Here is a 72,089-nt window from a genome sequence, read left to right on the forward strand (position 1 = left end):
TGAAATCAAGTAACATATGATTTGATATGCATGAAACTCGGTGAAATAATATTGGGCTTCGAGCCTAGCAGGCTATAATGCCGGTGAAATAATATCGGGCTTCGAGCTTAGCAGGCTATAATGACGGTGAAATAATATCGGGCTTCGAGCCTAGTAGGCTATAATGCCGGTGAAATAATATCGAGCTTTGAGCCTAGTAGGCTATAATGCTGGTGAAATAATATCGGGCTTCGAGCCTAGCAGGCTATAATGCCGATAAAATAATATCGAGCTTCGAGCCTAGCAGGCGAAATGCCGATGAATGAATTCAGACTTAAAGTCTAGCAGGCTTTGTGCCGGTGATGAATTTGGGTTTAAAAATTAGCAGGCTAATTGCCGGTGATTTGATAACAGTCTAAGACTATGATGCTTCGTGATAGAACGACAATTGAATACATTCATTACATTAAGTTGCCCAGGTACGTATCATGTACTTATATGTGAGTTTGATTTGAAATGAACCATAAGTGTATACTGTGATGCATATGTGAATAAGAGTTATAACTATATATATGATCATGATACGTCCGGTCAAGATGTGAAATTATGTGATGGTATGTGATTTACCTATGTTATATGAGTTCAGATTCAAGTAAAATAAAAAAATGCTAAATTTACAATATGTGCTAGTGTATATTCGGCCAAACAGCAATATACTTAGAAAATGTTATTTGATAAATTGAATGATCGATTTATAATTGAGTATATTTGTATGCATTGCTTAAAACTTAGTAAGCTTATAAAAGCTTACTCCGTTTGTTATGTTTCTTTGTTTTATAAATCGTTGACTCCAGCCACTTGCTCGGGGATCGTCAGCAACTCGTCACACTATCTATCGTTTTGGTACTATTATGCTTTGGAATTCATATGGCATGTATAGAATAGACTTAAGTGAATGATATTTTGAGATGTTGTTGTATATAAGCCATGTGAATATGGTAACTTTTGAATGTCTGTATAAGTCTGAATTTCGATCTTTGATTGTGTTTGGCTATGCATATAATTGCTAATGAACTTATGTAAATGTGAATGTACAAATGTAGTGTTTTGGATTGGTAACTCTTCATAACCCACTCCGGCGACGGATACGGGTTATAGGGGTGTTACATGCCATGTCTGTTACATGGCTATACTGCTTCATAAAAGCTTGTGCTAAGTCTCTCCATGAATTGATTTTAGCACGACTCAACTGATTGTACCATTTAGCTGCTGACCCGATCAGACTGTTCTGGAAGCAATGTATTAATAGCTGGTCATTGTTAACATACCCTGCCATCCTTCGATAGAACATTGTGATGTGAGTTTTAGGACAACTAGTCCCATTGTACTTTTCAAACTCTGGAGTTTTAAATTTCGGCGGGAGTACTAAATCGGGAACTAAACTTAGATCCTTAGCGTCAATCCCACAGTAGAAGTCAACATTCTCCATTGCTTTCAATTTTTCTTCCAAATGCCTATACCGATCATCGAGTTGTTTTGGCAATCTCATCTTTGCTTTTTCCATTTCATCCAGATCAGGAGCTTCAAGATTGGTTAGGTTGCCCCCCGGATTGGAGCCTGAGCCTATCGGGTAATCCACTAGTGTAGAGGTACCGGCCTGATATTGCTGAGTTTTGATAATAGGTACACCTTGCGGATATGTTTGAGCATTTTCCGGGGTGAAACCCGGAGGGTAGAGAGGCTCCTCGTTGTCCTTCCCAATATTGATCATGGAACTTTTCCTTTCTTCAAGCCCCTTTGTCAGCAATTGAGACAACTGATTCACATCACAATGTATTTGTAACTGATTCGCCAATTGCTCTTGCATCTGTATTTGTAACTGGTCTTGCATCTCTCTTTGAAGTTGTTCAAGTTTTTCCAACCTTTGGTCCATATCCTTTGTCTTAGCACGGGTACCGTAACGATGCTTGGTCCATACCTGAAGAAGGCTGACAGTTTGAGGAGAAAAACAAGTCTTTGGTCCATATCCTTTATCAACTTGAATCTTCAGGTAAAGACTTGTTTTTCTCCACAAACTGTCAGCCTTCTTCCGTCAATTCAGACAACCGTATTATAATCCACTTTATCAGGAAATTCGTTTTCTTATGACAAACTGTTCTATTTGGAAATTAAATATTAATCAACACCTCCTTTCTATGATGATGTAATGCAATGCAATTAGAAAAAAAAACAAAACAAAACACGTTAGTACAAGTGAGATAAATATCAAATAAAGTACCTATTCAGGTGACCACTAAATTTGGGCAAGGTTCTACTTAAAGTGGATTCTCAAGGTTCACTATATGTAGCTCGGTTCTAGAGAAATGGTACCTGAACCAACAAATTCCTCAATTCTCACCCATTATAGGCTCATATGAATCGAGTTCGATTCAAAGGAATACATTTCCCTATGACCATGCGGAGATGAAAATCTCACGAAATCACAGGTACGAATGTATCCCGGAAGCAATCCACTAGCCCATACGGAGGTGAAAACCTCACGAAAGCATAGTTTCTTACTCCCACTTAACAGGTATAACCACAGCGGTCATGCAATGCAATGCCATATTATTCTATAAGACACGAACCACAACAATCATACAACCAAATGCAATTAAAAGAATCATGATTTACAAAACAAATTTTTAATTCTTTAACAGAAGGACAGCAAATAATCAATTTCATGGCCTGACTCTTTTTGTTCAATCCCCAGTGGAGTCGCCAAGCTGCCGAAACCATTTTTTTATTTGAAAAAAATGGGAATCGACTTTTTTAAAACCGAATGTAGAGTCGCCACCAATCTTTTGTTTAGGTGTGATTAGGTCACTTACTAAAACATTTTGTTCTATTTAAATCAATTTTGGTTCACGTAAAAATTTTAAAATAAATGGGTTCAGGAGTCGGTTATGCATGAGGAAGGATGAGCACCTTCATTACGCCCAAAAATTGGTACCAAATTGATTCGATGCTATCCTTATATCAAAGATTTAAATAAACAGATCTTCCATAGCATGATTCTTTAAAATGTGTGAATAGTTCAAGTTAACTGTCAAAATTCTCTCATGTCAAAGATATGCAGCACTATACCCAGCACGATTGGATACGATCCTTTATACCTTCAAAAATACGATTGATTTTTGACTTTCAAAAACCCGTACACTAAATTTATAAAAGGATATCCAAATATTTAATTCACCGAGAAATCATACCCAGCACGGTAGGGCACGACTTCCCGAATTCCCAAATATCGGATATTGACTTATTTCAGGATTTTTGAATAATAAGGAAAATTGGAAATTAGATCAAAACATATTTATTTGTTTTAAAATAGATGGAATACTTAATATATTGTAACAAAACATTTGTATAGAAAAGGGATTAATAGACATGAGATAAAATGCACACATAAAGTACAATAAACCACGATTAATAAATCTAACAATTATGTACAACTATTCTAAGTAAAATATAACCAAATTCTTAATCATGAATGGAGAACAATTGATATAACAAATAACATAATGACAAGATAATATACAACAATAATAAATATGGCACACTATAAAACGATCCACAAAACATGTACAAAATAAAATGGAAATTTGAAGTCGATATGGTATAAAACATTTTCAAAGTAATGATGAATTAATGAACACATAACATATAATATATAAGTTGACAAATTTGCATAAAGACTAAGGATATATATTTATTGAAATAGACATTATAGAATAAAAGTTTGAATCAAATTATATGCAAAATATTTTAAACACAAATTATTTTTTTTTTAAAAATTGACAATGTACATGATAACTTAAATAATATAAAATACGAAAGAATAATAAAATACATGATAAGATATAATATACATAATAGATTCATAAAACATGTATATATATAAATAGATTTAGGAATAATTATTTGTAAAAAAATGGCATGAAATTAATAATGTATGAAAAATTAAGTAAATATATAAATTATACATGTAACAAATTTTAAAAATATAATCATATACACAAAAGGTAAAAAACTATATTTATAAAATACATAAATTTAGTTATGTATATTTATAAAGGGAATTTTGAGACAAATGATATATAACATAATTTTACATGTAACAAATTGATTTGGATTGATGGCACATATAAATAATACGTACATAAGGATAATAAAATATGAAAGTGTATACAATAAATAAATTGTATGATTTAAAATATGGTTCTTAAAAGAAACGCATTATACACATAAATAATTTTAAAAAAATATATATATACATAAAAAAAATATTAATATGAAATCAATAACGTGGACTATAATAAAAATAATTTAATATGAGTTACGTACTTGTGAATAAATTTTAGAAACAATTTTATGCTAAAATGGCATGGAATTAAAATATGTATTATAAGATTAACTTAATTTTATCATAAATTATATATGTAATAAATTTTAAAAACACAATTATATATACAAATAGATTTTTTACAAAATTATATGCGTAAAATAATAGATGAAAGTGTTGAAAATATATATATTTATAATAAAATAGACTTTTTAAAAGAGCTAGCTTATGTATAAATATATATAAAAAAAAATATGTATGTGAATAAATTCAAGAAGTGATGTATACATAAAATAATATGAAATCAACAATATATATAAAAAATAATGTATAATATAAATTTTAAAATAATATATAATGTATAATGTATAAATTTTGAATACAAAAATACATGTATAAAGAAAATTTTAAAATAGAAATTTTACATAATAAAACAATTTAAAGAAACAATTATACAAATGAATGAAATAACAAATTAAAGCAATATTTAAAACTATATTAAGATAATTTTAAAACACAAATAATAAAATCTTAAATAAAAATGAATAAAAGCATAAATAAGTAAATAAAAACTCGATTGAAATAAAAATAAGATTAAGAGGACGATCTATAAACTAATAAAATTAATAAAACCAAAAATTAAACTAAGATGAAACATGCACCTTATACATTATACATTATACATTATGTTAGTAAGACACTCTCACATTTTCAAGTGGTTGTAGGATGGTTTTTTACCTTTCCATAACTCATATGGTGTCTTGTCCCTTTTCTTGCGGGGCACCTTATTTAAAAGGTAATTAGTTCATAAAAAATTTTCTCCCACATTTTCTGTGATAACCCAAAGCTTTCTAGCAAGGCGTTCATCATTTCCTTTAGAGTTTAATTTTTTCATTCGGCTACTCTATTTGATTGAGAAGAGTATAGTGGTGTTACTTCATGAATAATGTCATGTTGTGTACAGTATTCATCAAATGGTTCAACATATTCACCACCATGATCACTTCTCACCATCTTAATCTTTTATTAATTTGGTTTTCAACTTCTTGCTTATAGAGAATAAATTCCTCTATAGCTTCATCTTTGCTCTTAAGCAAATATACGTAGCAATATTTTGTGCTATCATCAATAAAGGTAATAAAATATTTATTCCCTCCTTTCGTTTGAAAAAACTTTAAGTCACAAACATCGCTATGTATTAGATCAAGTGGTTCTGTACTTCTTTCAACAGTTTGAAATGAAAAACTTGTTAATTTTTCCTCAACACATGTTTCACATTTATGATTATAATTAATGTGAAACAAAGGAAGGTGTTGTAAGTTAATTAATGTTCATAAAGTATCGTAATTAACATGTTTGAGCCTACCATGCCATAAATCAAATAACTCAAGCATATAAATAGAGGAAGAACCGACATTCTTATTCATTATCTTTGCTTTTCTAGAAATTGCATTAAGTTTCCACATGTCATTTAATACATATCCCCTTCCCAAAAACATTTCCCCTTTAGACAAAACTAGCTTCTAGGATTCAAACACCATCCTAAAATCGTGTACACTTAGGAGTGTCTTAAAAACAAGGTTCTTTCGTATGTCTGGCACATACAACACATTTTAGAGCTTGAGTTCTTTGCCAGAAGTCAGCTTCAAGACCTCAGTACCCTTCCCCTTGATCTTGGAAGTCGTAGCATTGCCCGTATAGAGCTTTTCCCCATTTTTACAAGGCTCCAACTCAGAAAAGAAGTCTTTGTTGCAGTAGATATGACGTATGGCACCAGTATCAAACCACCATTCTCTTAGATTTGAGTCAACCATGTTGACTTCTGAAATCATAGCACATTAATCCATCTCTTCCATAACATTGGTGGGAGTTTTCATTTTCTGTTAAGATTTCTAAAACGAAACCAGAATTAGAAAAATTATCAACTTTTGTTAGACAGTAGGAATTTAATAAAACCTGAAACAAAAGTTTATATGGTTTAATCGAAAAATACAATAAAACAATGCATCAGGTAGGTAACCCTGAAAGAGAGGTGATGCTTTCAAAAAACCAATCCTAGATATGCACTTTCATATTGTCTTTTTAATTCACCATTGATAAATTTCTTTTTCTTTGATGTCACAATTTTAAAGCTACAATTTAAAGTCACAATTAAGGCCACAATAAACAAAAATTTTAATTTTTAGATTACCTTTTGATTTTGTTAAATGGCAGAATTAAAATTCTAAAACAATCAAAATCAATTCTATTGAACTACAAGATTGAATCTTGAAACAAAATTATTTAATTAAATCTTATTTGGAAACAAAATCAAAACTGAATAAAATCTGTTAAATGGCGAGAATAAATCCCGAAATAGAATTATTCAATTAATTCTCGTTTGGAAACAAAATTAAAATAGAATAAAATCTGTTAAACGACGGGAATAAATTTTGAAATAGAATTATTCAAGTAATTCTCATTTGGAAACAAAATCAAAATCAAATAAAATCTGTTAAATGGCAAGAATAAATCCCAAAATAGAATTATTCAATTAATTCTCGTTTGGAAACAAAATCAAAATTAAATAAAATCTGTTAAATAACTGGAATAAATCCCGAAATAGTATTATTTAATTTTAATTTTTTATTCTCAAACAGAATACGTTTATTTTTTTTTGCCTAGGTGTCTCGTTTGTTTCGGATTAGAGAACTGTAAAATAATAAGTCTATCTTAAGATTGTTGGACAAAACACGTTAGCAAACAAATATAAATATAAATATTCATATTAAATACAAGAGCTAAACAAATAATATAAATAAATATTTATATTTATGTAAAAACACCAGATCTAAACAAAACAAATTAAATATTTACTTATATTTATTTCAAACATCATATCTTAAAACAATTAAATAAACAAGATCTTAAATAACCAGAAATCGAATAAGAGAATCGAGTTTTACTAGATGTTGAAGTATGTTTTCAACATAGATTGGCCGCTCCTATGGTACTTAAAAAAATGTTGGTCGTCTATCTCCTTAGATACAACAACAAAATGATCACGGTAGTAGTACCTACGCAGTGATCAACAAACAAACCTTACCTTCGTCTATTACCAAAACTTTTAAAAATTTGGAGAGAAAAAGAAAAGAATTTTTCAGAGTGAAATAAATTTGTTGTGTATCTCTAAAGAATTCTGCAATATTCTTTAGGCTTTTATAGGCATTCAATATGGAGGAATTTTAAAAATTTCCATAAATAAATATATAAATCTACATTAAATGAGCCTTTAAGTCAATTTGAAAAAAATCAATTAATATGTTTTCACAGTTTCCTTAAGACAGATTCAGTCGCTCCTATGGTGCTTGAAGAAACATTGGTCGTCTATCTCCTAGGATACAACAACAAAATGATCACGGCAGTAGTACCTATGCATGATCAACAAACAAACCTTACCTTCTTCTATTACCGAAACTTTTAAAAATTTGGAGAGAAAAAGAAAAAAATTTTCCAGAGTGAAATAAATTTGTTGTGTATCTCTAAAGAATTCTGCAATATTCTTCAGGTTTTTATAGGCATTCAATATAGAGGAATTTTGGAAATTTCCATAAATAAATATAAAAATATGCATTAAAGGAGCCTTTAAGTCAATTTAAATAAAATCAATCAATTTGATTTGGAATCAAATCAAATCGAGATATTTGTCATTTTAAAACAGATTCTATAGAATATCTGCTGAGAAAAAAATTACGTATTGGGCTAAAATATCTACAAATTCTTTTTGGGCTCGACTGGTCTAGACATTTCGCATCGCCCACATTGTGCAAGTGTACCCTATCCCCAATGGGTTTGGATCTGCACCGCTTACGCACGAGACAAGATTTAAGCTTAGTTATTCAATAACTCTCAAGCAGTTTCTCATATATATACATATCTCACACTTGATATTTAACCAATATGGGATCTAAGCTTTTCTTTTCTTCAACAAATATTCATAAGTGGCTTACCTTAAGCATCAATTTATCATTCATCACTCATTCATTTTGAGCATATGGTATAACGTTGTAAAGGTATCATGAAGTAGAATATAAAATCATAAATTTATGATTCAACCCTCCACGTTTACCAATCAAGAATATAGTATACCGTTGTAAAGGTATCGTGAAGTAGAATATAAAATCATAAATTTATGATTCAACTCTCCATGTTGACCAATCGAGAATATGCCTCAAAATTTTTAAAAATTATATTTTTTTCCAACAACGATGATAATGAGGAATGCTAGGACCGGGTATATTAGGTAAGCTTATTGACTTGGGGTTCGTTTCTTTTCCTCATTGTCTCTATTTTTTCGAATTATTTAAATGATATGATATTTTCATAAAAAAAGTTTTTTATTTTATTTTACTAAATTAAATAACGTTATAAGAAATTTTAAAAAACCACTTTTTATGTGAAATTTGAAGAAAAAATTTTATGTAATCAAATCCACTCTTGAAATCCCTCACAATTTTTGAAATTCTTTATTATTTTTCCTAAAAAAATAATTTCATTCTTTTTAAATTTTGAAAATCTTAATTAAAATAAAATTTCTCCAATAAATCTCTTATCCAAAAACATCGAGTGACATGTTGGCTGCTATTCATCAATGGGTAATCAAAGAAGGGGAAAAAGAAAGAAACATGTATTATTACTTAAAATTAGGTAAAAGTATCATTAAGCCATTATATTAGGAGTTAAATTGTATTTTAACTTTCTACTAAAAATGAGCAATTGAGTCCCTGTATGTTACACCAAAGAGTAAATTAGTCCTTTCTGTTAAAAATTTTATTCCTTTGTTTTGTTAAAAATTAGCGCAGCTGATAGAATAAACTAATTTTTTGAATATAAAAACCAAAATGCAATCTGATTTTTAATATAAAACTTTTCATAATACTTTTACCAATAAAATTAAAATTTCATCACATTTTGTATTTGCACTAAAGATTACGGTTTATTTCAATTTTTTAAATATGTTTCTCGTTAAGATTTATCATTAATTGTGAAAATCATATTTGTCAGCAATCTTAAATTAAATATTAAAGCTAAACGCAAAATCTTAAATTAAGCATTAAAGTTAAACCCAAAATTAGTAGACTTTATGCCATGTAAACATGTTTAAGGGTTGGTTGAATAAAGAATCTTGTGTATTGATTTGATAGGTAGGATATTCATCGCTGCAAATGTGATTTTTGCTTGAATCACACTAATCTATTAGTGTTAAAGACTTTACTCTCTTTTTATAATTCATCATAAAAATAAAAAATATGTTGTAGAAAAATAAATTTGATATAGGGATGTTTTAATCATTGCTACCAAATAATAATAATACATAAATCTTTTTATATTAAATAATTTAAATAATTAAAACATGCCAAATCATAAACAAATATATTATCTTACTTTTTACTGTCGTGATTAGACTTGACCTAACTGATAACCAGATTTATTGAATGCAGCGTTGATGCCCTCCCTCAAGTTGAAGAGAAATTGCAAAAACATAAATTAGAAAGTTATTTGGTGGTGGGGGCAGAGTTGGGGTTGGTGGCATTGCTGACCCTCAAGCAGCCTCAGACAAACACCAGACATGTGGGCTCTAATTGAAGATAGGGCTTAGCCACTATTCACCACTCCTTCACTTTCCAAGAATGAAGGATTGATTTGTACTAATTCCTAATTACTATACATAATTTATGCAAGTTCTGCATAATTTTAGTTGCAGAGGACCAACTAAACTTTGTTTCCTAAGCAATGGCAATATTATGACGTAATTTAAATTTCATTTGGATTCAACTTCTACAATACCCTCAGTTTAATGATAGAGTTTAGATTTTAAAAATTTTGTTTACTCTTATTTGAATTTCACCAATATAAATTTTGTGAATTTTTTAATTTTAATTTATTTTGGTTTTAATAACTATATTCATATTTATTTTGTTCTATTTTAAATTTAAATATATTTTAATTATTTGTTGATACAAGTGTCAAAATGAGAGGAGATAAAAAGAAAAAAGCGGTAATTTAAATAAAGTTGGTTCAATTAAAGAGGAGGAGGAGTAGGAGGGTAAGGTAGTAAAGAAGATTGAGTGCTTGGAAGTGCTTAAGATTGCTGGAAAAGTTAAAATATTCTTCTTTCATTGTTCTATAGGGTATTTATAGGGAGAGTTTTCGTGCCCAATGATGTAACATCAATAAAAAATTTGAGACAGTGATTGTGCGATCAACTAAGTGGCAAGACCATTATACATAGATTGTCGTCGAGTGTGATGCGACTTTGACATAATACGAGGTTGTTACACTTGATAGTCCCCTATTGGAGATGAGTGTGTTACTACGTGACTAGTCACTACAAGGTAGTAAACCATTTAGGTACTTGTTAAATGTTGTGAAATAGAAAATCATCCATAAATATTTCTTTGATACTTTTTTGTGGTGCCACTGTCCTTATAAGATATAGGTATAATATTATAATTTTATTATATTTTATAATGTCAAATGTTGTTTAAGCTATTTGAATATACTTATAATTATTTGTATTTTTTTCTAAAAATAACACTATTGCAGCTATTTTTAATCTTGATCACCTATTTAAATGGTTTTTGAATGTCGATATACTTGAATGAATGCAGTTGCTTTTATTTGAATTTTTCTCTCATAGGTAGGCTTTTTTTATTCTTAGCCTTTAATTAATTAGGCGTATAAATCATGTTTTAGTGTATGTTGATTCAGAGGACAAGGAAGACCCCCCTGGACTTGATAATTTTAGCACCCTTCACGTGGATTTTCGTGTGTGAATGTGTCGACCACCCCTCTGAAAATGATTGGTGTCTGATTTTCTAATTCCATCAATTAATGACTTGTTTTCGCATCATCTATTCACTCAACAACATCATTATGATTTAAAAACGAGATAATGAATAAGTATTAGATGTAGTGCTTAGGTGTATTGTATTTTTAATTAAAGATTTGAGTTTAAATTTTGAAAATAATATTATTTAGAGAGATAATTATAAATATCGAAAAATTTAATTTTTACTTAATTAGCATAGCTCATGCTAATATGGTAAGTGCATAAATTCTAATTTATTTATGATGATTTTCCCATTGCATTATGCCAAAAAAGTAAAAAAAAAAAAGGATTATTCTAATTTATCAAGGGCAATTTTAGTTTTTCTTCTTTGTGCGAATTTTACCTATAGATACATGGTTTTAGATCTAGAATTAGATATATCCACATATAGTTACCTTACTATTATTTTGCTTTTGCATTTTATTTTCTCGATGATTTGACTATTTAAGTTTGTAAGATCTAATTTGTTTTTAATTTTTTTTATTCTATGGTATTTATGTATCTTTTACTTTAACTACAAATATTCAAGTTTGTTAAATATAAGACTCATATTTTATAGCTCGGAATAATTATTTAGAATTTAATTGTTTAATTAGTTATAATATTTTATGATGAATAATGTGGTTGTGTATGTGAAAATATACAATTTATTGTTATATGGATATGTGATCTGGTTCGAGTGAAAGTTGCTTGTGTGTTTTTCGACTAGAATTGAGTCTCTTTCATGCTTAATGCTATTTGTAAATTAAATTCTATGCATTTTTATAGGATTATTTATTGATAAAGGAAATAATTAATGAAGTTTGCCTTGGCTATTGAGAAGGTAAGAAGAAATTGGTTGCTTGACATTCATCGATAACTGTAACCAATTTCATCATAGAACATTGGAATTTTTTCTTTGCATTGATGATCAAACCCATGAATCAAAACTGAGACTTTTCCTTTGACAAGGTTTTCATCATATTGATTTTCTTAAATTTTAATTACGATATTTCTTTTGACAATTTTAATTGAAATTTTAGTTTTCAATTTTAAAATTCTCGTTTTTCATTTATTCTACGTGTTTTTACTAAAGGAATAAAATTATCACTAGTCTTTGTGCATTTGAACTTACTCATCACTATCTACAAATATTTATATTGAGTAGGAAATTTATTTTTGTTGGTTTTGACAACCACCGAATTTTGGCATCATTGTTAGAGACTGGTGTTAATAGTCTTATTTATTTTTAGCATCCTTAACCTTTGATCAAGGTTGTAAGTTCACACCACTTTAAGCGCAGATAAGACTTCTTTACAAGAGTGAATGAGGTAAATATTTCTTCTCTGAAGAATTGAATTTCTGACCTAACCTCTCTTGTTCGGCAATTGGCTTTAGAAAATTTTAAACAAGTGAAGGCTTGTGGGATTTATGTTGATTATGGTTACCATACTGATATGTGTCACACATCCCAAGAAGATTCCTATGAGTGTGTCAATATAGTTGGAGGGTTTTCCAATTGGTCACAATAGAGATATGATCCCTATATCAATGCTTACATTCATAAATGGATAAATTATTCGGATTTTGGCACTGAACCAAAGTTGTCTGCTCCAACACAACCATCATCTTCAAATTCAGGTATGCCTCTTAAAGAAATTGTTAAATCACTTGCAATTAACATACAACAATTTTAATAGGAGACAAGAGCAAGGTTTAGAATCTAGAGAAGTAGGTTAGTAAATTGGTGACTGTAATGAGTAGATTGGAATCTCAAGAAGAAGTCGACAATGAAATGGTTGCTCTGTAATGACCTGATTTTCAGTGGTACCATAAAATGCAATTTGGGAACCCCAATTTTGTAAATCGAGTTCATAAATATTAAATATGTAACACTCCTAACCTGTATCCATCGCCGGAATAGGGTTACAAGGCATTACCGAATAATACATTTTATTCACGTACATTTATACATTCGATATAAAAAATCCATACAAATCATGCACAATGTCCCTTATAAGGCTTTACGAGACCTTAAAACATGCTTAGAAGTGGTTTGGGACTAAACCGATAACATTTACAAACTTTAGAAAACTTAGAAAATTTTCCAACATTTAAGGGTCACACGCCCGTGTGAACAGACACCAGACACGCCCGTAGCGTAGCCCGCGTGAAAACAGGGCATACATATTGACTTGTACCACACGACCGGAGACACGCCCATGTGCCATAACCGTGGGAAAACTAAGAAGGCTACTGACTTAGATTATAAGGCCAGCCACATGCCCATGTGTCAGCCCGTGTGTCTCACACAACCAGTAGGCACGCCCGTATGTCTAGACCGTGTCAAAATTGTAGGGTATACTGCCTTAATTTGAAAGGGTAACCTAGGGGACACACAGCCGTGTAACATGACCATGTGTCGTACACGGCTAAGACACACGCCCGTGTCTCTGCCCGTGTGGACAAAAATAGGCCATTTGAAAATTCAATTTGCCACCCTATTCTCTTGCACACAAATCCACCAAAATGGTATCATTTCATCACATATTTAAGCAACCAAAAACCTTCCAATTCGTACACATATCATGCCATCTATTCACAACCATTTCAACTACTCAATTCTACAACCAAAACATACCATTTCAATATGCCAAAATCATCAAAAACTTGCGTAACTTCTAAATGCATTTACCTTTCAACTTATCACCTATTTCATGCCTCAAAACCAAGTCACAACTTTCCATCATTCCAACCTTAATACTCCAATTACAACCAACCAAAAGAACAACTATATAACCATATCAACAACTATGGCAAACATACCAAAACTCAATATAACTTATAATTCACAGATATCATTTAACAAGCACATAATTCAAGCCAACTTAATTGGCCTTACACATTAACATTTACAAGCCAAATCTTATGGCTATAATCATAACTCAAAACATACCAAAATGACACTAGCCTATACATACCATATATACAAAGCTCCAAAAGTACCAACAAGTAATCGATAGTGTGATGATGGTTCCCGATAATCCCCGATGTCCGAGCTAGCTTCGCTAATCTATAAAACATGGAAAGAACACACAAAGTAAGCTTTAAAAGCTTAGTAAGCCATATATAAATAAAGCAATCATATGAATCACAACCTTTCTATCAATAGGCCAAGTACAAGTAAACACATATAGATACACAAACCTTTCTTAATAAGTACATATGTATTTTCTCATGTAAACTCATCAATTACTTCACTTTCCAATACTCTTATGAATCTCGTATGTACCTGAGTCATTTAACTCATTACCACATATTCTTTCTCGGCTTGACTTTGCCCGTTGAACCATTTGGAATTGTTAAGGATACTCGAAAATCACATAAGCTCGTACACATATCCCAAATATGATCTTACATGTTATCATATATCGATGCCACTGTCCCAAACAGGGTCTTACACGAAATCGATTAACGATGCTGACGCCCTAGACATGGTCTTACACGTAATCTCAGTACAATGCCAATGTCCCAGACATGGTCTTACATGTAATCACATCTCAATAACCTAATGTCATAGCATTTGTATCCTATACTATTCCTAAGGTTCGTACGAGTCTTTCAGATGTCGTAACTCTATCGATTCTTGCTCGTAATTACTCGTTCAACATTCATAACAGTTCAATAGCAAGTAAACACATATAATTCAATTTAAAGATGTTTATTTGCATATGAGCTTACCTCGTAGTCGAAATAGAGAGACTAGATCAACTATTCGATAACTTTAGATTTCCCCCGATCTAAATCCGATTTCTTTCGTTCTTAATCTATATACATTCAAAATTAATCCATTTAATCACCAAATAATTCAATTTCATCCACAAACACATATGTGGCCATTTTTTCCATTTTAGCCCTTAAATTTGCACATTTATTCAATTTAGTCCTTATTACAAAAATACAAAAAATTCATGAAATTTCTTTAAACCCAAGCCTAGCCGAAATTCATATAGGTCCCTAGCAGCCCATATTTTTCATTTATTTCACATTTCAACCCTTCAATTTACAAATTTCATAATTTAATCCTTAATTGACATTTTTACTCAAAATCACTTTACAAAACATGTATATTAAACACCAAGCTTTCATATTTCATTATTAAACATCCAAAAACACATGAATTCACTACGTCAAAAATGCCCTAATACGGCAATTATGGGGCAACACTTTCCTAAGTGTTGGGATAGACTGGCCAAAATACGCTTTAGCCAACTCTTTCATAAGTGTTGGGATATGCAAGCCTAAAGCAACGCTTTTATAAGAGTTGGAAAAATTCTAGTCCTAAGACAACACTTTTAGGGCAAGTGTTGGTATAGACTGAACTTTAGGCAACTCTTTGTATAAGGTTTGGTATATGCATGCTTAGAGCAACGCTTAAATAAGAGTTGGCTTTGTCTAGTCCTAAGACAAAACTTTTGAGGAAACACTTTCCTAAGGGTTGGGATATGTATGCCTAAAGCAACACTAGAATAAGAGTTGATTTTTGTCTAGTCCTAAGACGACACTTTTGTGGCAACATTTCCTAAGTGTTGGGATAGACTATGCTTTGGCCAACTCTTTGTATAAGGGTTGGGATATGTATGTCTAAGGCAACGCTTGAATAAAAGTTGGCTTTTGTATAGTCCTAAGACGACACTTTTTTGGTGACACTTTCCTAAGTGTTGGGATAGACTATGCTTTGGCCAACTCTTTATATAAGGGTTGGGATATGTATGACTAAGGCAATGCTTGAATAAGAGTTGGCTTTTTGTAGTCTTAATACGACACTTTTGTGGCAACACTTTCCTAAGTGTTGCGATAGACTATGCTCTGACCCACTCTTTGTATAAGGGTTGGGATATGTAAGCCTAAGGCAACGCTTGAATAAGAGTTGGCTTTTGTCTCGTTCTAAGACGACAGTTTTTGTGCGACACTTTCCGAAGTGTTGGGATAGACTGGCCAACATATGCTTTAGCCAACTCTTTATATAAGGGTTGGGATATGCATGCCAAAGGCAACGCTTAAATAAGAGTTGGCTTTGTCCAGTCCTAATACGATATATATTTTCCTAAGTGTTGGGATAGACTTGCCGACATACGCTTAGGTTAACTTTTTATATAAGGGTTGTGATATGCATGCTTAATGCAACGCTTAAATAAGAGTCAGCTTTGTCCAACACTATGCTTACACTTTTGGGCCGACACTTTCTTAAGTGTTGGGATAGACTAGCCAACATACACTTTGGCCAAATCTTTGTATAAGGGTTGGTATATACAAGCCTAATGGGTTTAGGGTTTAGGGTTTAAGGTTTAGGGTTTAGGAGTTGGCCTAAATCCCCCAAAGCATTCATCTTATTAAAAATTAATAAATTTTATACTGATATAAGCGATTAATCTCAGATTTTTTTAATATGAACTGTATTACGATATAAGTTTAACTTAAAGGTTTCGTTGTTATCTTCTATATTTAGGGTTTAGGGTTTAAGGTTTAGGAGTTTAGGGTTTAAGGTGTATGGTTTTAAGGTTTAGGATTTTATGGTCTTGAGGTTTAAAGTTTGTGGTTTAAGGCTTAGGGTTTTGATAAAAACGTCACAAAAAATCATTTTATTTTAAATTAAACGACGTTGTTTTGCTCTCGGTATTCTCACCCATCATCCAATTGTCTATCATGTATTCTTTTCGGCACGTAGACAAAATTTGAAAGTAAAAACATAAAAAATATATGTTAAAAATAAAAAACATTAAAATACTATTATTTAAAATAATTTTAAAATTTTTTTAGCATATGACTGATTGTTTTTTAATTTATATATTAAATAATTTCTTATATAATTGTAAAAGAGATAATATTAATTTTAATATATTAAAATTATCATTATAGTTTAAATTATTTAAGAGATAATAGATAAACTTTATATATATTAAAATTAAAAAAATTGCTAACCCATGTATCTCTAGAGAAACAAAATTAATTAGTAAATTGAAAATTTTAGTGAATTTGTTTGATGTGATGCATATCTAATTTATTTCTTTAATTTTTTAGTGTTGCAAATATTGCGGGTTTATCTTTCTTTTTTGGGGGATTATTTAATTAATAAACATAATATTTATAGTGTTTTATATTCCAATATTAATGACTTAAAATAATATAGATAAAATTAAATGATATGTGAAATACACCAAAGAAGTATGAGTTTGAGAAAAAAAAAGGGAGATACAGATAATGTGATAGTTTTATTTGAGTAACAATTAAGTTTTTTTTCACTAACATTACTATTTCTGAAATAGGTTGGCTAAATGAAAATTATAAAAAAAAATTGAAACAAGTAAATTTAAAATACAACTTTGAAAGTATTGAGTGTAATAGTAAAATATATTATATTTTATAAAGTATTGAGTGTAATAGTAAAATATATTATATTTTATAAAGTGAATAAATTCAATTTTTAAAAATAAAATTGTTGAAGTCTTGAGTTTCGAAACATACATAAAAATTATTTTAGTTACGTAAAATTCAATATTATTTTAGTTACAGTACAAGTAGATATAATGAGAATAATAATTAGGATAAGAATGTAATTAAAACTAAAGTAATAATAAAGTAAAGTTTAATTTGCAAGCAAAATCAAAATTAAAGACAGGGTTGTGTTTGTGGAGACTTGATTTGTCTGGAAATACAAAGAAAACACTTCAAATAAAATAATGTTTCAGAGTCAAACATTCCAAAGCACTCTCAAACAACTAAGTTAAGCTTCTATCTCTCTCACACAGTTTACTCCGCTCCTCTTCTCTTTTTCATGGTCTTCGCCTTTCCTAACAGGTATTTCTTCCTTCCTTTTGGTTTTTCTTTTTCCTTTTCTTTATTTTTAAGACAAAACCCTAGATCTATTTGTTTTTATTATTTTCCCTTTCTCATGTTGATTCATTCGTCTTTATTTTTTTAAAAATTTTGCATAACAAAGTCAAAGATTGTGATAAATGAATGGGTATCCCTAAAAAGCTTGATTTATGTGTTATTTTTGTTTCACATAGGACATTGTTGTTATGCATGAATAAGGATGGAGTAGAATGTTATGGGTATTTGCTGGTTGTGGTGGTCTTTTGAGATGAGATTTGTTATTTGATTTTCAACAGACAAATACAAATTAAAAATTATAAACATCATTTAGTTCTATTGTGGTGTGTTTGTGTTGATGATTGATTGAAAATTATAAACAATAATAATCTGATTGAAAAGTACTTTTGTTCTGTCTGATTTCAGCATGATATATAGTTTTCATACATTTACATCCCCTTATATATAGTTTCCAAATACTAAGCAAACTGAACTAAACTTCAGGCTAGTGTAAAGGAACTAGATATTGTGATTACTGGATTTTAATTACGTATATGGACCAAATGGAGCCACTGATGTTCAACTTCAGGAGGCATCATTGACAGTAAGCATTAATATTTTTCCAAAAAGAGTACAGACACCATTAACCCAACAAATACCATTGCCTAAACTATATAATTGGCATTGTTTTGGCTGATGGTTTGGATGATTCCTAGGCTATCAAAAGGGAAATATATAGCTGAAGTAATCCTGATCTGCTTCATGTTAGTATCTCTTCTGCCAGTCTTTAATATGTATCGCCTGTCATGATTCATTTTAGGCTGAAGAAAAGTCACTTTGGGCGAAGGATGTCCCTGCAAAAGTGTACGTTGGTCTGTGTTACTGGCATCCATTCACTGAAGAAGCAATTGAGCAGGTATTTGGTTAGTTTTAGTCTTTTTTTTTTGGATGGCTGAAACTCTGATGAGTCTGCCTTCTCTTATTTTGTTAATCGACTGCTATTTCTTTAATATTTTTTCCTGATGTAGAAGGAAGTGAAAAATCACCAAAGTATTATTTAAGTATTGTAATGTTTCAACTGTAAGTTATTATTTCTATGCGAACATTTTAAACCTTACTTTTTAAATTTATGGGTTGCTAATATATGAATGCTCTATAATTAGATTGAACTGACTTGATGTTAGGTGTCTGCTTGTTTTCTTCTATTCTTAAAACGAGTCCACTTTTTTACCGATAATATTGCTTTTACATAAAAATATGTATGTATATAGTTTCATTCAGGTATTACTTATAATGATCTGCTTGTTTATTTTGGTAGTTCTGCTGTCTATATGGTGGCCTCTGAATGCATAAATCTGGCTAAAAAGGGCAGCACTCCTAGTTTGCTTTGTAAGAGACTCTTCTAAAGACTATGTTTGTCTATGTCGAGCTTTATGCTCCAGTTTGTTAAAGCCGATATGGGTGGTAGTGTTATGTTTAGATCTGCTTTTTAATTTATTAATGAAGTACCAAAAAAAGTAAAATCATTGATTAATTCATTAATCTGCATGTTTTAAATTAAAATTTTATCAACTTATAATTAAATTTCAACTTATATAAATAATAATATTTTACAATCAATTAATAGCATAAACATAAAAGTAGTAATAAATCATTTATAATACAAGATAAAAATATTATGCATAAAATAATAAATGATAAAACATATTTGCCCTTCTTAATTGAGCTTGCCTCATATGAAGCTTTTTTGAGCTACGTTGTTGATGGTATTATTTTTTTGAATTTTTCAGGCTAAATTAAAGATCCCGAAGCATGAATAATGACATATACTTTTTACTATAATTGAGATATAGTTTGATATAACCAAAAGGTTAGTTAACCTTTTCTTTTCCTTTTTTTTCTATTTTTTAGATTTAGGTTTAAATTTTTCTATCTTTGTAGTTTGGACTATTTTATTTACGAATTTAGATATTATTTATCATAAATTTTAATATTATTTAATTGTCATAAAGATAAATTTTATTTATTTTAATATTTAAATTTGTTATTTTATTTCTGGATTAGGTAGTTCTAGTTTAGGTTAGTTCACCAGAAAGCCCATCTCTTTTCACACATGAACCTTATGATTAGGCATTCATAGATACTCAATTTTAGTATTAATTACTTTAACAGATGGTGGATAAAAGTTGGATGGATGCTCCAAGATTTAGCACCAATCACCTAGCTGGAATAAAAAGATTTCAATCATTTGCAATTAGAAAATCACTTTCTAACGGAAAATTATATTGTCCGTGCCATCGTTGCAATAATAGGATATTGCACGAACCACATATTGTGGGTCAGCATCTTCGTATTTATGGTATAATAAAATAATACAAGCATTGGATTTTTCATGAAGAATCCATTGAAAGAACATCGGTGCAAATAGACCAAACCATGAGAACTTCTCCGTCAATTTGTACGTTGTCACAAGATAACGAAACCGATTTAAGAGATCTCATAACGGATGCTCTAGGTATCAACATCCCAACTCTTAATGAGAGTTTTGATGGAGTTTCAAGCGAGTTTCAGAATAATGGTCGGGAGTATGATGTTAATGAGGCCCAAAGGACTGTGGAAAGAGCAAATACTCTTCTAGATGATTGTGATATTCCACTGTATCCCGGTTGTGTCAAGTTCTTATGCGTCTCATTCCTACTTCGGCTTTACCACTTCAAAGCACTTTTTGGATGGTCAGCAAAATCTTTGATATGCTTATTGGAGTTTTTAAATGAGGCATTTCCAGATGGAAACACAATCCCGACTACATACTACGAAGCAAAGAATAAGATTTCTGCACTAAATCTTGGGTACGTGAAGATTGATGCATGCCCAAATGATTGTATGTTATATTGGGGCGATGCTAGTAAAAAGATCAGTTGTGATGTTTGTAAAAGCTCAATGTGGCAATCTTCTAATAAGTTGGATGCAGATGAACAAGTTGATGGTAGTTGTCGCCGTCCTAAGCCTGCCAAGGTATTACGGTACTTTCCTTTAATTCCTAGACTTAAAAGATTATTTCAATCTTCCAAGACATCACAATCCATGAGATGGCATAAAGAAGGATGAACCAAAGATGGTATATTGAGACATCCAGCCGATGGTTCTACCTGGGATGCGTTTGATAAGAGGTTTCCTGATTTTGCATCTGATCCTCGCAATGTTAGGCTAGGTTTGGCTAGCGATGGATTCAATCCATTTCGAATAATGAGTACAAGTCACAGTACTGGTCGGTACTTCTTACTCCTTATAATTTAGAACCTTGGGCATGCATGAAACAATCATCACTGATACTCTCAATGGTTATCCCTGGTGAAAAAGGACCTGGAAATGACATTGATGTCTATATGCAGCCTCTAATTAAAGAGTTGAAGCAATTGTGGACAGGAGTTGATGCTTTTGATTCATTAGCTTCCGAATCTTTCACTTTACGAGCTTGTCTTCTTTGGACAATCAATGATTTCCTAGCTTGCGCCAATCTTTTAGGGTGGAGTACAAAAGGTCGGGTTGCTTGCCTAATATATGCTGAAAAAACTGAATCTCGATGGCTACAGTATGGTCGAAAGTTCTGTTATATGGGTCATCGTCGATGGTTATCAGCTGAACACCCATTTCAAAAATAGAGTCATGAATTTGATGGCACTATAGAGTATGGGGTAGCTCCTATACCACAATCTGGGGAAGATATCTTAAGAGAAGTTGAAGGTGTAAATTTCATTTACGGTAAAGCTCGAAAGAGGGATAGAGAAGAACTAGATGAAGGGTTGATAGAACTTGATGTAGACGAGGGGTGTGATTTGGTTAACAACTTTAAAGAATTGGTAGAAAGAGATGAAACAAATCTTATAAATCAAGACAGGACTTTATGGAAGAAGAGGAGTATATTTTTCGACTTGCCTTATTGGCGTTACAATCTACTTCGACATAACTTGGATGTAATGCACATCGAGAAGAACGTATGTGACAATATTGTTGGCACCCTTCTTAATCTCTCACGCGGTGGTAAAGATAATATCAAGGTACGCAAGGACCTACAAGATATGGGCATCAGAAGTTATCTTCATCCAAAAATGAGAAACGGGAAAGAGTATCTTCCGCAAGCATGTTACACTCTTGCATCAAAGGAAAGAGATATTTTTCTTTCCATTTTGAAGAACTTGAAGGTACCCGATGGTTATGCATCAAACATATCTCGATGCGTGAATTTGAAAGAGCACAAGTTGAGCAACCTTAAAAGTCATGATGGTCACATTCTTATGCAAGATTTGCTTCCTATATGCTTAAGAGGAGTTGTAGAAAAGAAGGTGCTAAGTGTTATTACAAATCTATCAGATTTCTTTAAGAGATTATGTGCAAAAAGTCTTGATCCAGAAGAAGTTGATCAACTTCAAGTACGAGTCGTATTAACACTTTGTGAAATGGAGAAAATATTTCCTCCAAGTTTTTTCACAATTATGATTCATTTAATTATTCATTTGTCAATAGAGGCTAAGCTTGGTGGACCTATTCAATACAGGTGGATGTACCCGATTGAAAGGTATATGAAATATATCAATAAAATTTCACAATATTTTATTTTTATTATTTTAATATAGAATATAATAAGTATGTAAAAATAATTGTATGTGATGTAGGTATCTTATGGGATTGAAAGCTTTGGTGAAAAATAGAGCTTATCCCGAAGGTTATATTGCTGAAAGGTACATAGTTTCAGAATGTCTTACATTTTGCTCCCGTTATTTTTCTGATGTTGAGATTATATTTTCCCGTCCTCCAAGGAATGATAGAAATATTCAAAAACGGTACATTTTCTCTTCTGGAGGACGTCCAATTGGCACCCTGAACACAAAGATATTGGACATGCGATCTCTTCCACAAGCAAACCGCTATATTTTATTGCATAGCGATAAGTTATCACCATATCGTCAGTGAGTTTCCTGAAGAAAATCCTGTCATTCGATTCTTTTTTTCTTAACGAATAGACAAATAAAGTTATCATATAATTTGTATACATTTTGACAACATTTTTTTGCAAATTATTGAATATATTATAGGGAATTTTTGGAGTCTGAGCGAGCTATTTATGGTGGCATTCAAAATAGTAAACGCACAGAGGACAAATGGTTGGTTGAAAAGTTCCCAAGATAGCTTGCGAAACAGGTAAATTGTCACTATTAAAATAATTTATTCAAATATCTATGTAATGAGAGAACATTGTAGAAATTTGATCATAGAATAAGAGTTAATTGATTTCCTACTATATGGTTAGATTCCAAAGATGGAAGTTGAACAAGTTGATGCTGACGTAATTGCTCTTGCTCGAGGACCGCATAAGGTGTTCCACATATGATGGACTTATAATTAATGGTTTTAGGGTCCATACTAAAAAACTTGAGCAACACCGTAAGACTCAAAATAGTGGCGTGATGGTTTTTGCTGACGGGAGAAACTATTATAGAAATTGCATTGAAATTATCGAGCTAAACTATTATGAAAGGTTTTAGGTTATTATGCTTAGATGTGATTGGGTGAATATTAAATCTCCTAGGAGTATGAAGAAGGATGTTAATGGTTTTATTATGGTGAAATTTTCTGAGTTTATCCATACAAGGAATCGTGATTCGGACGATCCGTACATATTGGCTTCTCAAGCGAAACAAGTATTTTATGTTGAGGATGGCAAGAGTGAAGGATGGCTTCATGTTATCGAAGTAAAGCCAAGAGATTTGTTCAATCTAGACGTTGAAACCCCTGTAGAAGATGATGAATATCCGCAGTGTAATAATCATATTGTAACTTAATAATTTTAGTTTTAATTTGAACATGAATGATGTTTTGAAATGCAAAGATTTAGTGTAATTGACATTTTTAATGCAGTATAGCAGAATGAATTTCCCCTGTTTCTCCTTTTTCTATTTTTCTTTATGTATAAATTTTTAGAGTTCAATTTGCTGTTTTATTCAACATGTTAATTCTCAAAAACAGTTGACTTTTAAAGTTTCAGGTTTTTTACCCGGATAAAGTATGTATTATCAGATTTACTAATAATGCATACTTTACCCGGATAAAGTATGTATTAGCAGATTCACTAATAATGCATACTTTACCCGGGTAAAGTATGTATTAGCAGATTCACTAATAATGCATACTTTACCCGGATAAAGTATGTATTATCATATTCACTAATAATGCATACTTTATCCAGGTAAAGTATGCATTATTTGGTAGGTGTATGCATGTCTAGCTCTTCCCTTCCCTGAGCAGATTTAGCTTGCCTTTGATTCTTTTTAAAACTCAAGTATAGATTTTGATGAGACTCCATTATTCCGGCCATAACCCACCTAAAGTTTCTAACGATTAAAGCTTTAATGAGATAGAGAATGACAGTATGTATTATATAACATTATAAATTGAATTAGCAATGGATTTTGATATGTTATTTATCTAATTTATTTATTTAATTTTGGTTCACATCCCATTGATGTGCATCAAATGTTGTTGATGTAAAGAAACGAAGAAATGAAATATCTTAAAGCCATCTTCTTCCCTGTAAGAAAGAAACATTAAAGAAATCAAATACTTTACAACTAGGGTACATAGTAAATTTTGTTATGGTATTTTGATTTTTTTAAGTATAAATTTAATTTATTTATGTGAGGTACATATTACTAATCATATTATAATTTGTTTAAGTTTGATGTGTTATTTGTTAATTTTAATTTATTTATAAAAATTAATTTTTTGGTTATTATTTTGAAAATTGAATAGAATATAAATTTATGTAAATATTCAAATATTTGCTTCTTTTTTGTTGTTTTGCTGGATATTTCCTTGGACTGTTTTTATTTTTGGGTTGTTTTTTTTGGGGGGCTGTTTTTATTCAAATATGCAAATTTGTTTACCGTTTTTGCTTTTTTTTTGTTTTAATAGAACGTAGTACATATTCTCCATCTTTTGACAAACCCTAAAATCTAAAATAAAAAGTAAGTCTTGCTCAGTTTACAGTAGGTTTCAAGTTTCCCGGGAGTAGGAAGTTTAAAATTCATATTTTCCCGGTTTTTCCTCCTTCTCAAAACTTATGATTTTCTTTTCAATGCTGTGCTGGGTGCTTCGTCGTTAACCATCACCTGTTTGTTTTCTAGGAAAATGATTGGCAAAAGGCGAACATTAAAAGGTGTACGATTCTCTTCGAGGGGTTCTTCGACAGGTTCGAACACCTTGGGAAGTGCTGCTACTGATAGTCAAAGCACGGGAGATGAAACTCCAACTGAATCAGTAGAGGGAGTACCTATAACTCCGGCTGGTACATCCATTGGCTTCTGTTTGTTTTCTAGTTTTGATTTTGTTCACAATATATAGAGAAACATGTAAATTTCGGCTTTAACTTTGTGTTTGGTTTTTTGCCCCACTGATCTTTCTATTTGTTTTTTTGTTTTCTAGTTTACTTGCAATTACTGTTTTTATTCAAAGATCTAATGAAATTTGAACTTTACTAATTTTATTTGATTCTGATATATATTTTCCCTAGGTATCACAATAGTGCAAAACTGTTATAAATTTTGAAAATTTCAATTGTTTTGTTTTTCTTCATTTATCTTCCTAGAAAGTGCAAAATTTTAAAACATAATAATTTAAGTCGGTAATTTTACTTATTAAAGTGTTTTTAAAGCATTAGCTATTTAGAATAAGATAATATTACAAATATTTGATACTTTGATGTCTATGCATTAGTTAATATTTGATGTATGAATTATATATAAAGCAGAGTGAGTTCAATTTTTGCATGTTCTAATCCGTTCAATACTTTATCCTTGTATTTTGAACCGATTCACTCTCAAGTTTTATTGCTTTAAAGTAATCTGTTAAAATGGATTTATTTTATACACAAATAAAGGATAGAAGCAAATAAAATATAGTTGATCTTGCAAACATACATATGCGTATATAATTTTCCAGTTTGCAATTAAAACTATATGTTTGATCTTACAATTGAATGTTTTGCTCTATGCTTCATGTTCGACCAGTTAGTGTTGCATTTTTAACTTCCAAAAACTCCATTTCATCTTTTCTCTAATTGAAATGTAAATGATAATACTGTAAAAGTAATTCCATTGCATTAAAATAAAAAATGCGACTTATAGTGTCGAAGAATTTTACATTCTCGAATATAGAGTTAGAAACCTTATAGTCTAATGCTAACATTTTTATTTGTTAGATTGGCCTCATCGTAATATCAGCTACGTGAGTAATTTTGTATTTTAAAATACTACATTGGTGGTGGAATTAATGAAATTTCTTTGAACCAAAATAATAGAGGAATGGTGAATGGTGAGAGCATAAGTATAAGATATAATTTACAAGCAGTGGTAAAATAAGAAAAGAAAAGGTATAGCTGTTTAAATGTAGATAAAGAGAATAATAAATAAAGAAAAGGTATAGTTGTTTAAATGGTGAGAGCATAATTATAACATGAACGTATTATGTGTTTTTTATGATAAATAAAATCTTTTATTATGCTTTTATATAATTAAGAGTGGTTTTTTTCTTTTTTTACATAAACACAATTTGCTCCTGTATTGTATTTATTTTTTCACATTGATACATAATTTTTTTTCAATTTTCATATCTAAAATATAATTGTTACTTTTGACAGAGGCTACTAAGGGTACTAAGAGAAAGCGAGGGCCTACAAACATGAAAGATATATGGAATCTTCAACCTGGAACTCGTATAGTAGTAGATGCCAACCAATATGGCCAGCCTATTGGGAAGGAAGCGTCCAAATTGGCTAAATTTCTCGGTATAATTGCAAGGACTGGTTCTATATGTCTTTTGAATACAAAACATTGAAAACATCTTCCTAAATATGTGTTGGAAAACATATTGGCAATCGTTCATGTATGTAGTACATAACCATTTTCTAATTTAATGTATTGTAATAATTTTGTATTATTTGAAATTGTATGTAATGAGTACTTGTTACATTATTTTGTTATACGTGTAGGAAAAGTTTGATCTCCAAGGTAAGGTGGAGGACTCGGACATCCTCTCACATGTTGGAAAACTTCGGAAGGAGTTTAAATTGACTTTGAAAACTAGATACTACAAAGAGATGGTCTAAGAAGGTCGACCGATTTAAGAAATATACGAAAACAATCCTCCTGGTGTGCATGATGATCAATGGAAGTGGCTAGTGGAGCGATGGGGAACACCACAAGCTACGGTATGCACTTTTATTAGATTAAATGTCCCATTTTTCCTACTTCCACTTACGGTATGATCAAAGTAGTGCATAAATGCATGATTTGTTGAATGAGGCATAATAAACTTAGTTTTCCTATTACTGTCATATTTTTTCTTATTAATTTAAACAATAGGCACAATCAGAAAAGGCGAAAGAATCCCGAACAAAGGTGCGTTATGCACATACTGCTGGTCGTACAGAATATGCAACCCTCAATGCACAGTTTGTAAGTATTACATATTAATAAATATGTAACTTATATTAATTATTCTGTGCTCACTGGTGAATAATGTTAACAACTATTGTTTTGTTGTATAATAGGCTAAGAATGAAGGCCGTGAACCTTCGCGTTTGGAGCAGTTTAGATTTCAACATTTGCGCAAAGATGGAAGTGACAAATTGAGCAGTGAGGAAGCACAACAAGTTTATGTAAGAAACAAATGGGTATTATTTATTTATATTTATTTTGATATAAAATTATTTTTTTTCAAAATAGATTTTTTTAATTAAAGATAACTGTAGGATGAAGCATGCAAGATGGTTAAAAACTCTATGCCAACACCTGAGAGTTCTTTCACACTTCAAGATAATACTGAATTAGAAAACGAGGTCTATACACAAGTGTTCGGCCCTGAAAAGGATGGAAAAATGTTGGGATATGGACGTGGGATGACCAAATCCAGGTTGTTTGGCTATGGGTCAGTTACTCGAGGAAGCCAATCTACATCGTCCATCAGTACAATGATTGAAGAGATGAGTGCTAAACATGTCCAGCAAATACAAATAATTGAAGCTGAACAAGTAGTTCGAGAGAAAACTCTACTCGAGGAAGCAGAATCTCGATTTCGTATGGAGGCTGCAGAGCGAGAAGCTCATTTGTTAGCTGAGGCAAAAGAAAGATTTATGAAATTAACTAAAATTCGAGAGGCAAAGTTAATGGAAATGTTGGATGCTCGTGACAAAAAGTATAAGGCTCCCATCGATGAGTGCATGGCAAAGGGAATGTCAAGCAAGTACAAGGTTTTTCATAATAAGCATAGTAATTAAGGTGACTATTTTATAACTAGATTGTCAATAAGTTTGTTAATGGTTTAATAGACATTGATTGTTGTAATTGAATGCTATGTTCTTATTCGATGTCTTTATTGCTTGCTCAACTAATAATTAGTGGATGTACTGATGAAAACACTTTATTTAGCTTCAATTTATGGTTCTTTGGTTAATATTAAAATATTATTCCAATGTGCTCAAGTTGTTTCTCATCTAACTTGTATAAATAGAAAATGTACATTGCTATTTTTTGCAGTTGAATTTCAAAGTAGCGGACTTGATGATAAAGCCTTCAGTTCGGATGATGATGAATGAGGCTTATTGCATATTATGTATTTTATATATATATATATATATGTTATAGTGGTTGATAAATGCAATTGTCTCATAATTTTTTGGTGTCATCGGAATCAAGTTGACAACATGTTGCAGCCTATTGACTGCTTTTATTAGGATTTTGTATAATTTTTTGATGTCATGTGAAATAGGTTGAGAATATGTTCGCAACATGTTGACAACTTCTATTAGGATTTTGTATATAAATTACTAACTGCATTATTCAATGATAATTTTGTATTTATATGATCATTTTCTGTTAATTAATTGTTCAATTAATATTGACTCAAACTTTTCCACACCCATTACATACAAATTTGCTCATATTTCACCAAAATAGGCTCTTAAAAATCGAGGAAAGCGTCGTAAAAAATAATCATACATGAGGCAAAGATCTATTCCAACATTTTCAAGTTGCATTGGAAAAGGTCTATCCCAACCTTTTTAGGGTTGCTGTAAACAGGTCTAATTCAACATTTTTAACGTTGTCTTAGACAGGTCAATCCCAACCTTTGCTAAAAGTCGCCTTAGATAAGATATATACCAACGTTTTTAAGGTTACCTTAGAAGAATCTATCACAACCTTTTTAATGTTGCTTTAAACAAGTCTATCCCAACCTTTTTTTAAGGTTGCCTTAGACAATGTCTATTCTAACATTTTTAAAAGGTTGCCTTAAACATGCCTATCCCAACCTTTCCTAAAGGTTGCCTTAGACAAGATCTATCCCAACTTTTTTAAAAAGTTGCTTTAGATAAGGTTTATACCAATTTTTTTTAAGGGTTACTTTAGACAAGGCCTATCCCAACCTTTATAAGGTTGCCTTAAATGAGTCAATCCCAACCTTTTAAAGGTTGCCATAGACGGTATCTATGCCAACTATTCTTAAAAGTTGCCTTAGACAAGAACTATACCAACCTTTTTATAGTTGCCTTATACAGGTTTATAACAACGTTTTCAAAGGTTGGTCTTGACTAGGTCTATACCAACCCATTTTAAAAGTCGGCATTGACTAAGACTTTCGCAACTTTTCAATAAGCGTCGGCTTATGTTGACTTATACCGACGCTTTTTCAAAAGTGTCGCGAAGCCTATACCAACTGCACTATATACAACCTTTTTGGAAGTGTCGGGAGAAGCGTCGCGAAGCCTATGCCAACTTTTTTTGCGTCGTCTTAGGTAAAAAAAAGTGTCGTATTAGGGCATTTTTTACGTAGTGATTCATCAATGGAAACTTTAAAAATCATCAACACTTTCAAAAATTGAGGCATGGGCTAGCTAGAACACGAAGCAACGATCACAAAAACATAGAAATCATTAAAAATCGAGTAAAAATGGACTTACAATTGAGCAATGAAGTAGCCGAAATTTAAAAACCTAAAATTGGCTTGTTCTTCTCTTCATATTCGGCCAAGAATATGAGAAATAAGCTTAAAATTAATTTTGTGATAATTAACACATAATAATTATACAATTACTATTATAACCTTAATTAAAAGCCATCAAATTCCATGATATTAAGCCCATTTATGTCCATTCTCACTATCAACGGCATAATAACATCATAAGGACCTTCGGTTTAATAAACCATAGCAAATAGACACATTTAACATATAGAATGCCACTTTTGCATTTTACACGATTTAGTCCTTTTCTCAAATTAAGCTATTAAACGATAAAATTAAATCACGAAATTTTGACACGTATATATTCACATGCTGTAAACACCAAAAATAATATTAAAATAATTTTTTGAACTCAAATTTGTGGTTCCGAAACCACTGTTTTGATTTAGGTAAAACCAGGTTGTTACAACTCTCCCTCCTTAGGGATTTTCGTCCCGAAAATCTTACCAGGGAATAGGTTTGGATATTTCTTTCTCATCGCATCCTCGGGTTCCCATGTAGCTTCTTCAACCCCGTGCTGATTTCATAATACTTTCACTAACGCTATTCTTTTATTTCTTAGCTCCTTAATCTCACGAGCTAAAATTCGGATCTGTTCTTCACTATACGACAAATTTGATTGAATCTCAACTTCTTTCGGCTGCAATAAACCAGACGGAACTTGATGTTCAGCTTTAACTTGCTGACATATCAAACATTTAGAAACGAAATCTGAAATGTCACGTTTCATACCATGCCACCAATAGAGCTGTTTCAAGTCATTATACATTTTTGTGCTTCCCGGATGAACAGATAAATGACTACTATGTGCTTTGTTCAAAATCATCTTAATCAATTCTGAATTTCTCGGAACACATATTCAGCCTTTAAATTTTAAACAATCATCGGAATCAACTAGAAACTCTGAATCAGGGTTCGAATCACATTGAGCTTGTTTTGCTAACATTTCATTATCAAACTTTTGAGCGTCACAAATTTGTTGTATAAAAAACGGTCTCACTTTTCACTGAGCTACAATTGAGCCATCCTCAAATATAGCCAACTGAGTATTCATTGCACGTAGAGTAAACAAAGATTTTTGGCTTAATGCATCAGCAACAACATTTACTTTTCCCGGATAGTAGTCAATCACTAGCTCGTAATCTTTTAGCAATTCTAGCCATCTCTGCTACTGCAAATTCAAATCTTTTTGAGTCATCAGCTATTTCAAACTCTTATTATCTGAATAAACATGACATTTCTTACGAAACAGATAATGGCGCCAAATTTTCAATGAAAACACAATGGTTGCTAACTCTAAATTGTGAGTCAGGTAATTCTTTTCATGCGGTTTCAACTGTCGCAAAGCATAAGCTATGACTTTGCCTTCCTGCATCAAAATACAGCCCAGACCATTTAACGATGCATCACTAAAGATCACAAATTCTTTACCCGATTCTAGCTATACTAATACTGGAGCTTTAGTCAAAAGAGTTTTCAGTTGATCAAGACTTTTCTAATATTTTTCAGACCATTCGAACTTTACATCTTTCTGAAGCAATCTCGTCAACGGAGTCGCAATCATCGAAAAGTCTTTTACAAACTGTCGGTAACAGCCAGCTAGTCCCAAAAAATTACGGACTTCAGATACATTTCTCGGAGGCTTCTAATCCATTATTGCAGAAATCTTGCTAGGATCAACTCGGATACCCGATGCTGACACAATATGCCCTAGAAAACCAACCTCGCGCAACAAGAATTCACATTTACTAAACTTTGCATGTAACTGCTTATCACGAAGAGTCTGCAATACAATTCTTAGATGCTCGGCATGCTCGTGAATATATCTATATGTCTTCAATGAATACAACAACAAATCGATCTAAGTACGGTCTGAAAATCCTGTTCATTAAGTCCATAAATATGACAGGTGCATTCGTTAGTCCAAAACGCATTACCAAAAATTCATAGTGACCATACCTCATTCTAAATGCAGTCTTTGGCACATCAGAATCTCTAACTCGTAATTGGTAATAGTCCGATCTCAAATCTATCTTTGAAAACACTGTAGCCCCTTTCAATTGATCAAACAAATCGTCAATTCGCGGTAGAGGATATTTGTTCTTGATCGTCACTTTATTAAGTTGTCGATAATCTATACACATTCTCATCGTGCCATCTTTCTTTTTCACAAACAACACAGGAGCACCCCAGGGCGAGAAACTCGGTCGTGCAAATCCTCTATCGGTTAATTCTTGCAACTAAGCTTTTAATTCTTTTAACTCTGTTGGTGTCATTCTATACGGAGCTATCGATATCGGCATTGTTCCTGGCATTAACTCAATGCCAAATTCAACCTCTCGGATCGGTGGTAAACCCGGTAACTCTTCAGGAAACACATCTGGGTACTCACACACAACTGGCACTAATTCAATCTTCTTTTCAGTCACTTTTGTATCAAGCACATAAACTAAGTAAGCTTCACAACCCTTTCTCACATATTTTTGAGCTAACATCGATGAAATCACTACTGGCAAGCCATTCAGATCATCAGACTCAATTCGAATAATCTCATTATTCTGACATCTCAATCGTCTTTCATTTTCAATTCACAACAGTATCATGCAATGTTAACCAATCCATACCCAAAAACATATCAAATTCGTCAGATGGAAACAACATCAGGTTAGTCGAAAAATAAAAATCTTGAATCATCAACGAACAGTTCTTGCACACTTTATAAACCAACACACACTTGCCTAAGGGGTTCGATACTCTAATTATAAATTCAGTAGACTCTACAAGAAAAGTCTTACTGGATACTAAATTTACACATATATAAGAATGAGATCATCCTAGATTTATCAATGCAATAACTTTAGTATCATAGAGAATAAAAGTACCAGTGATAACATCTGGAAATGACGCTTCTTCGCGAGCGCGAATAGCATAGGCTCGGGCCGGTGCTCTAGCATCAGATCTCGTAGCAGTATCTCGTGTCACACCTCTACCACCACTCACATTGCCCCTGTTTCTGGGTGGTCTACCTCTAGCTGTAGTGTTACTCAGCCTCGTGTTCTGTATGGTATCTTGTTCAGCCAACTACGGAAAATCACGGATAAAATGTCAGCCAACTCCAGACAATCACGGATAAAATGATCCAATGATCTCCATTTACAACAAGCCCTATCATTCAATTTACAATCACCGGGATGCTGTTTACCACAATGTTTACATTCAGGTCTATTAGCTCTCACACTGCCAACACTAGCAACAGATGCAGTTTGGGCTTTGGAACTCACAGGTTGTTTTTTATGATCTCTGTTTGAATGTCCCACAGATGCATTAAACGATTATACAAGTATCAGAATTTTTTCGATGCAGACTGATAAGATTTACTAGTTAATCTTTTTCTCGAATCTCTTGCTTCAAAATCAGCTTTTCTCTTTTCTTTGCTGAGATCCTCGACTTTACAAGTCATCTCAACCAGCATGACAAATTTCTTCAATTCAAGTATTCCGACTAACAGTTTGCACATAATCTCCTCAGTAGACACATATTCCCGAGCATACTTACTCAAATGTACAAATTCTCTTTCATATTTTGTCACAGTCATTCGGCCCTGTTTCAACTCTAGAAACTCTTTATGCTTCTGATCAATAAATCTTTGACTTATGTAATTTTTTCGGAATTCAGTCTGAAAGAATTCTCGGATAACCCATTCTCTAGGAACCACCGATGTCAACGTTTTCCACCAATGATATGCATTATCTCTAAGAAAAGATACTACGCATTTGATACATTCTTCTGGAGTACAGGATAATTCAAAAAAAACTCTTATCGTGTTCTCGAGCCAGAACTCAACTCTCTCAACATCATCATCAACTATAGCCCGAAACTCTTCAGCCCTATGCTTCTGAATCTTATCAATAGGTGGCTTACTTAATAAATTCAAATCTATCACTTGTGGCACAACTGGGACTTGTTGAGGAACAGATGGGGGTAGAGGTTGTTGAGCAGCCGGATTCATTCGAACGAACACTATGAAGCACTCACTCATCATTTGGAAGAAGGCTTGCTTACTCGCTCCCCCTTGGCTAGTAGAAATCGGCCTAGATTCAGCCGACGCTGTCCCTTGAGTAGAAGTGAGAGCGGGCGCATTACTTTCAACATCGTCAGCTATTGCTCGTTCGGGATCCATTTGCTATATGGAAAACACATTTTAACTGTCAGGAATCATCACACTATCACAATTTATATATATGGCATGTATAGCTAGACTCTCACGCGCAATGTTAGTCTTAAAATTGACTAAACTGTAGCTCTGATACCAATAAATGTAATACCCCTATCCCGTATTCATCACCTGAATAGGGTTACTAGGCATTACTGAATAATGCACTTTATTCACGTACATTTATATGTTTAATATCAAAAATCTATACAAATCATGCACAATGTCCCTTATAAGGCTTTACAAGACCTTAAAACATGATTATAAGCGGTTCGGGACTAAACCGATAAGATTTACAAACTTTAGGAAACTTAGAAAATTTTCTAACATTTAAGGGTCACACGCCAGTTTGAACAAGCCATGTGACCAAACACGCTCGTGGCGTAGGACGTGTGAAAACAGGGCACCCATACTGACTTGTACCACACGACTGGAGACACGCCTTATGCCATGGTCGTGGGAAAACTAAAGAGGTTACTGACTTGGATCACAGCCAACCACATGCCCATGTACCAGCCCGTGTGTCTCACACAGCTAGTAGACACAATGTGTGTCTAGACAATGTCAAAACTGTAAGGTATACTGCCTTAATTCGAAAGGGTACCCCAGGGGACACAATGCCGTGTAACATGACCATGTATCGCACACGGTTGAGACACACGCCTGTGTCTCTACCCGCGTGCACAAAAATAGGCATTTGAAAAGTCAATTTGTCACCCTATTCTCTTGCACACAAATTCACCAAAATGGTATCATTTCATCACATATTTAAGTAACCAAAAACCTTCCAATTCATACACATATCATGTCATCTATTCACAACCATTTCAACTACTCAATTTCACAACCAAAACATACCATTTCAATATGCCACAATCATCAAAAACTTGCATAACTTCTAAATGCATTTACCTTTCAACTTACCACCTATTTCATGCCTCAAAATCAAGTCACAGCTTACCATCATTCCAACCTTAATACTCCAATTAACAACCAACCAAAAGAACAACTATATAACCATATCAACAACTATGGCAAACATATCAAAACTCAATATAACTTATAATTAACATATATCACTTAACAAGCACATAATTCAAGCCAACTTAATTGGCCTTACACATCAACATTTACAAGCCAAATCTTATGGCTATAATCATAACTCAAAACATACCAAAATGACACTAGCCTATACATGCCATATACCATATATACAAAGCTCTAAAAGTACCAACAAGTAGTCGATAGTGTGATGATGGTTCCTGATGATCCCCGATGTCCGAGCTAGCTTTGATAATCTATAAAACCTGGAAAGAACACACAAAGTAAGCTTTAAAATCTTATTAAGCCATATACAAATAAAGCTATCATATGAATCACAACCTTTCTATTAATAAGCCAAGTACAGCTAAACACATATAGATACACAAACCTTTCTCAATAAGTACATATGCATTTTCTCATGTAAACTCATCAATTACTTCACTTTCCAATACTCGTATGGATTTCGTACGTACCTGAGTCATTTAACTCATTAACACATATTCTTTCTCAGCTTGACTTTGCCCTTTGAACCATTCGAAATTGTTAAGCATACTCGAAAATCACATAAGCTCGTACAATGCCATATCCCAGATATGGTCTTACATGTTATCACATATCGATGCCATTATCCCAGACAGGGTCTTATACGAAATCGATTAATGATGCTAATGTCCCAGACATGGTCTTCCACGTAATTTCAATACAATGCCAATGCCCTAGACATGGTCTTACATGTAATCATATCTCAATAACCTAATGTCATGGCATTCGTATCCTATACTATTCCTAAGGTTCGTACGTGCCTTTCGGATGTCGTAACTCTGTCGATTCTTCCTCGTAATTACTCTTTCAACATTCATAACAGTTCAATAGCAAGTAAACACATATAATTTAATTTAAAGACGTTTATTTGCATATGAGCTTACCTCGTAGTCAAAATAGAGGGACTGGATCGACTATTCAATAACTTTAGATTTCCCCCAATCTAAATCTGATTTCTTTTGTTCTTGATCTATATACATTCAAAATTAATCCATTAAATCATCAAATTATTCAATTCATCCAAAAACACATATTTAGGCATTTTTTTCACTTTGGCCCCTAAAGTTACACATTTATTCAATTTAGTCCTTATTACATAGATACAAAAAATTCATGAAATTTCTTTAAACCTAAGCCAAGCCAAAATTCATATAGGTCACTAGCAGCCCATATTTTTTATTTATTTCACATTTTAACCTTCAAGTTACAAATTTCATAATTTAATCCTTAATTGACATTTTTACTCAAAATCATTTTACAAAACATGTATATTAAACACCAAGCTTTCATATTTCATCATTAAACATCCAAAAACACATGAATTCATCAATGGAAACTTTAAAAATCATCAACACTTTCAAAAATTGAGGCATGGGCTAGCTAGAACACGAAGCAACGATCACAAAAACATAGAAATCATCAAAAATCGAGTAAAAATGGACTTACAATTGAGCAATGAAGTAGCCAAAATTTAAAAACCTAAAAATGGCTTGTTCTTCTCTTCATATTCGGCCAAGAATATGAGAAATAAGCTTAAAATTGATTTTGTGATAATTAACACATAATAATTATACAATTACTATTATAACCTTAATTAAAAGCCATCAAATTCCATGATATTAAGCCCATTTATGTCCATTCTCACTATTAATGCCATAATAACATCATAAGAACCTTTGTTTTAATAAACCATAACAAATAGACACATTTAACATATAGAATGACACTTTTGCATTTTACGCGATTTAGTCATTTTCTCAAATTAAGCTATTAAACGATAAAATTAAATCACGAAATTTTGACACGTATATGTTCACATGCTTTAAACACCAAAAATAATATTAAAATAATTTTTTGACCTCAAATTTGTGGTTTTGAAACCACTGTTGCGATTTAGGTAAAACCGGGTTGTTACAACTCTCCCTCCTTAGGGATTTTTGTCCCGAAAATCTTACCAGAGAATAGGTTTGGATATTTCTTTCTCATCGCATCCTCGGGTTCACACGTATATATTCACATGCTGTAAACACCAAAAATAATATTAAAATAATTTTCTGACCTCAGATTTGTGGTTCCGAAACCACTATTCTGATTTAGCTAAAACCGGGCTATTACAAAATTTGAATATGTATGGAGTTAATATAGAAATATATTATAGATTGGTCAAGTAATTTTGTTGAATTAATTGTAAAGTTCAATCGCTATAGAGTTCCAATTAACAAAAGACTTGGGGAATCTAAATACCAATTAGCCAAAGGTCCAAAATGGTAATTAAATCATTTTAAAGATGGAGTTAGTGGCTGATAGTGTCATTCCATTAAGTTAAATTAATAATTAAATTAATGTAAGTAAACCATGATTAAACCAATTTAAGTTAGATTAATTAGTCCCTAATTAACACGTATATAAAGTTACTGGAGGAAAGATGTTATCATCTTCCTCATTCCACTATTTTCATCCAAAAGAAGAAGAAAACCTAAGAAAATTTTCATGGCATTCGACCATTAATTGGTATGTAAATCCAAGTTATTTCCTTGTAATTTTTATAGATTTGAGGTCATGAGAGCTTGTGTAACAGCCTATTTTTTAGTGGTGATGAAAACAGTGGTTTCAAACCACAATCCGACGAGTAAGTTGGTGTAGTTAGTATTTAATTATATGAGTCAATAGTTGTAATATCCCGAATTAGGGCTAATCGGAATAGTGGTTTTGTGACCATAAATCTGGATAGAAATAATTATTTTATAATTATTTTGATGTTTATGATATGATTTCATGATTTTGTGAAAATTTCGTGATGAAATCCTATGCCTAAAGTGCTTAAATTGAAATTAGGGACTAAATCGAATAATTTGTAAAATTTTCATTCTCGGAGTTTTTAGTATGAAATTGTTTTGGAATATTAATGAGGAGGTCTTAAATAGCAATTTTACCAATTTCTAAGTCTATGGACAAAAAAATTGGACATGGATGAAATTTTTGGAAAGTTTAGTAGTAAGGGCATTTTGGTCATTTGTATATTAAATGAAATAAAATGGGAAAAATAACACAAAATGATCATCTTCTCCATATTGTTGCTGCCGAATTTTACCTCTCCCTATAGCTAGGGTTTCTTCAACTTTTAAGCTTCATAGTAAGTGATTTCATACCCCGTTTTTAATGATTTTTATGTTTTTGAAATCCTGGTAGCTCGAATTAACTTATGCTAGCAATAATTCAACCTAGGGTTCATATTTGGAAAAATACCCATAGGTGAAATTTGTGTATTTTGGTGTTTTATGATAGAATATGAGGTTTTAAATTATGTTAGACAACTTGTGCTGCTCGGTTTTAAGCGAAAACGAGTAAAAGAGCTTAATCAGTAAAAATACCTAATAGTCATAAGTACATGTTAGAGTGTGAATTTGATGTTGCCATAGAAGGGAAAAATGATCAGTATGTCATAAAACATAAGAATAAGGGATGAAGTTTAATTCCCGAGCCTAGGGGCAAAAGTGTAATTATGCAAAAGTTTAGGGAAAAAATGTAATTTTTCCAAATTTCGTATTAAATGTTGTTTTGATGAATGTATGTATTAAATAAGATTAATTTGGCATTATAGATCAAGAGAAGCGAGATTCAAGTCGTGATCGAGGGAAAAACAAAGTTTACGAAGAATAGGCTCGATTGCTAATAATTTTGTATCGAGGTAAGTTCATGTGTAAATGTAGTAACATAATTGTCATTTTGAGCAATTTAATTTTATTTATATGATATGATGCTTATTATTATCATGAAATGTTATGTTTTGTGGCTATTGTTGAATAATATGTAAATATGTGAATTATTTGATGAGTATGAACTACCAACGAGTATCGGTTCCGATATTTCGTGGAAGACGGAAAAGATGTGAGATAGAGGAAAAAGCCCGTTTGAACCTTAGGAATAGATTAGAATACAAGTGACATGTCACTAGGATATTTGAGTTCCGAACTCGTTGAGTTGAGTCCGAGTTCGTGAGTTGTAACTAAGCATCCAAACTCGTTGAGTTAAGTCCGAGTTCACTTATGGATGCGAATGCCCGAGCTCGTTGAGTTGGGTCCGAGTTCACTTATGGGCGGGTTACACGATAGCTTGGCTACATAAGTTCCGCAGGCTATTGAGTTTGTCTAGCTGCGGGTATGGCACTTACGTTCATGAAATCCGCATATTCGAATTATATTCCGATGTGTTCAACGGGTGAATCTTAAGTGAATGAGAAGAATGCCTAAAACGAAGGTGACATATTGGTAAGTGGGGTGAATGAGAAAATTTGACAGGTATGTGTTTAAATCCTCGGGTTGAGAACTTGGTATGATGAAATCGTAGAAAGATATTAAATGCAAATGAAACATGAATTGTCTTGGTGTTGTTTATGCAAATGATGTTTTATGTGGAATTTCATGATTATGTTACTTGCTATTTGCATGTGAACTTACTAAGCATTTATGTTTACCCCCTCCTTTTCATTCATTGTAGTTGTTGACAAGCCGGCTTGAGAATCAGGATAGGTCGAAGAGTCGTCCACACTATCCAAAGGCCTAAATTGGTAAAATGGCTTGTATATTTTGAATGTGGCATGTATGGCAAAATACTCACTTTGTGTAAATGATCTTATGATATGGCTATGGTTTGGATAGAAAAGGGTTTGTAAATAATTAGCCATTGGAATGGCCAATCTAAGTCATATTTGATGTTATGTATGTTTAAAATGGTATTTAGTCCATGAAAATCTATAGTAAAGTAAAATTTGCCATAAAACAGAATCTGACAGCAGCAGTGATATAAATTTGAAAAATCACTAAAAATAGTATAAATGTAATTAAATGATGAGTAAGTTATGAAATTGAAGCTTGATGAGTCTATTTTCATATGGATGGAACAAAACAAGTATATGAGTTATATTTTGTGAGATATTTAAGTTTTGGTGGAACAGGGTCAGAGTGATCTCTGTATCCCCTGTTCTTATTTTAAAAATTCACTATAAATTTTAAAAAAACAATTAGGAGTTTTATCTTACATTCATGAAATCCTTATTGAATCTATTTTTATAAGAAACAAACAGAATAGTAATTGAAACTCTGTACAGGGAGATATCTGATTCGTAATACACAGGGGTCAGAGTAGTCGAACCCTGAAACAGGGGAGAATTTAACTAATAAACTGTACTAATTGGATCAACCAAAAATTCTAGAAAAAATTTATTAAATATATATATGAGTCTAGTTTCAGGAAAAATTACGGAATTGGATTTTGAGTTTCGGAACTCAATATATGAATTTTTAAGTGACTATGATGCAGATTGCCAGCTTGACTAGAAATTTTAAAAATAAATTGTTTGAACTGTTTAAGTAATGAATTAAGCCCGTTAACACCTCGTGTTCGACTCCGGCGACGGTCTTGGGTACGGGGCATTACAATAGTAATTTTATAATAAATTTTGATTTGAGGAACTTTAACCAATTGAATTAAAACTTAGTATAAGAGGTTCGGCTGAAAAGTCAAGTGGTTATTAAAAATCAGGTATTAGGACCTCGTTCTCGTAATTTAAAGCCGTAAATATTTTTATTTAAATAATTAAAAAGTCATATTATAGGTGAATTGAAGTTTGTTCCGCTAATTTTGATGATTGATTGCTTAATTTAGGTAAAATGACTAAATTGTAAAAGAGGTCAAAGTTAATAGCTATAGATTTAAAATACTAAAGGGGCCAAAATGGTGATTAGACCATGGTCAAAAAGTCCAAACTGTGGTGACATGATTAAATCCACTAACTTTTAGACTATTTGTTCATTTAGTCCCAATTAGTTTAGGATTAAATTGAAATAAAGTTTAATTAATCAATAATTAAAAATAATTGTAGGACTAATTGTGCAATTAAACCTTCCTTAGATGGTAATTATACCATAATCTCATTTGATGGACAAATATGGACATAATTTAGTAATTTCATAAGTTATATTTAAGGGTTAATTTAGTAAATAATTAAAAAGGCAAATGTAACACCCCATACCCGAGATCGTCGCCAGAGTCGAACACGAGATGTTAACAGAATTAATTCATTACTTAAACAGCTCAAACAATTTATTTTTAAAATTTTCAATCAAGCTAGCAATCTGCATCACAGTCGTTTAAAAATTCATATCTCGAGTTCCAAAACTCTAAATCCAATTCCGTAAATTTTCCCTGAAACTAGACTCATATATCTATTTATTAATTTTTTTTCTAGAATTTTTGGTCATGCAAATTAGTATTGTTTATTAGTTAAAGTCTCCCCTGTTTCAGGGTTTGACTGCTCTGACCTCTGTGTATTACGAATCAGATATCTCCTTGTACAGAGTTTCAATGACTATTCCGTTTGTTTATAATAAAACTAGACTCAATAAGGAATCTGTACATATAAATAATGACTTGTAATTATCTTTGAACAATTTATGGTGAATTTCCAAAGTCAGAACAGGGGATCCAGAAATCGCTCTGGCCCTGTTTCACAAAAATTTAAACATCTCATAAAATATAACTCATATACTTGTTTTGTTCCATCCATATGAAAATAGACTCATAATTCTTCAATTCCATTTTTATTCACCATCTAATTGTATCTCTACTATTTTTAATGATTTTTCAAACTCACATCACTGCTGGTGTCTGAATCTATTTTATGGTAAATTTTACCTATTTCATGGTTTCCATGAATTAGCTAGCAATTTAGCATACATAACACCAAATATGATTATGATTATCCATTCTATTTCATGGTTTCCATGAATTAGCTAGCAATTTAGCATACATAACACCAAATATGATTATTATTAGCCATTCCAATGGCTAATCATTACCAAGCATTTCCATACCACTCAATAACCATATCATAAGACCATATATACAAAATGATTATAATGCTATACATGCCATACTCAAAATATGCAAGCCATTATGCCAAAATGGTATACGGATAGTGTGAGCATGCCTTCGACCGTTCCCGATTTTCGAGCTGGCTTGTCAACACTACAAGGAATGAAAAGGAGGAAGTAAGCATAAATGCTTAGTAAGCTCACATACAAATAGCAAGTAACACAACTATATAAGCAAACATAAAACATCATTTGCATAATCATCACTGAGACATTCATATCACATTTTCATTTATCATCTTACCATATTGTTGTTATATCGAGTTTTCAACCCGAGGGTTAAGTACATACCTGTTCAAAGTATTCATTTCACAACACTTACCAATACGTCCCTTTCATCTCGAGTATTCCTCTATTTGAGTAGAATTTTACCCGTTGAACACATCGGAATATAATTCGGATACATGGAAAGTTTGCACATAAGTGCTACATATGTAGCCAAGCTACCATGTAACCCGCCCATAAGTGAACTCGGACTCAACTCAACGAGCTCGGGCGTTCGCATCCATAAGTGAACTCGGACTCAACTCTACGAGCTCGGATGCCTAGTTACATCTCTCGAACTCGGACTCAACTCAACGAGTTCGGATGCCCAAATATCCTAGTGACATGTCACTTGTATCCTAATCTATTCCTAAGGTTCAAACGGGATTTTCCTCGAACACATCTCCATGCCATCTTCCGTAAATTACCGAAACCAATACTCGGTAACACTTTATATTTAACAAATAATTCACATAATTTGCATTTTATTCGAAAATAACCACAAAGCATATATTTCATGATAAAAATCAGCATATCATATAATTAACATCAATAACTTAAAAATAACAATTATACTATATTATTTACACATGAACTTACCTTGTATGCGAAAATGGCTACTTTTATCATTTCGTCCACAACTTGGTATTTTCCCCATTTTAGCCCGAATTTTAGTTTTCCTTGCTCTATCATTTAAAATATAGTCTAATTAGGACTCACATTATTCAAATTGACCCAAACTCACATTTTGGAAAAATTACAGTTTTGCCCCTAAACTTTCACATATTTACACTTTTGCCCCAAAGCTCGTAAATTAAACTTCAGCCTATTTTCTTATGTTTTATGACATGCTGATCATTTTTCCCTTCTATGAAAACATCAAATTCTCACTCTAACATGTACTTATGACTATTAGGTATTTTTACCGATTAATCCCTTTTGCTCGTTTTCGCTTAAACCGAGTAGTACAAGTTGTTTAACATAATTTAAAACCTCATATTCTATCATAAAACACCAAAATACACAAATTTCACCTATGGGTATTTTTCCAAATATGAACCCTAGGTTGAATTATTGCTAGCATAAGCTTAATCGAGCTACCGGGACTCCAAAAACGTAAAAATCGTTAAAAACGAGGCTAGAACGGACTTACAATCGAGCTTGGAAGCTTGAAAATCCCTAGCCATGGTTTCTCCTTGCTACATTCGGCCATGGGGTTGAAGATGAGCAAAATTGGCTTTTAATTTTGTATTTTAATTCATTTTACCCCTAAATGACCAAAATGCCCTTACTACTAAACTTTCCAAAAATTCTATCCATGTCCAATTTTTGTCCATAGACTTAGAAATTGGTAAAATTGCTATCTAAGACCTCCTAATTAATATTTCAAAACAATTTCATACTAGAAACTTCTAGAATGCAAGTTTTGCAAATTATTCGATTTAGTCCCTAATTTCAATTTAAGCACTTTATGCATAAAATTTCTTCACAAAATTTTCACACAATCATGAAATCATATCATAGACATCAAAATAATCATAAAATAATTATTTCTATCTCGGATTTTTTGGTCACGAAACCACTATTCTGACTAGGCCCAAAATCAGGATATTACAAGTTAAATTAAAGATATTAAAAGATAAAATTAGCATTTCCTTTCTTCTTCATAGGGAGAGAATCGAAACACCATAGCTAAGGCATGGAAGTTTCGCCCAAGCTTGATTTCTTCGATTGAGTGAGTAAACCTCGCTTGTTTTTAGAAATTTTTATGTTTTTGAGTTCGTATTACTTCAATCTAGCTAATCCAGTGACTAACTTGTAAAACTGTTAAATGTTTTGAATTATTCCATTGATGAGTTTTTTATATTCTTGTAATTTTATGATGAATTATTAAGTTTGGTTGTTAAATAGGACAATTTTGTAAGGTAGTTTTTTATGATTTTAATGTTTAAGGACTAAAATGTTAAAATGACAAAGTTACTTGTACTCGATATGAAATAATTGCAAAAATGGGCTGTATAAAGGCACTTTAATATTTGGCTAATCTAAAATTTGAAAAAAAATGGTTAAATTGCATGTTTTGAGTTAGGGACTAAATTGCATAAAAGTAAAAATATTGGGAGTAATTTTGTAAAAATATAAAAAAGACTTAATTGCATAAAATGAGTTAATTTTACTATTGGAATTAGTTGATTGAATAAAATTATTATTCTAGATCAAGTATGGGTTGAAATTCGAGGCATAAAAAAGTTATAGAATAATCCTTGTACCTTATCGTGCCGCAGTTTAGTTAGGTAAGTTCGTAATATTTTTTTATATTACAATGATTCCATATATATTACATGTTTACTATAATTATATCCAATGTTAAACTTAACTATTGAATGATTTGAGAATAAATAATAAATGAATATGGTGAACATGTGATGTTTCTAAATAACAGCCCTCAAGCCGGTGTTATCTATCAGGCCTTGTGATGGTGTGTTTATCAGGCTTTGTGCCGGTGTTATCTATTAGGCGTTGAGTCGGTGATTATTTAGCAGATACTATATACCGATGATACAGACCGTAGCAATGGCTTGAGATCCTACATGTGTTGTGGATTCTTTGTAGCTTGTGTGAGCAGCATCGTGAGCCGATCAAAGTTCTAAAATTAACTCAAATGAGTGATACCCTAAAATTATTTGAAATGAGATCTTACTAAACGATGACTTTGGAATATGATTTGACTTAATGTACTTTATAATACTCACCTGCTGTGAGCCATGATTGATAGGAACTTTGTTATTTAATTTTATATTTTGATTTGCTAAGTTAAATTTGGCAAAATTTATCGTTTGATTTAGCGAACTTACTAAGCTTCAAATAAGCTTACTCGTGCTTTGTCCTTATTTTGTAGATTACATATTGTGGTCGGGAGATCGGATCAACTCACCGAATCACACTATCCCCAGGACTCTTTTGGTAGATTTTGTAAACATTTGGCTTATAGGGCATGTAATAGGGCAATTGGTTATTATGCTATAATTCATGGCTATGTGTGATGTTTTTTACTTGATGAATGATGTTAGCCTTTGTGGTATGATTATTAACCTTAAGTAAACTTAAGTAGGAGGTCAAGACAGTAAGTGTCATATTAAGTTGGAATGATGTGTTTGGAATGTGTGCGTTGATGCATATTATGGATTATAGATAGTTGTTTGATAATGAGTAGCATAAGCATTATAATGTGTTTGGTACATGATACTTTGGTTGGTTTTAGATGAATGGAAATGGCATGTTTTGGTTGATTTAAAGTGTGTTTATAGACTTGTGAATATGTTAAATAAGTTGGTATAGATACCTATCCAATTGCATGAAGAATAGGCTTGGATTTTATTACTTTTACACACACACGGCCTGGGACACGGGTTGTCACACGGTTGTGTGTCACACACGGGCAACCCATGTAGGCGTGTGTCCTGAGTGTGTTTGGTGTAGGGTTCACACGAGCTGGCACACGGACTGAGACATAGGCGTGTCGCCCAAGTCATTGAGTTACACGGTTGAGAACACAGGCATGTAGGGTAGACACACTAGCGTGTGGGATAGCCACACAACTGTGTGACCCCTATAATGAAAATTTTTAATTTTTTCTTGAATATTCTTATTTGTTCCAATTTGGTCCCTGAATGTTCCTAACCTATTTTTAGGGCTTTGAAGGCTCGATTTAAGGCTATAAATGTATGTTCTATTTCATTCTGAATCATATATCTATTTATGAAATTTATTTGATAATTGGATGTCAATTGATATGAAAAATTCTGAGATGTACAGTAATACTCTGCAACCCTATTCCGACAACAAAAACGGGTTATGGGTGATACAGCTTGATTTAGCTAGCTTATGTATCAATTTGTGAAACTATTAAAGTTTTAGAAAGTTTTCATTGTCAATTTCTTGAAGAATTAGGCTTGAAATTGATAGATTTTAAGCTTAGAATATGAAAAGGGCTAGATTGTAAAGTTAATTTAACATGTTTGTTAACTTTGTTACATTAGGGACCAAATTGAATAAATGTAAAACTTATCATGAAATTATATTAGAAATAGATTTTGGAAAAATCCAGTTCGAAAATGATTTTCTTGCACATTGGAAAATTAAAATTTTGAAAATCGAGCCAATTTGTGATATTTATAGCAATAAATCTTAAATTGAATTTGCATATATCTTTTCGAATAGACGAATCCTTATCATTCCTGATTTTTAACCAAAAAGTCTTTTCCATTAGTCACATACCATGAATGTAACAGTTGTCTGGCAAAGTCTCGGTATATGGTTACTGTATAACATGTTTTGGTAAAATAAGTGTTAATGTTTTATGCATGCATGTTTAGATTCGATGAAGTAATAATCTGATATGTTCAAATATCCTTATTTTTTAGCTCAAGACGGTACTAAAGGTCTGAGTGACAAAGGCAAAGGACCTGCTATTTAGACTTTGTTATTTTTCTGGTGAGTTCCTTCTTTCTTCCATGGGTTGTGATTATCTTTACTTTATAATATTGTAAGGTAAATATTCTTACTCTTTATAGGATGATCAATATATATGTGTGTATAATGATTATCTGTCTAGAGTTATTAGTCCGGGTTTTGTATGTCTAGGATAAGAAGTATGAGCCATTTTCATGTTAAGCCACTACATCTGATTTTGAAATGAATGATATGATATGAACTGGCCAATAGAAATGGAGTAGAAGGAAACATGTTGTGTAGCCTTTGGTAGGGCAGATATATATTGCAAATCGGATTGGCATAACACAATTAAACATGCTACTGAATGATTATGAAATGGGGAGCTATAAGGAGAGAATGTATATGAATGAAACGAAAACATCTAATATGAATCTAACTCTGAATTTTGGGTATATGACTGGCATGAAAGTGGAATGTTTGTGTTATGATTGTGTTGTCTTATAGAATTCGCCCATGTGACATGCCATTGGCGCATTGAGTCTGTCTGAGTTCTGTATACGCTAGTGGGCATATTTTATGGTTACAAGTGATTCCTTTGCGAGATTGAACTGTGTTATTAGTATTTTTAATTAAGATTTCCATAGAACTCACTAAGTTCTTTCGAACTTACCCAGTTACTCTTTCCTTCTCAGGCTTGTTGTTGAAGGAAAACTTTCTATAGGACTATGACAATAGGGTCGAGTTTAGGGTGTTACATGTATTTATTTGAATATCTTTGGTAGTAAAGCATGAGAAGCATATGATTAATTTGCTAGCTACATAATGAGCTTCAAAAGAACTAGTGGCCTAACTGAGTAACTGGAGACAAGTCCTTGGGTCGTTATCTATCTTCACATTAAAAGGCTCAGTGTTTTATAATATGTTTGGTTGATGTAGTTATGAGTAAAACCAAAGGTTGTTTAAGGATGTTACATGGAAAGCTCTGATACTAATTGTTAAAATTTACAGTTGTTAATTGCTAAGAAAATAGAATTCTTGAGTAGACATGATGGTTGCAGTGCCTACTAAAGGTGGCACAGTGACAAGAAAGACAAAATAAGAACACAACAAGTTATTTATGTAGGTTATTTTCCTTATGTCTGTAAAGCTTAGTTCCATGACAAAATCCACTATCTTTAAACCCAATGCTACAAATGATTTAAATCCTATCACACCCTAGTATAGCAACCACACCTTTGTACCTAAAGAACTAGATCACTCGCCTCTAAGTGCTCAATTAGAATAAATAAGTGCTCAAACTCTTGATACAAAACCTATACAAGTCTCTTCAAATATATAAGATTTTGAGGCTTGCTAACATGCTAGATTAATTACAATCAATTCCTCTATCAAACTACCACTAAAATAACATATACAATATAATAATAAAGTCCAAGATAAATTAAGAATGTTTGAGATAAGTCTTCAATTCAATCCTAATCCAATTTCCATAACTCAAGGGATTTGATTTCTTGATTTGACTCGATCCGATCTTCAAGATATGTTGCTTTGAATGGATCGTTCTTCATAGATGGGCTTTCATATTTCCACAATGGCATGATTCGTGGCCCAAAGATTTTACTTCAAAAATTGTCTACTCCAAAAAAGACAAGTAAAATTAGCTTGTCACGGTGTTAACCGTAATAACAGCTACCATTGACACTACACTACGTGAGACACCGTGAGATACTTGCCTCAATAGAGTACTTATTCCTTTTATAATCATTTTTGTACAGTTGATGCCAATATAATTCTTTTAATATATTTAAATGGTAAATCTATATTGGTATATGATACACGGATACTGAATATTAATACTATAGAAAAGTGAAAAATACAAGTGACAGAACCATTAATGTTGTACTTTAAGTGCATAGAAAATTAGGTACACAAACCCGTCAGTGCTAGAAGTTGTTCCCTGGTCCTTATTCCTGATGCAAGTAGAGTAAGCAAAATTGATAAGACGACACCAACAAAACAACGAAAAATTAAACCAATGTTTCATATAATAATGTGACATTAGTGAAAAAAAAATAAAAAATAAAAAAACCTTTTTATTTTTTAAGATTGAAAGTACAATATATTTTGAAGTAGTGGTTAATTTTTTTTACCTTAAAGATGCAAGCTTCAAACTTTAATATCGTAAAATTTTTTTATAAATTCTTTAAAGAAATAAATAATTTGTAAAATCAATTCAGTTAATAGCATTATATTGATACTATATTATGGCACTCTCGCAACATAGATAATAAAACGATGAATATAATAAATAAATAAATTGAAGCTTTGATTAGAATGGTAAATTTAATATTTTATAATTTGTTTGTTATATTAGTTATTAATGTAATAACATGAGGAATGAAGAAAAAGTTTATTTAATATTTATGTTTTAAAATAGTTAGACATAAAATAAATAATAATTAATATAAATTTAAACATGGAATTAGAAATATGAATAAAAACTCTTTTGAAAAATAAAACTTCTTCAAAATAAGTTAAAAATTTTCTTCTCTCTATCACGAAACAAGTCATTTGATTGGTTAAAAATTAGGTTTATACCTAACCCATGAGTAAAACATGTGAAAAAAATAATACTCCAATAATAGTGTCTTGAATATAAGTTATATTTGTTATTTAGTAAAAAGAATTTTTTTTAGTTATTTCCAAATAAAATTATCATTTATTTATTGAGTTTTAGTTGAAAAATAACTAAAAACTTATATTTTTTAAAATGCAATTTATATTATTGTGAAGATTTTATTTTTATCTTTTTATATAAATTTTATATAAAATCAATAAATAACCAATAAATAATAAATAACCTAACACTATAATATTTAAACCTTCAACTTTATCATTACAACTAATACTTAATTTAGTTTGTATACACCATGATCTCGTAAGCCTATTTACTCTTTCTTTCTTCTTCTTCGTAAGAATAATTAGAAAAATATATATCAACACTATTTGCAGTAGTTTAACATCAGTCTCATGTTTAAAACCTTCATTAGTCTCATGTTTAATCTCTTAATATTTAGTATTACTTAATTAAAATTTTATTTGTAAGTAATTTTACTGATCAGTTTCAAGCTAACTCGTAAATAAGGGTGAATGTAAAATGATAAAATCCCCATTGCTTTCAATCATGAAGATGCAAACTTAAACATAACAGTCCAAATGACACCTTCAGTGCTGTTAAACTGTGGAGCCTTTCTTTTCTGAGCCTTATATTAGTATTTCATGCCAGACAGCAGGAGACATTGATGTTGACTCTAAGAGGCCACATTACTCGCTTAGCCTTACTACAAAATTTGATGTCATTTTCGATTAATGCACCACTTGTCAATCCATGTATGCAATATGTAGATAACCAGTACTAGTTTCCTTTCTATATAAGATCAAGCAACTTGACCCATGTTTGTTCACACTCAAAATATTGTAATAAACCAAAGCAGAAAAAAACAAAGAAATTCTAAGATGGCTAGGGTTCCTTGCAAGCATCTTCTTCTTGCTGCATTTTTCCTCTTCTTCTTCATCTCCACAACTGCTACAGGTAAATCTTCAATCTCCAACTCATCAACAATCTATCTTCTTCTTCTTTTTTTCTTTTTTTGATAAGGGATAGTGAGTAAGGGTCGTTAAGAGATTTAACTCGATACTGGTGTTAAGTTGCTTTTTCAGCACGAAATCTACCGGTGGCCAAGGTAACTCAAAAGCCCCATGATCATCAAGAGCTTACATCAACAAAAGACCATGGAGAACCTAATATTAGTGTTGATGAATTAGCATCTATGGACTACACTCCAGCAACAAGAAAGCCACCGATCCATAATTAATTGGCAAAATTTTGTAAAAACAAGTACTAGCTAGCTAGTTCAGTTCTTTCGTTCTTTTCACTTTGGACCTGCTTTTGTTTGAGTGTATACATTTATACATGGTAGAAAGGATAAAGTAATGAAAGAAATGATTTACACATATATGAGAATCAAGAATTGGTATACATATATATTTATATGTTATATGCTTATATATAAGCATTCACAATCTCTAGGGTTTAGCTTCTTTTTTTTCTTTTTTCTTTTTTCTTTTTTTTTTTTTGTATATAAAAAGTCATGCAGGTTATCAATATGTACTAGGCATAGAGAAAGCCTTGGATTGTATATATGTTAGTCTTCAGTAATGGATACAAAAGAATACCTATGTTTCAATATCATTAAACTGAATATAAATCTGCCTATATATTGGTGCAATAGCAGCAACAGTGACATAAGTTAAAAGCTCTTTTCCTTTTTTCTTATGAAACACAAAATGAAAGCAGGAAATAAGAAAGATTCATATGTACTGTCAGTAAACCAAATGATAATATGACATTAAAAATGAAGTCAGTTGAATTTATTTTTTAAGTATTTATTACATATCATCAGCTGATTCACTAGGGTTTAATAGTGGAAAATGATGAGAGATTGGGCTTAGATAAAAGTGATGAGGAAGTTTGGAACACGATAAAAGAGTGTTGGATTTTACTCATTAGACTAAGAAAATGAACCAGATATGGTTGGTGCAGTGTTTAGAAGGTGGATTGAGTTTAGAGAATAAGCATGAATTGTGCAATCGTAGTAGGGAACAAAGAGTGTTGATGAGCACAACGATGAAGAGAGAAGGTACGAGACCGAAGAGAAAAAGGGGTAGCATCTAAAAGGATCTCAAATGGTCTATCTCAACCAATGTGTCTCCATAGGGTCTCAATTGATATAAATTTTAAATGGAAACGTTTTGACGATGAAGCTTAGCAGATGAAATAAAAAGAATCGCATACAAGATCATAAGAAAAAGAGAAGAAAAAGAATTTTTATGTGCTCATCACTTGAATTATTGCAGATTCATCTGTTTTAGTTTTAGCTTGATGATTTACTTGGGATTGGAAGTTCTTATCGCGCCATTGTAATTTGTCTTATGATCAGGATTGATGAGGTATAGTGATCACGTAATTTTTAAGATGTTAGAAAGATGTTTATGTCTTGGATTCATGAATACTGTTGAAGGCTCTGTTTTAGGAAGGGATGTTGTGTTTTATAATTTGCCAAATGAACTATTATAATAAGTTGTCCTTCCCTGGTGTTTGTTAAATGTTTATGGGGTGTTGTAACTTTTTTACAACTATTTGACACAGGATAGAACCGTATGTTACCAGAAAAATGAAAATAGAGTTCAAGATTTGAAAATTTTATATAGTTGGGCTTGAATAAAATTTAATATCCATTTTTTATATGGATAGGGTTTAGGACAATTTTATTATGTTATAGAAAAATATTATATTAATTATATATTTATACTGAATCACTCTCAAAATTAAAAAACAAAAAAATTTATCCAACTAAATATTCCAATCAAAATATAAAATATTAAAAATTATATTTAATACAATAAAATATTTATTATATTTATTTAAGTTTTTTTTAATAAAATAAAACATTTATTATATTTATGGTAGTATTTTTAAGTATTAATACTTTTTAATATATTTTTATTATGTTAGATAACTTTTATTTTAGCCTTCTTTTAGTGCATTATATTTTTTAAATAAAATTTAATGTTAAAAATGAAAAATTAAATACAAATAGGTTTGGGTTTAGTTTTATTAAATAGGATCAAACTTGAATAAAAAAGTAAATTAAGCTGAACCAAATTTGAATTTAAAAAATTAATTTATATACCTTGCATGACCTAATAATTTTAATACAGGAGATTATATATATGATTAATGAAATATCACATGTATAGTTCAATATTCCAAAAACTTTCTTTGTAATTTGGATATTAGTATTTCTTTCAAGGGGATGTTAGGTTAAGATGATCTATTTTGAGATTATAATATGCTTTTTTTTTTAAGAAAAATTATATTATTAGATTAAGAAAACTAAATTGAGGAAATAATACATTATCATTAATAGTGTTATTTAATAATATAGGGGTAAATATTTCAAAAATTAATAATATATGAGTAATTTTAATATTGTTATAAATATTTTATTATTAAATAAATGTCTAGTAAGATAAATTTAGTTAATTTTAGCAGGTTAATATTCATTAGCATTTTATTTAAACTAATTCTTAAACTTGCATTTTTTTTATTAAATCACTTTGATGTAAAATTCACATAAAAAAATACAAATTTAAAGGTTAAAAAATAAATAAAAAGATAAAATATTTGATTTTTGACTTTTTAATTTCTTTCACCATCGATCTTGTATTTTGATAAAATTAGAAAAAATAATCTTACAAATAAAATAAATAACATATGTAACCATAACAATAGAAATAAGAGATTGATTAGAAATTACAAATTAAGAGAAATATCCAAATTAAAAAACACTTAATATATCACTGTTATTGGGCATGCGTAAATCCAATATTTTCCTCTCATCTCACTATAAATTATATGAATCGAAATTAAAAACAATTTTATCATTTGAATCAAATTCCAGCTGACCAAGCAAAAGAGGCTCCCATTTTGTGCTACGCTGCAAATTCATCGGATCAGCAACAACATAATTAATCTTAATTTTAGGAATTAAAACACTTTTATTCTATAAATCACATCCCATCCCATCTAATGGAGTAGATTTAGCTGAATTCCCATCTCTCTTCATCATATACAAGTAAACAAAGGGAATTAAACAGGTATTTCACTCAAATCAGGTTCTCTTTGGTTTTGGTATTAAATAAATCGGGCATCCAATTACATTTGACACCCAACAAGAAAATTTTAAAAGTTTCAGACATCCAAGGAAGGAATAAAGCAGCACAAGCTCTCAAGCCTGGCGACGGCGAAAGCACTTAGGCGGCCACTGCGAATGTTTTTGAGAAACAAGCCTTTGATTTTGTCGTCATCAACACATATACATCAATTTAAAAACTCCTTTTCACTGAATATAACTGGATTTCAATCACAAACTATATTAAAAATGTGAAACAATTATAAAAATATAATAAAAGGTCTCAGACATCCAAGGAAGGATAAAAGCAGCACAAGCTCTCAAGCCCGGCGAAAGGCGAAAGCTCTTAGGCGGCCACTGCGAATGTTTTGAGAAACAAGCCTTACAACTTGTCATCATAAACCCATACAAATGAAATATATTATCCTTTGACACAATTTTAAGAATATCGTTTATCAATTGAACTGATAAAAAAAAGGAAAAAACATACAACCAGATTTCTGTGGAAGTAATTGGATTTTCAAGCACAAATAATGAAAACCAACAATTATATACAAGTCATAAAAGGTCTCAGACATCCAAGGAAGGAATGAAGCAGCACAAGCTCTCAAGCCCGGCGAAAAGCGAAAGCTCTTAGGCGGCCACTGCGAATGTTTTGAGAAACAAGCCTTTGGATTATCATCATAAACCCATACACAAGAAATATATTTTCCTTTGACTGAATTTTAAGAATATCGTTTATCAATTGAACTGATAAAAAAAATATGGAACCAAATTTCTGAAAAAGTAACTGAATTTTCAAGCACAAATAATGAAAACAACAATCATATAGAAGTCATAAAAGATCTCAGACATCCAAGGAAGGAATGAAGCAGCACAAGCTCTCAAGCCCGGCGAAAGGCGAAAGCTCTTAGACGGCCACTGCGAATGTTTTGAGAAACAAGCCTTACAACTTATCATCATCGACTTTTATATTTGACTTCGTAACGTAGCAAGGAAAACACTACATGGCAACTGATTTCACACAACGCCCCAAATTTTATGCATTCAATTATCATCTTGCAAATAAACATATCTAAAAATAAGGCAGCAAAAGCAACAAACAAACAGAGCCTAAACAGAGTTGCTCGATCATTGAAATTTTGAAACAATGAAGCATAAAATAAGTAGATAGCTAGTAAAAATCAGATTTAATTAACATAAAAGAAATATATATTTTTACTAGGGGTTAAAAAAAGTCTCAGACATCCAAGGAAGGAGCAAAACAGCAGAAGCTCTCAAGCCCGGCGAAAGGCGAAAGCTCTCAGGCGGCCACTGCGAATGTTTCTGAGAAACAAGCCTTTGATTTATCATCATCAACACAATTCATTCCAAGCAAACTAAGTTAAAAACATTTCCAAATAAAAAAAATTAAAAGGAATAAACCTATACTGAGAGGTCGATAGTTTTGGGGCTGATGCTAGAAGAGAATGAGTAGAAGGGTTTATAAAGAGGACTGCGGTTAGGGTTTGTAGCCGTTTCTATGAATTAGGGTTTTTATCTGATGGAAAGGGTTTCTCTTATTACAAGTTTCTCTAATTTGGGCTTTATTAAATTAAGAACGTTATTTTATGGGCTTCTCGAAGTTTCAGGAGATTGCTCGGAACAGGTTTCACGTTTCTTGTCTCTCTTTTATCTATGTCTACCCAAACGGGAAAATAAATCCTCCAAAATCTAAACCATTATTTTTTTTTAAAACTTTATTTTTAATTTTTAATTAATAATAGATATAATTAATTTATATTATATTAAACAATTATTCTTAATTTTTTAATGCAAATTTATATTATTTGTATTGATCCTTAAAATATACTTCATATTTTTTATTAAACATAAAAATAAATGAAAAATATTTCTCACCTAAGGTTGTATATTGATTGTGGGTAGAACTATCAATCGGTTAGGTTGAGGTTCAGTTCTAAAAACAAATTCAAGTTTAAACTCGTTTTCAATCCGGCCGAATCTATTCAAAAAAAACTTATTTTACTATTAAAAAATTAATAAAATATAAAAAATATTTTTATGTGATATTTTATATTTTTTTATAATTAAATTAAATTTAAAAATATTTTTTTATTGAAATTGAATACGTTGCCGAGTTGAGCTAACTCAAACTATAAAAAATTTTGTCTAAGCATGATCCAAGCCGAGTCGGGTGAATTACTTTAACTTATGAGCAAGTCTAATTAGGAATCAATTTATGACTCAACATATACACTAACCCTTTAAATATATTATTTAAAAATAAATTTTATACTCATAAATAAGTTAATATTAAAGTCAACTGAGACCAACTTAATAATTAAAACATTATTGCTTTACAAATAATGCAACGTGGCATTTTCTATTTGGGATATGTGTTTTGTCAAAGATTAATACAAATTGAAGGAGATATTGAGATATGTATCAATTTTTATCAAGAATTAACACAGTTATTAGAATTAGAAAGATCGAGGGAGTAAAAAATTTAGATAACTTTGCCATTTTCACTTTATTTGTTGATTAACCTTTAAAATATAATTTTTTTTTTTACATTGGTACCACTTTTTTATCGCACATTGATACTTAAACTTTATTTTCGTTGCAATTTTTTATTCAAAACTCAAATAAATGTTAAAAGAAATTGTGATGACAAGTTCAGCCAATTAAAATATGTCAGGTGTTGATATTTTTAAGTTCAAATTCATATTGATATTAATATTAAAAATGTTATTTTTAATGAAATAAAAATAAAATTCTTATTATTAATAAGTTATTTTTTGTTAAAATTTTTTTTCTCACGGCCAAAAACTCTCTTCTTTCTCACTATAGCTTCTTTTTTCATCCCTTGCTATCGCCATTGCGGCCATCTGAGCTCCTCTCTCTCGCCTCTCCGCCAGTTTGTTGGTGTCAATCTCTTTAAATTGTTTTTTTTGTTTTGTTTACTTGATTATTTAATGCTGAATTATCATGATATCATATAGAAAGAGAGACCATTTTCTTGGGTTTCAATTTTTTCAAAGTTAATTTTGCCTATTTTCTTCTTTTTCCAAAATTAATTTTTTGTTTCTGGATTTTAGTTTTTCCTTATTTTTATGTCATTTGTTGTTATAATTTTTTTCTTTTTTGGTTTGATAATGGGTTCATTTTCTTCTCTTATTCTTCTTTTCTTTCATTCTTATGAAATATCATACTATGCAAGAGTTGAAATTTTAGAATCGGGTTTGAAAACCATAAGTTTGGGTGATTTAGTGCTTCATCACCCACTTAATTTACCCATTCATGGTAGGTAGATTCAAACATTCAAAAACAACAATTTAACCTGAAATTCTTTATCTACAACTGTCGCTAGAAACAATTTGAGTTGAATTACGACAATATTCACCTGCATCATTGTTGGAATATAGAAAGAAGATAGTCAGATTATAAAAGAACTTTCGCTTTCGCTTTATTGATCAAACACACACACGCTGAGCAATACCTTGAGTCTGCTATTTATAGCAGAAAGTATTTGGAAGTTGAAAATAGTTACAACAACTAACTAGTTAGTTACAAAAACTAACTACCATTAACAGACTCATCTATCTTAACCATTTTTAACTGCCTTTTGTTACATATTCCATAACATTCCCCCTACTTGGTAACTCCTGTCTTTTGTCATCCTGCAATTCGTCATACCTGCTAAGAACTCTAAGTTGATTTCGAAACTTTGTGAACAACCCAGTTGATAATGGTTTGGTGAGAAACTGAGAATATCAGCTACTTGATCCTGACTTGGAACATGGCCGACTTGAAGTGTCCCTGCCGCTACCTTCTCTCTGACAAAGAATAGATCTAACTCCACATGTTTGAATTTGGAGTGTAAAATTGGATTTTCTGCAACAACCACTGCTCTCGAACTGTCACACCACATCATTGCTTTGCTACCAACCTTCACATGTAACTCAACCAACAAAGATTGCAACCAAACCATTTCTGCAGTGGCATGAGACTTCTATATTCAACTTTAACTGTAGAACGAGAAATAACTTCTTGTTGTCGATTATTAATACCAGTTCCCCAGTTCGCATCTGAAAACCTTACTAGGGACATTTTCGAAGATGCAGTAAAAACCAAACCATGGTCCAAAGTATGCTGCAAGTACCTTAGAATTCTTTTGACAGCCTTAAAATGTTGATCAATGGGCTTATGCATGAACTAATAGGCTTTATTAACAAGAAAGGCAATGTCAGGTCTTGTGATAACTATGTATTGCAATGCCCCAACTATACTCCTATAGGTAAACTCATCTTCAAAAGGAGTACCAACCTGAGCTGACAGATTATAGGTGGGGGTAGGAGCATTTTTTGACTTATCCATCAGACTCTTTTTTAACAAATCAATGATATAATTCCTCTAATTAAGAAAGAGACCATGAGGAGTGTATGTTACTTCAATCCCCAAAAAATAGTAACTTCCTTAGATCTTTGAGAGAAAATTGAGAATCCAAGGACCGCACAAACTTATCCATAGCTTTTTTATTGTTCCCAGTGACTATAATGTCGTCCACGTGAACCAGCACATAGAAAAGAGTAGAACCAGAATGTTGAACAAAAAGAGAAGCATCTGACTTTAACATAGCAAACTTAGCAGCCAACAAATACTCTTTTAACTTGTGAAATCAGGCTCTATGGATTTATTTGAGACCATCTAGGGCCTTTTTCAACTTACACACCAACTGTTGATCACATTGATGTTGCTCAAAACCAGATGGTTGAAGCATGTAAATTTCCTCTGTTAAATCACCATTTAAAAAGGCATTATTAATGTCTACTTTCCTGAGTTGCCAACCAAAAGTAATAGCAAGAGCGAGAACCACTCTAACAGTCGTTGGTTTGACTACAGGACTAAAACTCTCCTAGAAATCAATTCCTGCCTCTTGCAAATAACCTTTGACCACCAATTTGCCTTTGCACCATGCAATAAAGCCATTTGCATTTCTTTTCAACTTAAAAACCCATTTGCATCCGACTACTTTTTGATTTGTAGGCAGAAGTACTAAATCTCAGGTTTGATTTTGGAGTAATGAGCAAACTCTTGTTGAGCAGCTTTGGTCCATGCTTCACTCTCAAAATCCTCTTCAATGGTCAATAGCTCTTTGTCATGTAATTCTGTTGAGAATATTTTTGGCTTGAAAATCCCATTTTTTTATCTAGTCTACATAGGGTGATTATTGGAATGACCGGGTAGAGATGGACGACTGACCAAGGGTGTTGGAACCGGTGTAACTTCAGCTTGAGTGTGTGACCTAGTGGAACCATCACCAGAACTTGAACCAGTTGAAAGTACAAGACTAAAAACAACAGAACATCCCTCAGCTGTCACCAAAAGACTAGGAACATCAGAACACTCTTCAAAAGTAGTAGTTTGAGAATAAGAACCAGGCTTGAAAAAAATCACCAGAGGGACATAAGATTTCTTATGATGTTAAGTTGAATCTGAGCTTAAAGGAGAAACTGATTGGGTAATGCTAGTGAAAGGGAAACAACTCTCATCGAATACAACGTGACGAGATACAAAAATTTTACCATTATCATCAAGACATTTATATCCTTTTTTATGTGAGTTGTAACCAAGAAACGTGCACCTTTTGGACCTGAGCTGCAGCTTATGCCGATTGTACGATCTAAGATATGGAAAACAAGAATAGCCAAAAAGTTTCAATCGAGAATAATCTGGCCAGGCTTTATAAAGTTTCTTATAAAGAGTTTGACCTTGTAACACATCAGTAGGAAGCTTATTAATCAAATGAATTGTGTGAACAAATATAACGACCCAAATTTTACTGTTACCGAAAAAGTATATTTTCGAGTCTCCGTTTTAAAAAAAATGGATTCATAAATATTTATTAAAAATATTTACGAAGTAAAATGAGTGGTTAATTAGAGTTTAATTAAGTGAATTTAATTTAATTAAGAATAATTAAGTAAAAGAACCAAATTGAATAAAGTGTGAAAATTTAATTGTAGATTAAAAGAAAATAAAAATGACTAAAATGGAAATTATGCCATTTTTCCTGAGTGAGGCGACAAAAGATTTTTATGCATAAATATGTATATTAAATTATTATTATTATTTATTATGGTTTTTACATTTAATATTTATTAATGTTATTTTTATTAAATTGATATTTATTATGAAATAAATTACAAATTAACAAATGTATGGTAATAAAATATACATGTGCAATGAACTAAATACATACATGTGTAATACAATTATATAATTACTTATAATATAAGAATTATTATTATATTATATTATTATAATATATATATAGTAAAGTAAACCAAAAAAAGAAACAAAAAGAGAAAGAAAGGAGAAAGAACAGAGAGCAGGGACGAAATAAGGGAAGGAAAGAAGGAAAAAAAAAGGAAAGAAAGAAAAAGGGAAAATTGGGGGTTTGATGCTTGAAGCTTAAATAGTCAATGTGATATCGGAAATCTCGGCTAAGAAAGGACAAGACAAAGTCAACGGGAGTTAGCTCGGAAATTAAGTCAATGTAATACCAGAAATCTCGGCTAAGAAAGGACAAGACAAAATCAACGGGAGTTAGCTCGGAAATTAAGATTTGTATTTCTATAATTCGAACTTAATATTTAATTATTGAATTTATTATTTATTATGTATGGTATTATTTGAAATAAAATGAATATTGATTGAAATTGAAGGGTGAATTTAATTAATAATTGTTGTATTTTAATTGAATGTTATGGTAAATAATTAAAGTATGAATTATTGGTATTGTGTTTTTATTGAAATGATTTGATTTGAAAATGTGGTAAAATAATTATTATTGACACCATTTTTTGGATGAAAACGGGGTCGACTTGGATTTTGAAAAAAAAGAATGAAAACGGGAGTCGCCACCAATCCTTTTTTGACGAGGTGTGATTGGGTCACCTCAAAAGGTGGTTGTTTTTAATAAATGATTTAATTTTATTAAAACAACGATTTTGGTCTACGAAATTCAGAAAAATGAGTTCGGGAGTCGGTTACGCACGAGGAAGGATTAGCACCCTCGATACGCCCAAAATTGGTACCTAGTTGATTAATTAGTGTCTTAGTGTCGAAAATTTGAAAACTTGAAAGAATTTAAAATACGATCCCTCTTTGTAAAGAAAATGCTCAAATGTTAAGGACCTTCTCGTCTCACAATATAAAATGTCACATCCAGTAAGTTAGGACACGACATCTTGAATTTTCGAGAACGAGCTTGCCTTTTATATAAAAATTCGTGTATTTCAAAAGGTTATTCAGTTAGTTAAGGTGAACGAGGAAAATCGAAACCCAGTAAGTTAGGGCACGTTTCCTCGAATTCCCAAACACCGAATATTGCCTTTACTTGCAAAAATCTTATTTCGAGGTAACGAAATGCCATACCCAGTAAGTTAGGGAACAACACCTCGTATCTCCGAGAATAAGCATTTTTCAAAACTCATGTCACGATTTAAAAGAGTATTCCGTTATTTAGGTTAAAGGAGAAAAATCGAAACCCAATAAGTTAGGGCACGATTGTCTCGAATTACCAAATACGGAATATTACTTTTATGAAAGAATTATTATTGGGTTGGATATAATGATAATAAGAATAATATTAAAGTAAAGTAAACAATAATACTATATATAAATGTATATATATATGTATATAATAGAAATACACACTACTATATAATAATAATAAATATAGAAATACAAAAGCAAATATAATAAAAATATTAAATTAAAGTAATAAAAAATAATACTATATATAAAATATATATATACATAAAAATATACACTAATATATAATAGTAATAGTGATAGCAAAAATAATAAAAATATAAGTAATATTAATAATATATTAGAATACAAAAGTAAAGTAATAACAATAGGGGTGATAATAATAATAATACAAACAATAATACATATATATAATAATAGTAGTTAGAAATAAAAAATAATAAAAGTAACAATAATGATAGTAATAATATAAATAAATATGGAGAGGGCATATATAATATAATAATAATATAAAAAATAATATATACATGAGAAATAATAATAATAATATAAATAATAGTAAAAATAATAAAATAATAAAACAAAGCTCTCAACTCTCTTTCTCCCTCTTTTCTAAATCCGGCCGTTGGTCCGGCTTTGCTTCGGTCATGGACCCCCACGGGCCGCCATCGGCGCCACCGTACACGGCGGCTGGACCTCAAAAAAAACCTTTTTCGATAATGAAAATATGGGTAAGCTTCTTACTTTTATTTTTACTTTCGTATAAAAGAACAAAATAAAATTGAAAGGAAAACAATAAACAAACAAAGAACTAAAGATAAGAATAGACAAAAGAAACCTCTTTTGCTTTGATCTTTGATTAATCTCCAAAAACTAGCCTTTCCAAGAAACAAAAATAACCTTTTTACAAAAAAACACCTCCAAAAAACAAAAAAAAAAACCTCCTCCAAAACAAAGAACAATCCTTCTCCAAAAAACCAAAAACCCACCCCTAAAAACAAAGTCTTGAATGGCTTTTATAGCCAAATTTTACAAGTGGAGTGGTTGGGGTGGTTTAGGTGGCCACTGGTGGTGGAGTTGGTGGCTAAGGTGGGTGGCCAACAAAGGTGGTGGAGTAGGTGGCTAAGGTGGGTGGCCAACAAAGGTGGTGGAGTAGGTGGCCAAGGTTTTTATTTATTTATTTATTTATTTTTTGTGTTTGGGTTGGGATTAGGTTGGTTTAAGTTGGGCCAAAATTGGGCCTTTACAGCTGCCCCTCTTTGCTCATTTTCGTGTAACAAGAATAGAGCAAAGACATCAAAAGGGCCAATTTTGCCCGGTCTTGCCGAGTCTTGATTTTTTGGTGCTCATCTTCTTCCAGTAGCCTTATTCCAGTCTGCTACGTCTTGTTGCTTCGATCCACTCTACTGCAATTTTAGATACGCCTTGTAGCTTCAATCTACTCTGCTACGACTCCATGGGGATGAGATTTGTGTTTTTAGTCTGCTCCACTACTACTTAGGGAGATAAGACTTGATGCGATCTGCTTCACTATTGCTTAGGGAAATAAGATCTGTGGTTTTATCTGCTCCACTACTGCTTAGGGAGATAAGACTTAATGCGATCTACTCCACTACTGCTTAGGGAGATAAGATTGTAATCTTCGATCTATTCCACTGTTGCCCAAGGAGATAGAACTACTGGCTTTAATGTACTCTACTGTAATCGGAGAGGTAAAATCCACCATCTTCGACCTGCAATCTATTCCACTGCTAAATATAGGGAAATAGAGTCTGTTTTCAATCCACTTCCTACCAATATAGGAAGGCAGGATCTGCAATCTTCAATCTATTCCACTGCCAGATACAGTGAGATAGAGTTATCGGCTTCAATGTACTCCACTGTGGTCAGGGAGGTAAAATCTGCCATCTTTGATCTGCTTCACTGCCAAATACAGGAAGGCAAGATCTGCAATCTTCAATCTACTTCACCACCAGTATGGGAAGACAAGATCTGCATCTTGGATCCACTTCCTATCAATATAGGAAGATAGGACCTGCTATCTTCGATCTACTTCACGCCAATACATGAAGACAAGATCTGCTTTCTGCGATCTACTTCGCCACCAATATGGGAAGACAAGATCTGCATATTGGATCCACTTCCTATCAATATAGGAATATAGGACCTGCTATCTTCGATCTACTTCACACCAATACATGAAGACAAGATCTGCTTTCTGCGATCTACTTCGCCACCAATATGGGAAGACAAGATCTGCATCTTCGATCCACTTCCTACCAATATAGAAAGATAGGATCTGCTACCTTCGATCTACTTCACGCCAATACATGAAGACAATATCTGCTTTCTGCGATCTACTTCGCCACCAATATGGGAAGACAAGCTCTGCATCCTGGATCCACTTCCTATCAATATAGGAAGATAGGACCTGCTATCTTCGATCTGCTTCACGCTAATACATGAAGACAAGATCTGCTTTCTGCGATCTACTTCGCCACCAATATGGGAAGACAAGCTCTGCATCTTGGATCCACTTCCTATCAATATAGGAAGATAGGACCTGCTATCTTCGATCTGCTTTACGCCAATACATGAAGACAAGATCTGCTTTCTGCGATCTACTTCGCCACCAATATGGGAAGACAAGATCTGCATATTGGATCCACTCCTATCAATATAGGAAGATAGGACCTGTTATCTTCGATCTACTTCACACCAATACATGAAGACAAGATCTGCTTTCTGCGATCTACTTCGCCACCAATATGGGAAGACAAGATCTGCATCCTGGATCCACTTCCTATCAATATAGGAAGATAGGACCTGCTATCTTCGATCTGCTTCACGCCAATACATGAAGATAAGATCTACTTTAATGACTTCAATCCCTCCCATTGCAACTTCAAGGGTATAGGATCTGTTTCTTTGATCTGTTCTCTGGGGAATATGACCTGTAAAATCCATTTTATGGACCTATTTATGCCTAGTGTTTAGGATGGCATGATCAGAATGAATCAAATGCTTCTAACTAGATGTGTATGAATGAATGCAGAATGTCATGAGAATGATCCATTTTTAATGTTTGAGTTGTCATTGCTCATGTTTTATCACTGACGTGTTACAACGCCTTCTTGCTCGGCTGGCACATCCAAAGAAACACTTAGTCAGATTGCCCCCACTGCGAACGTCAAAGTTTAATCCACTGGGACATAAAATTTGTACCATCAATCTCACCGTAAACTAAGGGTAGAAGGATATGGCTTTTTCTCGATCCTCTGCTATCACAATTCAAGGATACAGAATGTGAAACTCTTTGATCTCCTACACTATTCTCAAGGTGTCATACCAAATGTTTATGTACAAATGCAAAATTTCCTTCTCCGAGAAAACCTTTTCTTATTACTTGGTGAACATCGCTTGTTTGTTCATTGAAGCTTTGCCACCAACACGACATCTTGTCAATGTTTGGACAACAAAATTTGAAAGGATAGTCCCGACTTGGACTCTTCCTTTTTGGACACTTTGAATTTGGTGTGCTCTAAACAACAGTCCTGTTTCAGGCTCCTTCATTATTTAGAAATTTCTAGAGTAATATGCAAAACTCCAATTGCTTGAACATTCAGTTTATTAATAGTTATTCTAAATGTTTTTCGAGAAGGTTACCACAACGAACAAACAAATGTTATTGAGAACAAATCTCGAGATGAATGAGTTAATCGAGATAGCAAATTTTGCTAAGATAAAAAATGAAATAAGACAATGGACAAGAATGAAATTTTATTGGGGAGCAAAGCTTGAACTGAATACAATAATCAAGACAACAAATTTTGCCAAGATTCAAAGTATAAGATGACAACAGGTGCCCCAGATATCGCAGCACGAGCTTCCCTGCACAAGTTTTCTAAAGACCATTTAATATGTGTTTGGAATCTACAGTATTTTGTCGATACCCCAAGATGTCACCTACTCCTTCTTGCGATTCAGGTGTAGTAAGACCACCACATGCCTCAGATCCTGCTCAAAAATTCGAGCCGTTCCGTTCACCTCACGCTTCAAAATTCGAGCCGCCTTTTTCAGGTTTTCAACTCAAATCCCCTTTGGTCTCAAGGTGCCTTTTGCGGGTTTTCACCTTGGCCTCTCCCTTTTTTTTTTTTTTAAGAATGCCCCCTTTTTAAGTGAAATACTTCTTGACTGAGTCTGAATTTACAGGATTTGACAGGCTTTTACCATCCATTTCGCTCAGGATTAAAGCTCCTCTTGAAAAGGCCTTTTTTACCACATAAGGACCTTCCCAATTTGGCATCCACTTTCCTCTAAAATCCTTTTGTAGAGGAAGAATCTTTTTCAGCACCAGGTCCCCCTCGTAAAATTCTCTGGGACGAACTTTTTTGTTGTAAGCTCGCATCATTCGTTTCTGATACATCTGACCATGACGAATAGCTTTTAACCTCTTTTCCTCTACCAAGTTTAACTGGTCATATCTGGATTGAATCCATTCAGCCTCATCCAACTTTAGTTCAGTTAATACTCGGAGAGAAAGAATTTCAACTTCTATGGGTAAAACTGCTTCCATCCCATAGACTAAAGAAAATGGTGTTGCCCCGGGTAGAGGTTCTAACAGAAGTGCGATATGCCAGGAGAGCAAAAGGTAATTTCTCGTGCCAATCTTTGTAGGTTTCAGTCATTTTTCCTATAATTTTCTTGATGTTTTTGTTAGCTGCTTCCACGGCACCATTCATTTTTGGACGGTACGGTGACGAATTGTGGTGTCTGATCTTGAACTGACTACAAACTTTCGCTATTGAGTTGTTGTTTAAGTTCAGCGCATTATCGGATATGATCCTTTCAGGCATCCCGTATCGACATATGATCTCTTTTTTCAGAAACTTGCTAACTGCCGACTTCGTGACATTTGCATATGAAGCCGCCTCCACCCATTTAGTGAAGTAATCAATAACCACAAAGATAAAACGATGCCCATTGGAAGCTTTTGGAGATATTGGCCCGATAACGTCCATTCCCCACATGGAGAAAGGCCATGGAAAAACCATAACATGAAGGGGTGAAGGTGGTGCGTGCATTTTGTCACCATAAATTTGACATTTATGGCACCTCTTGGCATAATTAATGCAATCCCCTTCCATGGTGGACCAATAGTACCCAAATCTCATAATTTGTCTGGCCATCGTGAAGCCATTGGCATGCGTTCCGCAGATACCTTCATGCACTTCTTCCAAAATTTCCTTTGCCTCAACAGCATCCACACACCTTAACAGTACTTGATCTTTTCCTTTTTTATACAAAATTTCCCCATCAAGGACATAGTCAATGGCTAATCTCCTTAATGTCTTCTTATCATTTTCTGTCGCATGGTCAGGGTACTCGCGACTCTTCACATATCGCAATATGTCATGGTACCAAGGGTGATCATCCTTTCCCTCTTCATTGTCAATGTTGCAACAATGGGCTGGAGCCTCATAGATGCTGATCTGGATAGGCTTCATATCTTCTAATTTGTTCACTTTAAACATGGAGGCTAAAGTGGCCAAAGCATCTGCCATCTGGTTTTCATCTCGTGGGAGGTAACTAAAGGTGACACTATCAAATTCCTCGATCAATTCCATAACCAATTTTCGATAGCGAACCAACTTCGGGTCTCTTGTTTCCCATTCCCCCTTGAGCTGGTAAATTACTAATGCAGAGTCCCCGTATACCTCTAGCACCTTAATTTTTCGCTTTATGGCTGCCCGAATGCCCATAATGCAAGCTTCATACTCAGCCATATTATTTGTGTAGTCAAAGTCCAATTTGCTAGTGAAAGGATAATAATCTCCACTAGGGGACACGAGTACTGCCCCAATTCCGTTGCCTATAGCATTTGAAGCTCCGTCAAAACTCAACTTCCAAGGACCACCTTCTTGGAAATCTTTCTTTACGGTTGCGGCATACATCAAATCCTCATTTGGGAAATCGAAGTTCAATGGCTCATAATCATCGAGAGCCCTACTTGCTAGGAATTCCGCTATTGCACTCCCTTTGACCGCCTTCTGGTTCACATAGACTACGTCAAATTCAGATAGAAGAATTTGCCATCGAGCCATTCTTCCATTCAGAGCGGCTGACTCTATCAAGTATTTCAGAGGGTCTAATTTGGAGATTAACCAGGTCGTATGGTACAACATGTACTGTCTCAGTCTCCGAGTTGTCCAAATTAAAGCACAACATAATTTCTCGATTGGCGAATATCTTGTTTCGCATTCGGTGAACTTCTTACTGAGATAGTAGATCGCTCTTTCCTTTCGTCCTGATTCGTCATGTTGACCAAGCACGCATCCCATGGAATTTTCAAATACTGCCAAATACAGTATGAGCGGTTTGTCTGGGCAGGGTGGCATCAGTACTGGGGCGTTGGATAAGTAATGTTTGACTTTTTCAAAAGTTTTTTGACATTCCTCATCCCATACACCTGGATTATGTTTCTTGAGGAGGCGAAATATGGGGTCGCATTTCTCAGTTAGCTGTGAGATGAACCGAGCAATATAGTTCAGCCTTCCTAGAAAACCTCGAACCTCCTTTTGAGTAGCGGCGGGGGTAATTCTTGTATTGCTCTTACTTTGTCAGGATCAATCTCAATTCCTCTTTCACTGACCACGAATCCAAGCAATTTTCATGATCTGACCCCGAATGTGCACTTTGCTGGATTTAGCTTTAGCTGAAATTTCCTCAATCTCGTAAATAATTTCTTAAGGACCTGCACATGTTCCTTTTCTGTTTTAGATTTGCAATCATGTCATCAACATAGACTTCTAACTCCTTATGCATCATGTCATGGAATAGTGTTACCATGGCCCTCTGATACATTGCCCCTGCATTTTTCAACCCAAATGGCATTACCTTATAACAAAAAGTTCCCCATAGGGTTATGAACGTAGTTTTCCTCATATCCTCGGGATGCATCTTAATTTGGTTATATCCCGAGAAGCCATCCATGAAAGAAAACAGCGAATGTCCTGCTGTATTGTCTACCAAGGCGTCGATATGCGGCAAGGGAAAGTTATCTTTTGGGCTAGCCTTATTTAGATCTCTATAATCCACACACATTCGTACCTTCCCATCTTTCTTAGGGACAGGAACAATGTTAGCTACCCACTCGGAGTATTTGACCACCTTCAGGAACCCAGCGTCGAATTGCTTTTGCACCTCTTCTTTTATTTTTAACACGATATCAGGCCTCATTCTTCGGAGTTTTTGCTGAACTGGTTTGCAATCCTCCTTTATAGGAAGTCGGTGAACCACGATGTCAGTACTTAACCCCGGCATATCTTGGTATGACCATGCGAAGACATCTTTGAACTCTCGCAGTAATTCAATGAGGTCTTGTTTTACTTCTTCAGCTATGCGGGTACCAATCTTTAACACCTTTCCCTCTTCCAAGATCACTGTCTCTATCGTCTCTTCGTGGGGTAGAATCTCTTTCTCTTCCTGCTCTACCATTCTCAACAAGTCCGGAGATAGGTTGCAATCTGTGTTATCTTCAAAATCTTGAGATTCCTCTGGACACATATCTCGTTCAAAAAGATTTTCTAAGTCCATAGTAGAGTCACTCATATCATTGATATCTTGGGACCTGTTATAGGTATCAAAGAATGTACAGGGAATGTATGAATTTAAGGATTCTTATTTAGTATGACCATGAATGTATGAAAAAAGAATTTGAAAAGAATATATACTCAAAATGCGAAGATATATTTCATTGAAATCACAATGTCCACATATAAGCCTATTTCAGTTCAAAAAGTTTTCATTTTCTCTAGGCTTAGAACAATTAATGTTTTGAATATTACTCTGGAAAAGCTCTAAAAACTTCAGGCATTTCTTCCGCAGTCCAATTGTTTAAAACACTCCCAGGTTCAACGGGATAGATGCCTGACGTACTTCCTCCTTCAAATTCTTCTTCACATATGGCATTGATGCTTAAGTTTCTTAACATTTCCTCTGCGGTCTTCTTTCTTGGAGCCCTCAGTTCAGAATACATAGTTCATCCCGACATGAATGTCCTGGATATGTGGGGAAAGCCATAGGTTCCCAGTCGACTTCTTTTCCGTTCAAACGCGCCTTCCTTCTATCTTGTCTCTTTTCTAACTCTTTCCTTCTCTGTTTGGTATTTGGTTTAAATCCTAAACCAAAACGATCTTGTTTGTATTTCACTACTGGTGCCCCCATCCTTCCCTGAAGGCATCTTCCAAGTCCTCTTCCAGGCACAGCTCCTTTCCCAACTGTCGCTTGTAATCCCATCCTTGTGGCTTTAGACATGCTGGGCGCCGGAATCTTCTTTCCCCCTATGACAAAGGTTGCATTTACGAACTCCAAAGATCGAAAAGAACATTCAACTGCCTCGTCGTCTATTCCCAAATATGGTGTATCATTGGTTACCAATGCAATGATATCTTCCTCGGCGTCAATTGTAATTAACCGGCCTTCTATTACCAATTTTAACTTCTGGTACAATGATGAAGGCACCGCCCCTGCCGAATGAATCCAGGGTCTTCCTAATAAGCAATTATATGACGGCTTGATATCCATCACTAGGAAGTCCACATCGTATGTATTCGGGCCAATTAAAAGAGGTATTTCTATTCTTCCTATCACCTTTCTTTCGGTACCATCAAACGCTCTCACTATATTTTGGCATGATCTCATGTGAGAGTTATCCACCGGTAACCTACTTAAGGTAGATAGGGGTAAAACATTCAAGGCTGATCCATTGTCAATTAGCACTCCAGCTAACATATACTCCCCGCAACGAGCAGTGATGTGTAATGCTTTGGTAGATCCTCTTCCCCCTGGCGGTATTTCATCATCATTAAAAAAGATGAAATTATCGGCATTGATATTATTAACCAAGCGGTCCAACTTATTCACCGAGATATCTTTAGTGACATAAATTTCATTTAGCACCTTAATCAACGCATTACGATGTATCTCTGAACTTATAAGCAACTCAAATACGGAGATACGAGCCGGTTGCTTATGTAATTGTTCTACCACGCTGTACTCGCTATGTTTCAAGAATTTTAGAAATTATTTGGCTTGATTTTCAGTTACCGGCTGATTGACACTCGATTCAATTTCGTCTGTTTTTGTTTTTCCTAGCTCAACTGCTAAGCTTTTTCTTTCCAGATTCCACTATCGCATCTGCCGGATCATAGCGCTTTCCACTTCGTGTATAGAATCCTTCCTTCTTTTCTGAAGCATTTACCGAGCTCTCTTTTCCTGGAATCGTTACATTGCAATCGTAACTCCAAGGAACCTTTCTGTTATCCTTGTAAGGAAAGGATACAGGTTTTTGGATTATAACTTTTGGCCCTATTTGTATTCCAGATTCTTTGTTCATTGGCTTTGAAATGATAACCACTGGATGACGAAGCTCTTGGGTTCTCCTTGCAGATCCTTCTCCTGTAGCACAAACTTCTTCCTCTTTTAACCCTTTGATTTCTTCATAAAACTCCATCTCTTTGCTATCCATAAAGTTTTGCACCACGATTCCGAACTCGGTGCATTCCTGGATGTCATGATCTTCTTCTGCGTGGAACTCACAAATCTCTTTGCTTGTTCAGGCCTTTCTATCGAATCTTGCTTGATAAGACCTTTTTACCATTTGTTTCCAACCCATCAAGAGGGTTATCTCTGCCACGTTGCTTTGACTCTTCTTCCTCATTCACTATCGCGTTACCCTATATCTCATATGGGCACGGATTTCTGCTACATTGGCCCGATGAGTCGCCAATCTTTACGATCCCCATATTGATAAGTTTCTCCACTAACTTTTTGAATGCAGTGCAGTTCTCAATCGAGTGCCCCTTAATCCCCGCGTGGTACTCGCATTGGGAGTTTGTGTCATACCATTTGGGGTACGGAGGTTGCATGGGTTTTAGGTAAAATGGAGATACCACATGTGCATCAAATAAATTCTGATACAATTCTTTATAGTCACCGGGATGGGTGTGAATTGAGGTCTTTCTATATTTGGCCTTGAATTGGACTCCCGTCTCTAAGAACCTTGCTGATTAGTGGTTGTTGCTCTGGCTTGTCCCACCGTGATTGATCTAGAATGGTCCTTGTTAAACATGCTTGTGTTGTTTATCTCATGCTCCTTCTTTCTCGGTGCTGACCTTTTAGCACTTTCTCCTGCTTCTATCTGCCACTCCTTATGGCATTTTCTATCATTTCTCCAGACATTACTATGTCTGAAAGCTTTGGTGGTACTACCCAGCATGTGATTGAGAAATGGAGCTTTCAAAGTATTGATAAAAAGCATGGTTATCTCTTTTTCTAAAAGTGGTGGTTAAACTTGTGGCTCCCCTCCTTCGAGCTACTGGCGAAAGCTTCATTAGTTTTTTTCCTATTTGCATACAATTGTCGGTGCTATGTCTCACATGTATATGTTTTATAAAGGCCTGCGCCAAATCTCCAAGAGTGGATTTCAGCTCGATCAATGATTTACATCTAGCCGCTGACCGATAAACTATCCTGAACATGAAAACAGGCTCGTTGGATGTACCCTCATTCCGCAAAACATGTTTGGCATGGACATTGTCCATCATATTTTCACTTGCATTTTAAACTAGGAGGGGATAATCAGGCACCAACTATCTTAGCGTATTCC

The 72,089-nt window shown here is 32.7% G+C and overlaps 1 protein-coding gene and 5 non-coding genes across 10 annotated transcripts; 1 reads left to right on the forward strand and 5 right to left on the reverse strand.

Moving 5' to 3' along the window:
• The first annotated feature begins 17,892 nt into the window (after positions 1–17,892).
• On the forward strand, positions 17,893–24,024 carry LOC107939980 (uncharacterized). 5 transcript variants are annotated; one of them, XR_005905605.1, is made up of 9 exons: positions 17,893–18,068; positions 18,904–18,999; positions 19,402–19,472; positions 19,874–19,953; positions 22,608–22,659; positions 22,757–22,822; positions 22,901–23,050; positions 23,177–23,282; positions 23,392–24,024. XR_005905605.1 is itself a non-coding variant. In XM_016873386.2 (8 exons), exons 4-7 carry the CDS (start codon positions 22,061–22,063, stop codon positions 23,268–23,270), a joined length of 909 nt encoding a protein of 302 aa, XP_016728875.1. In that variant the 5' UTR covers positions 17,893–18,068; positions 18,904–18,999; positions 19,402–19,472; positions 19,874–22,060; the 3' UTR covers positions 23,271–23,282; positions 23,392–24,024. The 5 variants fall into 5 exon arrangements, 3 of the variants coding, with proteins under 3 accessions (XP_016728875.1, XP_040938264.1, XP_016728874.1); XR_005905599.1 differs by lacking the exon at positions 22,608–22,659; XM_016873386.2 differs by having other exon boundaries at positions 19,874–22,659.
• Positions 24,025–53,915: 29,891 nt separating this feature from the next.
• LOC121216928 (small nucleolar RNA SNORD14) lies at positions 53,916–54,040 on the reverse strand. Its single transcript, XR_005913150.1, has one exon. It is a non-coding gene; the product is annotated as a small nucleolar RNA SNORD14 (small nucleolar RNA).
• A 99-nt stretch (positions 54,041–54,139) lies between these two features.
• Positions 54,140–54,264, reverse strand: LOC121216884 (small nucleolar RNA SNORD14). Its single transcript, XR_005913094.1, has one exon. It is a non-coding gene; the product is annotated as a small nucleolar RNA SNORD14 (small nucleolar RNA).
• Positions 54,265–54,426: 162 nt separating this feature from the next.
• Positions 54,427–54,550, reverse strand: LOC121216910 (small nucleolar RNA SNORD14). Its single transcript, XR_005913119.1, has one exon. It is a non-coding gene; the product is annotated as a small nucleolar RNA SNORD14 (small nucleolar RNA).
• Positions 54,551–54,703: 153 nt separating this feature from the next.
• On the reverse strand, positions 54,704–54,828 carry LOC121216994 (small nucleolar RNA SNORD14). Its single transcript, XR_005913194.1, has one exon. It is a non-coding gene; the product is annotated as a small nucleolar RNA SNORD14 (small nucleolar RNA).
• A 268-nt stretch (positions 54,829–55,096) lies between these two features.
• On the reverse strand, positions 55,097–55,221 carry LOC121216970 (small nucleolar RNA SNORD14). Its single transcript, XR_005913172.1, has one exon. It is a non-coding gene; the product is annotated as a small nucleolar RNA SNORD14 (small nucleolar RNA).
• Between the last annotated feature and the right edge of the window lie 16,868 nt (positions 55,222–72,089).

Source organism: Gossypium hirsutum, chromosome A02 (genome assembly GCF_007990345.1).
Source record: "Gossypium hirsutum isolate 1008001.06 chromosome A02, Gossypium_hirsutum_v2.1, whole genome shotgun sequence".
In the NCBI taxonomy this organism is placed as follows: domain Eukaryota; kingdom Viridiplantae; phylum Streptophyta; class Magnoliopsida; order Malvales; family Malvaceae; genus Gossypium; species Gossypium hirsutum.

Excerpts from the sequence above, each read along its gene's own strand:
- LOC107939980 (XM_041082330.1), top strand. The coding sequence starts at position 22,061 with ATGCACATCGAGAAGAACGTATGTGACAATATTGTTGGCACCCTTCTT. Across the intron at positions 22,660-22,756 it reads TGGATGTACCCGATTGAAAG|GTATCTTATGGGATTGAAAG; the intron begins GTATATGAAATA and ends TATGTGATGTAG. Across the intron at positions 23,051-23,176 it reads AAGTTATCACCATATCGTCA|GGAATTTTTGGAGTCTGAGC; the intron begins GTGAGTTTCCTG and ends AATATATTATAG.